The following is a 72,089-nucleotide window of genomic DNA, read 5'->3' as shown; positions in this document are numbered from 1 at the left end:
GCTGTTTGCTGTGCCTGGCTTCTGATTCCAATAGGCCTGCAAGTTCTCCAAGATTCTTCCTGCCCAGTCAGACCAATTTCCCTGTGGCACGCCCTTTCCTACTAAGGCTCTTCAGTGATTTGTATCTTCTGACCTCTTCTTTTTTCTTTTTGTCCCTACAGTGCGGCAAAGGAGCAGAAAACTTTGACAAGTTCTTCACACGAGGGCAGCCTGTCTTAACACCACCAGATCAGCTGGTCATCGCTAACATAGACCAGTCTGATTTTGAAGGGTTCTCGTATGTCAACCCCCAGTTTGTGCACCCAATCTTGCAAAGTGCAGTATGAAACTCAGAAACAAAAGATCTAATGCCTCCCTAGCCCCCAATCTCCCCAGCAGTGGGAAGTGATTCTTAACCATAAAATTTTAAGGCTATAGCCTTGTATTTTGTTCCACACAGAGGCCTGAAAATTCTGGGGATATTAGTCCATAAGTGATCAACTTTCTTCCCCCACCCAATCCCAAACCAAAAAACATTATCTTAGTGGATGATGACATAATATACAGAGTATAGTTTAATTATGTAGAAGTCACATCTGGCTTCAAGTTAATTCTTTCTAGGAAACAAAGAGACTTGGACCCTATTTTTTGGTACGATTTAATATATTCTCCATACCTTTCATATTTTGGATTTTCACTATCCAAATCAACCAGAGATAATAAAGTGAACCCACCTGAACTCAAGGGATGGAAACATTTCTGCCCAAGATATCTTTGGAATTAAAGAACAGGAAGCCCAAACAGAAAACAAAGAGAGGCAGAGTCTCATATATTCAAGACCTCGTTGCTTCTATTTTCTGCTTCAATGGAAACAGTCCCTAGAGTCTGAGAGGGCAGGATGAACCTGATCACTGTTCCCAATCATCATAGCACAACCATAGTGCATAGTTTGAAAATGAAAGAAAACTTCAGACAGATGTTCGTTGAATCTATCATATGTACTCCCCTGCTCGGTTGATAACTATCTCGATAACTCATTCTTTTTAAGAGGCCAAAATCATCTAAGGACTTTGCTAAACAAACATGTGAAATCATTTCAGATCAAGGATAAACCATGTGTATGTTCATTTTAATCTCTGGGAGATGACTCTTCAATCCAGGGTGCCATCAGTAATCATGCCACTGTTCACGAGTGTTGTTAGCCAACCCCCCGCCACATAATAATATTTTGCTACCTTTGTGGGTACCCTTCCTAGGAAGCTAAAATGTATGCCCCATCCCCTTTTGTACTATTTATTTAATAAGCCGCAGTGTCGTTTATGAAAGTACAATGTATAGTAACTTAATCAAAGTACTGACTAGCATCAGTCCCTATAGGTTGATTTTCCTCCTTTCTCTAGCCCCACATCCACTTAGAGATGAGAAAAAAAAGAGTATATTTTGGGTTCCAATTCCCAGTTCTAATTGAATGGCACACATGGAGCTGTAGGATCAAGACACTTTATGCTTATATCAACTCAAAGATGTTTTCTTGCTAGAAGGATTTTAATATGTTTTGCGAGTGCATCATGCAATGGATTTTGCATGTTTATAATAAACCTTAATAACAAGTTAATCTATATTATTGATATAATTGTATCAAGTATAAAGAGTATTATGATAATTTTTATAAGACACAATTGTGCTATATTTGTGATGCTCATGTTTCCAGTCTGCTTTAAGATTAAGTGTTAGCTTTATTCATTGCTGCTGGGGCCTCTATTACCCGCTACCCCACACACTGGCACTCTATCAGATATATTAATTTTTTAATGTAGATGTAATTTTAAAATGAATGGCTACTTTACACGTTTAACTAGGCTTTTACTATATATGTGTACATATGTATATATATATATTTGATTCTACCTGCAAACCCCGGTTTTGTTTGTGGGGATTATTTTTGAGATGAGACTCTGTTAACTTCTTCATGTTATCCTCCGTTCAGGTTCCTCTACCATCCCTCCCCTTGGGGACAGCTGGAAATGTTTAATTCCAGTATTCCTGATATGTTCATATATATGTGGCATTGTTACAGCACCTGGGCTGAATTCCGTGTGTGTGTGTGTGTGTGTGTGTGTGTGTGTGTGTCTGTGTGTCTGTCTGTCTGTTTCTGTCTGTTTCTGTCTGTCTGTCTGATTCTTTTCAGCCTATGTCTTTGGGGTCTCTACTGATGAAAGGGTGGGAGGATTCCTTTCTGAGTGTGCATATGGACACAACAAAAATATGTAGTCTGTCTTTCTGCCCCAGAATAACTCACTGTATACTCCAGAAGACACAAAATCCTTGAGACAAACTTTATTCCCAGCCTGTGTAGAGCCATCTCTGAAGCTGTTATCAACAGACTCTTTTCAGAGGCACGTACTGTCTTAAAGTTGTTCCTAGAACATTCCGGTCTTTGAAGAGCATGTCTTTGGCCAAATGCCTCCCAATACAAGGTGTTTAGAAGAGGCAGGCTTCTGCAGTATAAAGGACAAGTGAAAATGGAAGTTCCCACAGTCCTTAAAGAAGGCACCTCTCCCGAAAGTATCTAACAGCTAAGCTCTCCTCTTTGTTGTTCTCCACCTATCTGCTTGACAGTCACATACCCTGCAACCCACCAAGAGTCTTTGAGATACGGAGCATAGGCCATTCTGAGAACCCCTAATCAGAAGGAGATATGGAGTGGAGAGTGGGCCAAATCAGAAAAGAGCAGTCTCTTCTGCAATAGTTCATGAATTCTGGATGTCAGATCTCAAAAAGCAGGGGAGGGCGTCATGTATCAATCCTAGAAGTCAAGCCATCATTTTGGCAACCCAGCCTTATCACAAACACTATACTTGGTCAGCAGTAAAGGAACTGACTTATAGATGAGACTTGGAAGTAAAAGTCTTGCTCTTCCCAGGTGGGGCAGCAACAGGAAGCAGAAACTCTCAAAGAGAGGGAAGCCACAGAGAAGGAGCACAGGGTTTGTAGACAATCCATCCTGAGGTTTCTAGCTGCCTGATTGTCTCACACCATTAGCAGGCTTGAGTTCTTCCTTAAACCGCCAGCATACAGCTCCAAGTGATTCAACTTCTCTAGAAAATATGTGTGATCCCTTGATTGGCTTGTACGCTTAGAGAATATCAACCAACATTCTCAACGGGAGGAGGGAAATAACAGAGCCACAGACCAGAATTTGCCTAAGGAACAGAACACTGGAGAACAAACTTAAGAGAAGTGACAAAAATTTAAGCAAGTGTTCACGATGCCGCCTATGCTGTACACTTTAAAGAGCTGAGAAGCAGAGACAATTTTTGCTACAAAACTCTTGTGGATAACCATTAGCAGCTGTTAGGCAGGATCAATTGATAATATTCTACATCATTGTCCCATTTCACAGACATTGTGTGAAATGGTGCTACAGGGAAACGAATGCCATTTGAACTGAAGCACCCAGAGGCCAGAATGAGGAGGATGCCTTGAAGGGTTTAATCCCAGGATGGGGGCTGGGGGGTGGACTATTTAGAAAGCATCTGCTCTCAGACTCTGCCTGCATTGGCAGGGCCTGGGGAGGAGAACCTAGCACAATCCAAGTCTCCACAGGACCCATCTGGCTGTGACCCAGAAAATCCACTGAAATTGCTTCGTATTATATTCCCCTGGAAGGTGGCCATTGCTCAGTGGCAGCTCTTCCCTCTTCCACCACAGGCCAGTGGGCTGCCAGCTTTACCTTCGGCGTGGCATCTAAAGTCACCTGGTGCTTGGGTTGAATGGAAAGAGCTGGAGTATGCTGCCAGGTGCAGCCCTGGGAGTTAATGGGAGGCTCACCTACAGGCAGGAGCTAATTCAGAAGGTAGATGAGCCCCAGGAGCTAAACTAATTGCCCCTCACCCTCTCACCACTGTGGCCTAGTTTGAGCTGGTAGCCTTTTCTTTAGTCCTTTTTATTAGCAATTTGAGAAACTGAGGAGGCCAAGAGTTTTCTGGAAGCTTGGTTCATGTGAAAGATTACCAGAGGCCAGTATTAACCCTCAAGCGCTGTTGCTCACAAGCTCTAGTTCTTAGCAAAACAAGGTGGCGCGCTAACCCCAAAAGAGCCGCCCATTTATGTATTACAAAGAGGAGGAAGCAGAAGTCAACACCATTAAAGAGCAGGGTTTGAGTGCACCCAGAAAGACACAGAAGGTTGGCAGAGAGGCTGTGGTATCTGCATGGGCTTTCCACTGGGGGTCATTGGTGCAAGTGTAAGTTACTGTCAGCCTTCAAATGTGTGGGTTCTTTGTCAGATACAATCTGTTGTTCCTTCTCAGACCCTCCCAACTGTAAGAAGTTCTTTGCCCTGTACAGAGCCAGGCCATCCAGCAGACCCTGGGAGCACTAAGTTCCATCTATATCCCTCTGATAATTACAGTTGCTGAGAATAGGTCCAGACGTCACAAAAACAACCAACAGTGACCTGCCAGCTTTTGCTTAGCAGAAAAAAAAATAGGAAGGGTTTGTGCAGAGCTTTATTTTCTCAAATACCTCTGCAAGGCAACACCACCTGACAGTCATTTTCTCACCTTGGTCTCATGAAATCACCTACTTCTCTTGTGTACATGTCACACTGTTTCCTGTTTGTTTACAACCCCAGAAGCGCAGGGGTACCTGTCCCCACACCACGTCTGAGCACATCAAACAACCATGCTCAGGAGATACGTGCTGAGCCAGGGACCTGAAAGGATGCTAACCATGAAAGAGAGGGGACAATAGCAAGAAAGGAGATGGATCCTCTGATTAGCAATGGGTCCACACTGATATGACAGAGTGTTAGGAGACTGGTTTTAAAATTGTTTTTCCATGAACTGCTGTTAACAAACTATGCTGGACAGTCAACACCCCTGCCACATCTCATTGGGCCAGTGCAGCAAATCTAGAAAAAGCTGTTACTTTCTCCTGTCAGAGTAATCCAGAGAATCAGGGAAGGATGCTTGAGGCATGCACAGATGCAGTGTTCTAGAAACGGTGTCTACCACTGCCCCAGTGACACTACAGTAATGATTAAAAAGCATGGATGGCTCAGCATTCTGTACCCCTCATTCATGTGGTCAGGTGTCAGTCAATAAACACAAAAGACACACCAAGTCATTAAACAGCCTTACTGTGACCCTCCCCCGGAAGCCCACAAGTTCCAAAGACTTTTTTTTAACCTAAAACAAGTAATTATTAACTCCATTAGAAGACCTGAGTATCCTGGGCTATTTGTACTTTTTTATAGAGGACTTTAATAACAATTCTTTTCAAGTGAGTTTTTAAAATAGTAAAAATTTCATAAAATTCCAATACCATGGAGCCTATAGGAGGTTTTCACCCAGGTTGGATAGAGTACCCATGATCTGAATCCCCACGGCAGGATTTTTCCATGCCAGTGAGGTCTGGAGTCCACATTGGATTGGCTGCCGGACGGTATTCTCTTTCTTAGTAGATGCTAAAGATAGCTGCCTAAGGTTTAGCTCTCTTTCAACTGTAGGGATGATGGCTTTATACCCCCCATTCCTGACACAGCCCTAGGAAAGCATTCTTGGGGAGCTAGAGGAGCCCACTCTATACTGTAAGAGTCAGAGCAAGAAGGGGGTGCTTCTTCAACTCTGTCTCAAGTTGCTTCTGGCCCCTCAGTCTCTCACACTGGATAAACATTGAGAGATGCTCTGTAAGGATTATGCCCATTGGGCAAATTAAAACCTACTCTCCCAAGAAGAGGCAGCATCAAGTATGCCGGAGGCATCAGCTTCCATTTCCATGGATGTGCGTAGACAGAACCCTACTTTTGAGAAAACACCCATCCAGCCCACTTTGTAAGAACCCCTTTTTTCTAAACTATGACAAAAGGTGGCTTTGCACTTTCTGATTAAACAACACTGTCTTTTGTCTCCTGCTTAATTTTAAGACTATTCTGTGATCAATGTTTGTAGATTTTTGTTAATATTTTGCCTGGAAAAATGTGACTCTCTCCTTGGGAGGTTTAGTAAACTATTAAAAGTTATACATGAAGGTGGTTACTATTTTGAGGCTAAAGGTTTTTCTAAGAATCAACCTCCTATCCTGACTATGACGGTTTTTCAGAATACCTTTTATAGATGATCAGATGCGTTTGGAGTTGCGTTTCCTACATGAATTCTGTTTTGTTTTATGAAGGACACGCCGTGTTTAAATCTCTTATTGAAAAAAAAATCATGCAAAACCCCAAATTGGTTTGGAGGAAGGAGTGAAGGTTGAAGCTGTTGCCTGAACAGGCCTTTACTGATAAGCCAGGGGCTGTTCCGCTGCTTGTTTGGTTACCTAGCAGGTGAGGTAGATATGTAAATTAGCGCCTAGCTTTTTTGGATTTGTGTAACCTCTACTCTTCGTTTGCATGATTCGCTCTGTTAGATGCATTCATTGTAGTTCGGAAGCAAGCGTGTATGAATAAAGATACTGATCACTGCTGAGTGAGTGGCTGTCATTTACATCCAGTAGCAGTCTTTCTCACCCTGCATTTCCCATCCAGGGTTCTTTGAATGGTAATGGTATTGACTCCTGACACATTCTGTAGAAGACGTTCATCCTTTCACCCGTTCCAGGCATGGCTCTCTATTAAAGTCTCTTTAAAAAAAATCACAAAATATCTTTGGGGACTGGCGTTAATTAAGAGCACTCACTGTACAGTCATGAAGACTGGAGTTCAGAACCCAGCACACAGAGCAAGCAGGTATCCCACAAAACTAGCACTGATGGATCTGACACTTTCTGGCTTCTGAGCAAGCCTGTGTGAGAACATACCCATTTGCACATACACTCACATACAAATGTAAATAGATGAGTAAAGTGTATTAAAAAGAAATCAAAATACTGTGTGCTGGGCCAGTGAGATGGTTCAGTAGGTAAAGTCACTTGCCCCCAAACCTGAGGACTTGAGTTCAATCCTCAGGACTCACACACTGGAAGGAGAGATCTGACTCCTAAACAGTGTCTTTCACTTCTACATGCATGCCGTGACTGGTACACTCTCTCTCTCTCTCTCTCTCTCTCTCTCTCTCTCTCTCTCTCTCTCTCTCTCTCTCTCCCCTCCCCCCCCCACAGTCCCCACAGAGGAGACTAGCCAAGCTGGCCTCAAACTCTGTATAGTCAAGGATGACCTTAAATTCTTGATCCTCCTGCCTCCCACCTGCCCATAGTGCTAGGCTACAGGCAAACCACCACATCCAGTTGTAGTGCTGGGGACTGAACTGGTGTTTTGTGTATACCAGGTAAAACGTCTACCCACTGAGCTATGTCCCCAAACCCCAAAACCCAGTTTCTAAAAGCCAAGGGCTGATGTTGGCAATGCATCTTGCTCAGGCTCTCCTGATATCTTCCCCTGGGAGGTGTCTCCCCTTACACTCATAGCTTTGCTCCACTGTACCCCCACTTCCCTTCCCATCCCCAGCCCTGCAATGCCCATTTTAATGCTCTCTACATCCATATATGCATGCACCTGCACCGGGTAGATGTTTTATCCCTAAGGTGCTGAACTCACACCTAAGCTCCTGAAGTTCAGAATCTTGCATCCGCCATGGAAAGGGGCAGGGGTTCGGGTTCTGAGGAGAAGCAAAGAATGGTACGTTCACACATGGGTTGTCTGCCTGAAACAACGCCCTCATGAAGAGCTGGTGGCCAGAAGGGCTTGAGTCAGTCCACCAAGGTTTACCCCCTTGTGGCTTCAGAGGCACAGGCAAGATTGAATGTGGCTTGTTCACCCAGCCCTACAGGGGTGGAGGGGATGGTCTGAGGTCATGAACAATACCTTTCCTTGGGTATCAGGTGTCACCAGAGTGGAAGCTCAAAAACTAGATCTTCTGTTCAATAAGGCCCCCCACAATCCCCACCTCTGCCTATTGACATCCAGTCTGTAGCAGGCATTGCTGGGGACACTCTGTCAGGATTCTCAGCTGGGGGCTAATTTGCTCCAGGGGCTTCTAGAGTTTGGGGGTTTGGGGTTTTTTGTTTTGTGTTTTGCTTTTGTTTTTGTTTGTTTCTGCTTGGTTGGTTTTGGTTTTGGTTGTGGTTGTGGTTTTGGTTGTGGTTTTGGTTTTGCGGACACAGCCAGGAGGCATGCTGCTGATTCTGCTGAGTAGAAGGTGGGGATGCTGCCAAGCTTCCCTCAATATATGGGGCAGTCCCCACTTCAAAGCATACCCAAAATCTTAGTGGTCCCGCTGTTGAGGGGCCTAGCCTAAAATATTTCCCAAATCCTTCTACTTCACTTCGTCTTCAGTACTCCCTCCCTGAGGTCACCCTTGATCTCTCACAGCAGCTCTTGCACATCAGCCAGAGCGCCAGACCAGCAGGCCCTTCTGGTTTAAAGTTTTCCAATGTCTTCCCACCCCCCCCACGCCCACAGCCTGCCAGCATAACCCACTCTCGGAATACTGGATCAACAGTCGGGAAGGTAATTTCAGAAATGCTGACTTGATGGCTGGCAAAATAACTCACTCAGTAAGTGTCTGCTTCATAAAAGCATTAAGGACCTGCATTCAATCTCCAGAACCCATGTTTTAAATTGTGGGCATGATGGTGGGTACTTATAATCCCAGCACTGGAGAGGTAGAGCCAGGGTCCCATGACCGCCCAACCTAGCTGAATAGCCACGCTTCAAGCCAATAAAAGACCTTGTATCAGAATACAAGGCAAACAGCTCTGGGGGTTGGGGATGGGAGGGATGACAACACCTGGAGGCTGTTCTCAGCTTGAAAAGAGTATGTGCATGCGCACAAAGTGCTGACTTACGAAGTGCATGTGTGTAAGGCTCTTTCTTTCCTTTCAGAGTACGCTAAGTGAGGGTCCCAGCAACTAAGGCAGCGCTTGTTCCTGGCAGAGCCCTAGAAAAGCATTTGTCTAATGAGTAAATGCATAAAAGGACCCCAAGAAGGCTGTGCTACCTCAAGGTACTACAGGAAACATTATGAGGCCACGGTCCTTGCTCTGGGGGTGTTGGGGCACCGAGGAGGCAAGATAGGCACATGGGCCTGACTCAAAGGTGAAAGCACCAGGAGTGGATAGATGCCTTGGAAACCCCAGTTCTCAGCTTCTGTCCTCCAGCCTTGAGTCTAGAGGCAGTGGTTACCCGCTGTTACATTAAGTCAATACCCTGAAGTTCTCCTCTAGCTACAGTGTGCTCTTGGGGGGCGGTGGTGTCGTAATTATGGTTCAGCCAAAATGGTACTATGCACTCAGCAAAGGCTCTGTGTTTTCTTCACACCGTGTCTCACGAGTGAGCATCGCGGGGAGCTGGACGTTCCTTGCAGGGGTTGTGCAAGAAGTGCTTTCGGCTCTTGGGAAGCAAAATTGAATATCCCAAGATTCTTTTCTTGTAAGCTAGCTCAATAGTCATATCGCAGGCAAGCCCGTTCTAATCATGAAAAGAGGAAATGGAATTCGGCGAAATCAAAGGGCTAGAGACAGGCTCAAGGACTTGACAGACACAGACAGGTGAGCTTGTCAAAGAAACAGAAGTCTGAAGCAGATGACAGACAAGTGCGTGGACACAGTCACACACAGCTGCAGGCACAGGGTTGATCCTTCAGAAAGGTGCCAGACACCGTTTCTACAGTTCCTTTGTGTGCATTTATTTAAAGCCCACAGTGACAGCCACCTCAGGCAGAACCTAGTGACCTCATGTATCTTACACTAGAACAAAGACCAGATCAGAGAGGTTGAATACCAGTACCCAGGGAAGCAAACTCTAGATGCCTCATATCCACTATTAAGTACAGGGACATCAGATTTGCCTGGCTGGTGTCTCCTGGAGGGGAAGGCCAAGAACCTGTGAACTGAGAAAGGAGGAGCTAGAAAGAGGAGATCAGTGCAAGCAGACACTAACCAATAAGAGGGAAAGGAAGGGCTGGGATTCATCTAGCACCTGCTATTATCTGAACATAATGACCTCATTGACTCTCGTGGCATGGTTGGGATAGAGGTCACGTCAGGACTAACAGATGAGGAAACCTTGTGATACCTCCCAAGAGGCCAAGGTTTACACCTTAACGATGGGAAAATGAAAGCTCGGGTACTAAGAGGCACCGGTAAGCTAAGCACAAGCTGAGTACCCTCTATGTATGCTCTTCCCGACCATGGTCTACTCAGAAGTTGGAGATGCTGCAATATATCGGAGATGCAGGATCTCCTGAAGGCTTCTTCCCTTCACCACTTCCTTTCAAGTTTCCACCACCAAGGGGGAAGTTCTCCTCATCCGACTGGACTCTGAGACTAGATGCCCTTCTGCAGCTGTTTCCAGAAGCTTACCCCTCCCTTCACCCCCCTTCCTACTGATTTCATTTCCCCCACTTTAGCACTGTCTGTGTTCAGGGAGGAGAGAGAAAAATAGCATCCCTGTTCTTAGAACCCAGCAGGTACTTCGCAGCCGCCCACACCTGCCTGCCTCTCACCCAGAGAGACCCAGAAGAGAGAAAACAAGCTTCAGGAATGGCTGGCTGGCCAGGGGCTCAGCCTCCACAGCAGCCTTGTTGAGGCCCCTCTCCTAGGCGTCAAAAGCCACCAGAGAGAAGCATGGTCTAGTGGGTAGGGGACATAGCAGAACTAGATACTCAGTGTCTCTGACAATGAGCAGCCCAGGGAGCAGCAGTGGGACTTGGCTGGGACAGACAGTGTAAGAAAGCTTTTACTATTCTATAACTCAGCAAAAATAATACCTTGATTCCTAGAGCTAATACAAAGAAGGAAAATGAAGCCCGATCACTGGAAAGACAATACTGTCAGACTTAACAACCAGATAGCCTGGCCATCCCATTTGTTTTCATGTCTTTCTGTGCTGGCAAAGAGACCCTGCAGTAAATGCCAATGGGGCTCACAGCTATTAATTTTGTACACATGGGGTGTGTGTGTGCTGTGTGTGTGTGTGTGTTGTGTGTGTGTTAATGTGGTGTATGTAAGATGTGTGTGGTGTGTGTGGTGTAGTGTGTGGTATGTGTGTGGTGTATGTATGTGGTGTATGTGTGTGGTATGTGTGTGGTATATGTGTGTGGTGTGTGATTTATGATGTGTGGTATGTGTATGTGGTATGTGTGTGGTGTGTGTGGGGCATGTGTGTGGTGTATGTATGTGGTGTGTGTGTGTGGTATGTGTGTGGTCTATGTGTGTGGTGTGTGATTTATGATGTGTGGTATGTGTATGTGGTATGTGTGTGGTGTGTGTGTGCTATGTGTATGTGGTATGTGTGGTGTATATATGTGTATGTGTGTGTGTAGTGTGTGGGTGTGTGTGTTAATGTGGTGAGTGTGAGATGTGTGTGGTGTGTGTGGTGCAATGTGTATGTGTGGTATGTGTGTGGTTTGTGTGGTGTGTGGTGTGTATGTATTAGTGTGATATGTGTTTGGTGTGTGTGTGTGTGTGTGCTGCACACATGGTGCGCGTGTACATGCACAAGTGTGAGAGCATGCATAGGGAGACCAGAGCTCAATGCCAGGGGAAGCGATCCAGTAAGCAGTACCCCTCCTTGGTCTCTGCATCAATTCCTGCCTTCAGGTGTGAGTTCCAGACCTGACTTCCTTTGGTGATGAACAGCAATGTGGAAGTGTAAGCTGAATAAACCCTTTCCTCCCTGACTTGCTTCTTGGTCACAATGCTTTGTGCAGGAATACAGACCCTGACTAAGGCTCCCTGCATCAACTAAGCCTTCTCCTCATTAAATACCTTACACATCCAGAAACATGAACAAAGAGAAAGAGGACCAAAGTCTATTAAAGTCTATTAAAAATTCCAACCTAGGTTTCTTGGAAGAAAAGAGCCATCAGAAGCAAACTAGACAGCCCTTCTTGACTTTTGCAGTATTCCCCGGTCTTTCTTGGCTGGATTCAATGCATTTTTTTTTACTTCTATTTTCAGGTTTTGATGGACCTCCAGGGATGTCATCCCATCAGAACTTGAGAGCCTTTATGTAGTAGGCATCAAAAGTTTGAGGAATAGGGGTTGGAGATGGCTCCACAGCTAAGAGCACTTGATGTATTTGTGTTAATTATATATAATTTAAAATGTATTCAGAACCTAGGAGAACAGTGAGCTTCGCTTTTTGACAGATGAGTCATTCCAAGATTCACTTGTGCAGACACACAAAGAATGTATACACTCTATGTCCTAGCAGCTCACCTAGTTACAATGTATTTCAGCCGTGTTGCTGTGTAACTAATCATCCTGTACTAACAACACTTGCTGTCTCTCAGTTTTTATGGGATGGGAGTTTAGGGTAGCCTAGCAAAGAGGACTGTCCCCAACTCTTCATGAAATGTCAACACGGCATTCTTGTCCTCAGATATCTCAGTGAGTCTTCCTGTTGGTTTATATCGTTTCCTTTTTTACTTTTAATTAAGAATGCCCTATTGCTGTTCTACACAGCAGTGGTTAAAAATCTCAGAAAGGGGGCTGGAGAGATGGCTTAGTAGTGAAGAGCACTGCTGCTCTTGTAGACGACCCAGGTTCAATTCTCAGCACCCATACTATTCTCTGTAACCACCTGCAACTCCAGTTCCAGAGGATCTGATAGCCTTTTCTGGCCTCCATGGGCCCTACATGCTTGTGATTGCCCAGACATACATGCAGGTAAACATACTTATGCACATAAAATAAAAATTTAATTAATCTTGTTCTGAAATATTGAAAAATATTGGAAAATCAAGACAAAAATAATAAATCTCACTCATCATCACACAACCTGAGAGACCACTGATGACATCTGAGATTGTTTCTTTTCTTCTTGCCTGTCATCTTACCCTGTCGGGCACGTGGTGGGCAGCCATGTCCATATCCTGCTTTTCCAAGTCTATCTATGTCCATGGATACACAATATTGCACACCTTAATCAAGTCATTAAGAACACTTTATACTGGTTTGTTTGTTTAAACAAAGTCATACTGCATAGCCCAGGCTGGCCACAAGTCATAAGGGAGCCCAGGCTAGCTCTGAGAGTTTAAATGAGAAGTGTCCCCACTAAGCTCAGCCATTTGAACACTTGGTGTATAGTTACTTGTGCTGTTTGGGGAGGCAAGTCTTGCTGAAGGAAATAGATCACCAGGAGTGGACTTTAAGAGATGGTACCTTCACTCCCACCTCCAGTTCTCCACTTAATGCTTTAGTTAAAGGACTGAGTACTCAGCTTCCTGTTGCCATATCTCCACCCCATCGTGACGCATTCTCAGCTCGTCCCTCTGGAACAATAAGTCAAAATAAACTCTCTCTTCCTTAAGTTGCCTTTCATCATGGAGTTTTATCATAGCATCGGGCTGTCTTAGTTAGGGTGTTACTGCTGTGAACAGACACCATGACCAAGGCACTTCTTATATTTTTGGTTGTGAGCCTAGCCTTTAACGGCTGAGCCATCTCTCCAGCCCGACCAAGGCACTTCTTATAAGAACAACATTAATTGGGCCTGGCTTACAGTTCAGAGGTTCAGTCAAGTATCATCAAGGCAGGAACATGGCAGCATCCAGGCAGGCATGGTGCAGGAGGAACTGAGAGTTCTACATCTTCATCTGAAGGCTGCAAGCAGAATACTGGCTTCTAGGCAGCTAGCATGAGGGTCTTAAAGCCCACACCCACAGTGACATACTTCCTTCAACAAAGCCACATCTACTCCAACAGGGCAACCCCCTGAGCCGAACTATACAAACCATCTCAGTGACTAATACACTGGCTTTGAATTGGAAAATCCTCCTATCTTAAGACAGCCAGGTCCTGGGAGTATAGGTATGGACCACCACATGTAGACCCTCGCTGAATATCTAAAGTGCCTACTGGTTTCCATTGTACAAACTGACTTTTGTTGTTACGTCTGTTATTGTTAAGATTTTAGAGCTCTCCATCCTTTGAACTATTTTGAATAATTCAGTGGCGACCACCTTCGATCCAAAATCATCTTATGCGTTTTATATCATGTCCCCATTTGGATCCCAGAAACACAACCAAATGTAACCCAGGCTGGTCTCGAACTTGGAGCTGATGCTGGACCTGAACTCACAACCCTCCCAAGTCCTGGGATTACAGGATTCACCACTGTGCCTGGCTTGAGACCTTGTTTTCTGTCCTGAGATTTTCTTGCCCCTGGATCAACTAAAAACTAATGGGGGCTTTTTGTTTTGTTTTGTTTTAATGATGTACTGTTTCTAGACCATTTGCCACCTAGTCATCATGAAAAGTCAACTCATTCATTTATTCTTTCAACAAACACTTATGTGCGCCCTGAACAATGCACTAGGACCAGGCTACAAACTGGGCATGCAGTGGTTGCCACAGCTCTTGGCCAAGAGCCTGTTTACCTTCAGCTTTCTTTCTGCAGAGTCTGAAGCAGCTTGAAGTAAAATACTTCAAAAAATTAATTAAATAGAAATAGACCATCAGGCCCCAAGAGAATAAAAGCATATATTTTCCACGAGAATCAATAAAATCCCTGTCATTGATCTTAAAGTTATCTGTGCATTTCCTAGAAGCCAAACAAAGTGGGAGCCGTGATGGTCAGTCACGTGACTCTCTTTCCCGGAACCTGATGTCTCCAGGAAAGAAAGCGTTTTTTCTAGTACTGAGTTCCAAAGGAAACTCCCCAGGAATGACCTTTATTGCATCATAGAGGCATTGTCGACATTAAAAAAATAATTAGAGGCATTTTGGATGTTTTATTTTCCTCTTTGAGATTAGGTCTCATGTAGCACAGGCTGGCCTCAAACTCTATATCTGAGACTGACTTTCAACTCCTGGTGCCCCTGTCTCTAGCTCCCTGATTCTGAGGTGCCAAGCCTACACCCCTGAAAAGTGGTTTATACATTGGAGTGGCTTTGCTTCCTTCCTTCCCTCCTTCCTTCCTTCCCTCTTTCCTTCCTTCCTTCCTTCCTTCCTTCCTTCCTTCCCTCCCTCCCTCCCTCCCTCCCTCCCTCCTTCCTTCCTTCCTTCCTTCCTTCCTTCCTTCCTTCCTTCCTTCCTTCCTTTTTTAAAGACAATCAATTCAGTGGCTTCTCTCCCCGAACCTGTCTTTAGTGATCTGCGTCAACTACGTGGCATAATATAAAGATGAAATTTCATGAAGGTGACCGATGGGGGTGTCCAAGCCAGCGTCTGGAAACGCAGCCAGTGACACAGCCCAGCTGTGTCCAAGAAAAGAATTTAGAATTCCTGGAGGAAAAGAGAACAAGGAGGTGCCATGTTTTATCTGTCAACTTGGCAAAAGTTAAAAGCCTGCTTTAAAGATTAAAACCCAATTTTTGCCAGGAGTTGGGGAAACCAGCTCTCGCCTACCCTGTGGGTGGGAACAGAAATTGGTGTAATAATTTCGGAGGGCAATTTGGCATTTTGCAACAGCAGTCTTTAAAATGTGCTTACGCACAGCGATTCTACTTTAGAAGACGTTTTCAGAGAAAAAAGAAAAAAACGGCACACAAAGCCTTAGGAGGTGGGACTTCCTTCTCCCATGCTGTCAGGATTGAAGACAGCACCGCCCGCCCCATAAAGAACTAGGGATCCAGGTGGACCTTTGCAGTCACCCACTTAGGCGTATCAGTTCTCACATATATTCATTTATCCATTTATTCATCCATTCATTTATTCAAGGTGTGCAGGTGTGTGTAAAGAGTGTGGGTGTGGACTCACATATGCAAATACACACGCGTGTGCATGCATGTGGAAGCCAGAGGACAACAGACGCTGTTCCTCCTCCGGGTTTTCTGATTGCCTTTTTGAGATAGGGTCTCTCACTGAGACCTGAAGCTTATCAATTAGCCTACTTTGGCTAGGCAGCCAGCCCTGAGCATCTGTCTGCCTCTCCGCTCCCAGTGCTAGGATTACAAGTTCATTCACCATGACTGGATTTTTACTTAGGTATTAGAGATCAACCCAAGTCCTCAGGCTTGCATGGCAAGCACCTTACTGACACAGCCACTTCAGCCACCTCAAGCCCACCTCAACCCACCTCAGCCCACCTCAGTCTACCTCAGTCCACCTTAGTCCACCTCAGCCACCTCAGCCACCTCAGCCATCTCAGCCCACCTCAGCCCACCTCAGTCCACCTCAGCCTTAGTCCACCTCAGCCACCTCAGCCCACCTCAGCCCACCTCAGCCACCTCAGCCCACCTTAGCCACATAAGCCACCTTAGCCCACCTCAGCCACCTCAGCCACCTCAGCCCACCTCAGCCACCTCAGCCACCTCAGCCCACCTCAACCACCTAAGTCACCTCAGCCACCTCAGCCCACCTCAGCCACTTCAGTCCACCTCAGCCCACCTCAGCCCACCTTAGTCCACCTCAGCCCACCTCAGCCCACCTCAGCTCACCTCAGTCCACCTCAGTCCACCTTAGTCCACCTCAGCCACCTCAGCCCACCTCAGCCACCTCAGCCCACCTCAGTCCACCTTAGTCCACCTCAGCTCACCTCAGCCATCTCAGCCCACCTCAGTCCACCTTAGTCCACCTCAGCCCACCTCAGCCCACCTCAGTCCACCTTAGTCCACCTCAGCCACCTCAGCCCACCTTAGCCACATAAGCCACCTTAGTCCACCTCAGCCACCTCAGCCCACCTTAGCCACATAAGCCACCTCAGCCCACCTCAGCCACCTCAGCCACCTCAACCACCTAAGTCACCTCAGCCCACTTCAGTCCACCTCAGCCCACCTCAGCCACCTCAGCCCACCCCTTTCCCAACTCCCCACTTTACAACCTTGTTATTTTGAAATGATTTAAGACTTGAAACAGTATAGACTTTTTCCATCTGTCCCTCAGTCAGTTTCCCCTACGAGTTTATCTTCACAAGCAAGTGTATGAATGGAGCTAGGGAATGGCTGTCCCACTGAAGACCTCCTAGAGAGTTCACCTGTGTCCCCCCCCAACACACACACACACACACAAACACACACACACACACACACACACACACAGTGTGGGAGATCAGAGGCTATGAAGTTCTACCCCATGGACAGGCTCGTGTAGCCACTATCACTGTCACCAGGATTTTGAACTTGCTCTATTCTGTAAGAAACTCACTCCTGCTGACCTTTTCCAGCCAGACCCCTGGCTCACCAGAGACCCTGGCAAGCAGCACTGCACTCTGCTGCAATACAGTTTGCTGTTTTCAGTGTTGTAAGACAAAAGCACCCGGGACAGGAGAGATGGCTCCATTGGTGAAGTATTTGATGCACAAGAATGAGGACCCAAATTCCAGTCCCCAGCACAGGTGGAAACAGTGGGGTGTGGTGACAGCTACCTCAGCACTGGGGAGAGAAGACGGGAGGATCCCTGCTGCTTTCTGGTCAGCTGTTCTAGCACAGTAAGTGAGCTCCAGGCTCAGTGAGAGGCCCTGTCTCAAAGATAAGGTGGCAAGCTATGAAGAAAGCTAGCCAATGTTGTCCCTGGCCTCCATGGACATGGGCATGTGTATGCATGTGCACATGCACACACATCGCTAAAATAAACAGAGGCATATGAGACATGACACACGTACACAGTTTACTTTCCTTGGCTTCTCTTTTTTTCCCCAAAGCTTCAGCTAACCACATCTTCCCCTCACCCCTCCTTAGCTTCTGGCCATTCTTTCAGCTTCCTCATCCCCTCAGAGACAGAAGAGTGGCCCAGGGAGCTTCTGAATGGAGCTGCATTGATGTGCACCAGTAAACCCACAAAACATACTTTGCCATGTCCACATCTGATTCCCACTTGTCCACACATCAGAAAACATCCATGTCAGATTTCCACTTCAGATCCAGTCACCTGTGGCTGAGGGGAACAGGCTGCTTAGGAATCATAACACGGGCAGAGCAGCACACCCCACCCCTCCACTGAGGAAGGCACAGGGAGTTCTGCTGAGAAGGGCAGGGTTCCCCACGGTAACTACACACCTATCCAGCTCACTGAAACAGCTTCAGTGTCCATGGCTATGAGCTACCACAGAATCCTGAGCAATTCAAGGCTGATACGATGTAACCAGGTGCTCCTTGGGTTCTCCAGGGCCCCATTCCCTGGAATAAACCAATACTAAATATATCATTTGCTTTGCCTAAGGCTAATCAGGTGACAGTCTGTGACGTGAGACCCCACTGAAGACTCCTATGCCCTTCTCTTAGTCTGCGAGAGTTTTCGAGTTTCAGGTTCAGGATAATATGAACGAGTTCCCAGAGACTTCTTCCGGGTATGAAAAAGTGACTTCTTGTACAGCTTCCTTCTTTGTAAATTGTATGTGAGTGTGTGATGTGCCCAAGTGTGTGAGGCCATATCTGTTTGCAGGTACTGAACACATCAGTGCTAGCACACTAGAAGACTAACTAGTACACTAGAACAGTACCCATCAGTGCTAGCACACTAAAAGACTAACTAGTACACTAGAACAGTACCCATCACTGCTAGTACACTAGAAGACTAACTAGTACACTAAAACAGTACACATCAGTGCTAGCACACTAGACTAGCACACAGATCAGTACGCATCAGTGCCAGTGCATATAGAGGTCAAAGGTTGACCTTAAATAATGTCTCCAATCACTCTCTGCTTCATTTTTAGAGGCCAGGTCTCTCGTTAAACCTAATTTGGCTCCTTTAGCTAACCAGCTTGGCCCAAGGAATTCCCCTGCCTCCCCCACCCGCCCTCTGCCCCCCACCCCTTTCTAGAGAGAGTGCCAGAATTACAGGAATTCAATACACCTGCCTAGCTTTTGTGCGACTGCTGAGGATCTGAACTGGTCCTCACACTTGGGCAGAAAGTGCTGTGTTCCCCAAATCACCTCTCTAGAAGGGAACATTGCCGCAGCAAGAAGAATTTATAGCTAAATAAAACAGAACCCAAAAACAATAAACCAAGGCTGGAAAAAAAAGCTTTAAAAGGCCAGAGAGAAAACACTGGTGATTTTATTAGTCTGAAAAATGCAGTGTAGTGGTTTTGCGAGCATCTGTCTAGGAGGAGCATCTAGGTAGGGAGAGTTCTCGTGTAGGAGGAGCACCTACATAGGGGGAGCATCTATGTAGGGGGAGCATCTATGTAGGGGGAGCATCTATGTAGGGGGAGCACCTATGTAGGGGGAGCACCTATGTAGGGGGAGCACCTATGTAGGAGGAGCACCTATGTAGGAGGAGCACCTATGGAGGGGGAGCACCTCTGTAGGAGGAGCACCCATGTAGGGGGAGCACCTATGTAGGAAGAGCACCTATGTAGGAGGAGCACCTATGTAGGGGGAGCACCTATGTAGGGGGAGCACCTATGTAGGAGGAGCACCTATGAAGGAGGAGCACCTATGTAGGAGGAGCACCTATGTAGGAGGAGCACCTATGGAGGGGGAGCACCTCTGTAGGAGGAGCACCTCTGTAGGAGGAGCACCCATGTAGGGGGAGCACCTATGTAGGAAGAGCACCTATGTAGGAGGAGCACCTATGTAGGGGGAGCACCTATGTAGGGGGAGCACCTATGTAGGAGGAGCACCTATGTAGGAGGAGCACCTATGTAGGAGGAGCACCCATGTAGGGGGAGCACCCATGTAGGGGGAGCACCTATGTAGGAGGAGCACCTATGTAGGGGGAGCACCTATGTAGGGGGAGCACCTATGTAGGAGGAGCACCTATGTAGGAGGAGCACCTATGTAGGAAGAGCACCTATGTAGGAAGAGCACCTATGTAGGGGGAGCACCTTGTAGGAGGAGCACCTATGAAGGAAGAGCACCTATGTAGGAAGAGCACCTATGTAGGAGGAGCACCTATGTAGGGGGAGCACCTCTGTAGGAGGAGCACCTATGTAGAGGTGTATCGCTACATCTCAGGAGATCCTGTGTCACTTCCAGTTACTGGGAAATTTCTTGCCCCCTGCCCCAGCCACTTCACACCCACCTGTCTCCAGGCTCCCAGTGGAGCAAAAGTCAGAATGCTAGCTCTGGTCAGGAAGTTTTTCCCCTTTATTATGCAATTAATATGTCCACAGGAGGACTCATACGGGTGACCATGTAACTAAACACCCAAACCAGGACACATGGGAGTCAAAAACATGATGATGGTAGGGAGCTGTCCCTTGGTGTCTGTTCCGTTAACCTTTTTGTCAGTTGGACCCAAAATGGAGTCACCTGGGAAAGAGGAACTTCAGTTGAGGAACTTCTTCCATCAGATTGGCCTGTGAATCTGTCTGTGGGACACTTTCTTGATTAATGATTGATTCAGGAGTGCTCAGCCCACTGTGGCTCTTGCCACCTCTGACTGGGCGGCCTCAGGTTGTATTAGGAAAGCAGGTTGAGCAAAGCCATGAGGAGCAAACTAGTCAACAGTACTCCCTCATAGGCTCTGCCTCAGCTCCTGCCCTGGTGTCCTTCTATGATGCCTCTGTAAATCCAGTGAACCCTTTCCTCTCCAAATTGGTTTTGGTCATGATCTCGATCACAGCAACAGAAACCAGACTAGGGCAGTACCCTGGGGGTTTCCAAGGATATCAAGATCCATACTGGTACCAAAGCGCCTTTATGAAACAGATGGGGCAGGATGTGACCCAGCCTACAGTGGAGGCTGGCAGGTCCCCTCAACAGACCTAGGGGTGCTCAGGTCTCCTGCACCCAGTGCTGTGGGTAGTAGAGGTGAATGCAATCCCAACACTGGGGTGAGAGGGCAATCACAGGGGCTTTCTGCCAGTTGCCAGAGTGGCGATTGGGAGCTCCAGGTACAGTAAGAGGCCATGTCTGAACGACAGGCTTCAGGTTCCACGAAGGGAGGCAGCTCAGGTTGGCTCACCTACTGTGGGCTCAGACAGTGGTCCCCTCCTACCAGGCGGACTTCATCAGCCCGAGATGAGGCTGGACTCCCAAGGCAAAGGCCCAAGGATGCCATGGGGTGCAGAGAAAGGGGAGAGCTGGAAAAGGAGAGCCTCTCCATTTATTTCAGAACAAAGGAAGTAGGGCTAGGCTCCTGTCGCCTCCCAATTACCTGCCTCTCAGGATGACAGGAAATAGCGTCTTAAATAGCCATTTCCTAGCTTTGAAGCTAATGAAAGAAAGCTCTGAAATAAATGAGTGAAAGAGCTTGCTAGAAGGCCCGCAGAGGAGCCGGATGAACCCCTTCTGGCCATGGCAGCCTTCTACCCCTGGGTCTGGGTGTCTTTTATTCTTATCAGACAAGGTTGGGAGTCTCCCAGAGACACAAGGCTTGAGTCACCAGAGACGTTTTACAGAGTTCAGATGAAAACAAGGAACAGTCTGGAACAGTGGTTCTCAACCTGTGGGTGGCAAGTCCTTGAGATCTGTGCATATCGGGTATTTATATTATGTTTCTCAACTGTAGCAAAATTACAGTTATGAAGTAGCAATGAAATAATTTTATGGTTGGGGGTCACCACAACATGAGGAACTGTATTAAAGGGTCGCAACATTAGGAAGGTAGAAAACTTCTGGTCTTGGGTTTATGATTTCCTGCAGAAATCTCTACCAATGGCTTGGCTCATTAGCCCAACCAGGAGCTGTCCAGGTGCTGATCGGACAGCTCCCCTCTGCTCCCTTCTGCTGAAGTTTCTTTCTGGCCCCCTGCCTAGTCTGCTCCACCCAGAGCCTGTATTTGAAGCGATTCCTTATAACTTCCTCTGTAATCAAAATCGAGAGACATCTTCATTTTGTGAATGGGCTCCCCTGACCTTGAAACTGTTTTAGAAGCAATAATCTAGTTACCAAGGGGACGACGCAGGAGAGCAGAAGTTGAACAGCTGGTCTTGAGCGAGCAGGGAACACAGCCCTGGAGAACATGGAGAGCAGCCATGCTGGCAATGAGCGCGCGCTGCTGTGGCAGCCACCAGGTGGGAATGCAGGCGGCAATGTCATCACCCGGGTTCCACAGGATGCTGCCTTGAGAATAAGGGAGAGCATGTTCCTGTGCAAGAAAAGAAATCACTTCTTTGCCTGCTGGGCCTGGAGCTGCAACACAGGGCTGGGCCGCTGGAAGGAGCATGGAAAACAGCTCAGGCTGATAGAAAATGGAGGGATGTGACTGGGTCTGAAAGAACAGGGGCAGGGGAGATTATACTAAGGTCTCTGTAGAACACAGGTCATGCCTGGTCCAGAAGAGTTAAGTATGGGAGGAAAGGGGAGCCACTTACAGGGCAGACTCCACAGGCAAAAAGGAACTGGTGAGCAATACAGCACAGCCTTACCTTCTAGGTTCTCGTCTGCCTCCCCCCATCACCTCCCCCTGCCCCTCCCTCTCCTCCTCCTTTCCCTCCCCTTCCCCTCCTCCTTCCTCTTCCTCTTCCTCTTCTTCCTCCTCATCTTCTTCCTCCTCCTCTTCTTCCTCCTCCTCTTTTTCTCCTCCTTCTCCTTCTCCTTCTCCTTCTCTTTTTCCTTCTTCTTCTTCATGAGGCTCCTGGAGTTCAGGAAGGCCCCAAATTTACTACATGCCCAAGGATGACCTCGAACTCCTGAACTGAGCTTCCTGCCTCCACTTCCTACATGGTTGGATTATTGGTATTCACCACGATATCTGATTTGTGTGCTTTTAGAAACCAAACTCAGGACTGTGCTTACCTGTCAAGCACTCTACCCCTGTGCCATATCACCAGCCCTGGCTCTTTGCTTCTTGAAGCCTACTATTCCTTAAGCCCTGTGGCCAGTCACCCCATCATCCTGGCATCCCCTGCTTCCCCAGCCTGAGCTGTATGGTTCAGAACACACCGTGGCTGTGCTGGTATGATCAGCTCCTAGGACCTGGGGCCTTGTCTCTGAGAGCAGCCTGAAGATTGTGGTTTTGTGCTCTCCTCTTCAGCACATGATATGCCCATGCACACAGGGTGTGAACTTGCCATTTTCCTTTGGGCATTGGCATCTGGCTGTCTCTGGGGAAAAATTACTTCTTTAAATGCTCAGCGCCCTATAGGAAGTGATGGTGTCTGAGCTGGTAGCCTTGTCTTTAGAATCAACTATGCTAACACAGAGAACACAGTGAGAGTGATTGCCTTGAGTAGTGAAGGGATTCATACAATATCATCAATCACTCCTCCAAGGGGACAGCTCCTCCCTGCCCTCCTACTCCCACCTCCCTTGGGCCATCTTCCCTCTCTCCATCTCCACAGACATAGATGACACACCTATGTGTCCCCAAGTCACCCAGATATAAGCCTGACAGAAAAGTGCCAATCCCCTCTGTCCTTGATACCAAAAAGGTGTCACCGCCACCCACTGACAGGTTCACATCTCCACTGCCCGCCACTGTGACGCGGAGTTTGGGTTCCCAGTCCATCTCGTCATTGCTCACCATGCAGCAATCAAGCTCACAAGGGAAGGCAGGGGCACCAGGAAACTCTGTGTCGTTTAACAACCAGCTTGCCTTTTGCCCATGGTGTGTGTCTATCAAAAGTCATCCAGGGAGTTCTACTGCTCACTATCACACTCAAGAGCTCAGGTGACAGAAGACATCATGTCACCTGTCTCCATGATCCCAAAGGCAGAGAGAACTGGCTGACAGAGCAGACACCTGAAAGTGACATCCGTCACCACCTCCCATCCTCTAGGACCAGGAGGAGGCTGTCAGGAAGCCCCACCCCTGCCCAGGACATAACCGGGCATCTTCTTCCACAAGCTTGCAGAGCTCTCTGGGCAAAGCCGACATGCACGTGCAGTGTGTGGCAGGGCACTCCTAATTAAGACCTAACTAGCGTGTGGAGCCTCAGATTCGCTCAACTCAGCTGTGGATTCAGAGAAAGCTTGTGTTTCCTGAATCTCCTCGCCCAACAGGGAGTGCATGAATTATTGAAAGGATCAGGAAAAAAAAAAGCGAACCGGGGAGGGAGATCTGCTCCATTATTCATCAGGCCAGGAGTCCCCAAGTCCCCAAGCACAGCTGCTGGCTTTCACACCTACACCGTTTTCCCATTATGTCAACGGGAGTGTTTCCAGCCCCGCTGTATTGGCAGCCTCTGAGCAGACTTCCTCTCCTGCCATTCGAGGCCTGTCCTCATCTGCAGCCAACCCTGCAGAGCTGTAGTGAGGATGGAAGCTCCGCTTAGAGCTGAACGCCTTCCTTTCCCTCCCCGGCCCCAGCCCAGGGGGTCTTCCATCCAGAGAGCAAGACTCCTTTGAAAACCAGAAGGGCTTTAAATCCCACCCTGCCCCGCCCCACCCGCCCACTGCTGTCTGTGTCTGCAGTTGTAGCATCCATGCTAGCCACGCCCATCCAAGCCCAGCCCATTTGCATTTCAAATCTGGGTGACATTTTCTACTCTCTGACTCTGGTCCATGCTGGCCACTCCCTCGGCTCCAAACTCCCACTCAGACCTCTCTGCCTTACTACTGAAATGCTCTTCTTCCTGCACGTCCAGATCTCAAGGCCAGGAAAGTAACTTTCACGTAGACCATGTCAGGTGCTACACCTCTTTACCCACAAGGTCTCAGAAGCCTCCCAGTGGCCCAGAAAGTTCAAGATTCTCACCAGTTCTGGCTGCACAGTGAGGAGGGAGCCTGTGCAAAACGTGACAGAGCATCTCAGCCAAAATGATTAATTACATTGTGGGAAAGATTATCGACCCATATACCGAACACAGCCTTCCCAAGAAAGAGTTGTACAACCACCCAAGTCATACCCTGCTTACAAAGGAGCAAGGCTCCGAGAGGTTACAGACTTTGTCTGAGGTCACACAACTGGCTAGGTGGCTGATCCAGGTTGAAGACCTCATTCCAGCAAACCCACATCCTTTCTTGCACAACCACCTAAGTCTTGGGGCACACTGCCTTGGGCAGGACTGGGAGGGAAGCCACGAGCATCCCTGGAAATGCCCTTTGTAAAGAGTTTCAAAAGAAAAAGGGAAAGTTGAGCATGGTGGTGCATGCCTTTAATCCCAGCACAGAGGCAGGTGGATTTCTGTGAGTTTGATGTCTGTCTGGTCTCACTATGTAGCCCCGGTGATCCTGGCACTCACTGTGTAGACCAGGCTGGCCTCAGTTCTTCTTTGTCTTTCATGGCACAGATACACAACACCTATAGTGTAACTTGTCTAGCAGCTATCTCCTTAGCAGCTTTAGTCTCATGAGACATTTGTCCAACTTTTAGACAGTCATTCAACAAACACAGCCCCACCCCCACCCCCACCCCACACACGCACCTGCTGTGTGCCAAGCCTTCTGTCTAAGCTCACAGTATAGTCAAGGAGAGTGCCAATCAACTCATCATTGCCACACTGATGACTCTTAGGCCCAGAAGAGGAGGAGAAATGAATCCTTAGACCACAGGAAGAACCAATAGTATGCAGTGCCATTTATATATGGCAGTGTCCACCCATGGTGTCTGGATCAAACAACCTTAGCCACAAAGGGCTTCAGTACAAGTGATGCCTTATAGTCTGGGGTAAATATGCTCACCGCTGATGTCTGACCACTGACCACTGGGCAGAGGAAACAGCTGAGTTAGTAAAATGGTAGCAAACACTTGCAGTCCAGACACTGGGGAGCAACAACAGGAGAATCCCTGGGGCTCGATGGCCACACACACACACACACACACACACACACACACACACACACGAACACTCCTCATCTTGTCCCACTTCATTGCCTGAAGGAACTTGACAAGAGAGTCAAGTTCCTGGAAGACCCCTGAGGCCAGGCTGCCCAAGCCCACCTCCCTGGGGGCATGCATGTGTCCAGCTTGCAGCAAATGCTACTGTGGGCAAAGTTCAAAAACGTATAGACAAAGATACCAGCTGCCATTTCAGACACGAAGGTGGGAAAGCCAGAGAGAGTGAGCCCTTGTGCTGCCCCAGCCAGTCTGCTCCAGCTGAACCAGCATTGCTCCAGCTGCAAATTGTTCAGGGCTTCATAAGCCTGTGAAATTAAGTTTGATGGCCCCGTGAAAACCCTGCATTCCAGTTAACAATTTAGAGGAGGAAGAAATGCTTAATGCCAGAGCCAGGGAGCTATGAGCTACTGATGTCGTTCTGTGGTGTGCCTTCAGGAACACCCTTGGGTCTGAGCCTCCCCGTTGGCATCTGTGAAATGGGAGTGTTGTGAGGGACAAATGACCTGGGACCTGAAAAGCGCTTTGACGAGTGCCTGGCCCTCAGAACTCAATAAACAACTGGCTGTTGCCAGAATATTCTCTCCATCATCGACTGCAGCAGCCAGCACGGGAAGTTGAGTCTGACTCAAGGCAGGTAGGTGTTCTTAGTTTGGAAAGCCTCCCTTCTCGTACAACAACCCCCAAAGTCTTCACCTACGGTCTCCACAGGAATGCTTCCCCACCCAAGGTTTCTCCTCTCGGTGGAAGACAGCATCCTTTAGCCCCAAAGCCCACCCGCAACTGACTGCATAGGAAGGTAGGCCCCGCCCAGACCCCGCCCCAGACCCCGCCTTCTTCCAGTACAGTGCTCCAGCGGCGGCCACCCGCACGGTAGCTGGCGCAGAGCAGCTCCAGCGGACCGGACGGGGCGGGCGTCCGGCAGGCAGCGCGGTACCTTCCACCCAGAGCAGCCCGCAAGGAACCTTACAGGCAAGTCTGGGATCGTGGCCGTGAGGTAAGCGCAAAGATGAGCAGGAGGGATAGACACACGCCTTGTCGGGGGTCCAGGAAGCGATGATCTCTGGTGGTGCCAACCGCTACTGTGTCAGGCTGGCCTCCTTACTGAGTAGCCAGGGGCAGGGTGGGGCGCTCTCCTCTCTCTCTCTCTCTCTCTCTCTCTCTCTCTCTCTCTGTGTGTGTGTGTGTGTGTGTGTGTGTGTGTGTGTGTGTGTGTGTGTGTGTTCAGGGCTTGAGGATCATGACTCCCCTCTTTGCTGGTGTTTCTGAGCAACTTGCCCACTCCAAAGCCAAAGCCACACTTTCCCCCACAGAGTTGAATGGGACTGGAAGAACTGACCTGGATGCGGGATAGTAAAGCCCTCTGCCACCTGTTGAGCTGGGCTGTGGGTCTCTGAGGGCCAGCCTCCCCTAGGCTGTCAGCCAGCGTCTGTGATTGGACTCACTTCCCAGCGGTCTCACCCACCCGCAAGTTAGCTGTCCATCATAGGACATCTAGTCTGCTTTTATTGCTTTCCTCCTGTCTGCCCTAGCTGACAGGAGGACGCTCGGGAGGGATAGTAGGAGAAAGGGGCTTTGCCAAAAGCTCCGGGATTGATAAAGATCCGTGGTGGAACAGCATAAGACATGGGGATCTCCTTTATGCTTTGAGTGAAATACCAACTACCAAAGCACCCTATATTTTCCCCCAGAAACTCTAAACTGCCCCATGTAATGACTTGATCTCTTTACCGGAATCCTATCTTGGCAACTGATCAAACTGCAGCATATGAGCAGTGTTAACGTGAAATCAAATCTTGGGGCTGAAGGGAGATTTAAAAAACATACCAGGTACCTAAGTGAGAACTCCTGTGGTTTCTGAGGGAGTCCTATCTCCAGGCTGGTCCTCACGGTGCTTAGAAATGGCTAGCTTTCTGTTTGGTCTTGCCACACAGAAGGGAAGAATCCCAACCATTCCCAGGTTGGAGGCATCAGGGACCTGGGAGAGGGACCTGAAAGAGGGCTTGGGGAACGTGATAGCTGAGCTGTTCCCACACAGCTGGAAGGGGCTGGCTTTAGTTTGTGATAGAAAACATGGGCTCTAACCTCAGTCGCTCACCCTCTGACAGTGTAACATTGGCTAATCCACAGAACCTCTTGGAGGTTCCATTTCCTCCTCTTGTAAAGCTGGGCTGTCAGTTGTGAGAACAAAGTAAGATCACAAATGACAGTATTCATTTGAAGAAATGTCCAGGACTGCCTCGGCTTCCTCAGACACTAGGCTTGAGGATGGTGGCCACGTACTGAGGAAGCACAATTAGTTCTCGGAGAGGGAGAATGCACTGGGAGTGTTAGAGCTTGAGAGAGCTCTGGTGGAGTTTAGATTCCCAGAGGATGAAGGAACTGTAACTATGGAGTCATGACTCTAGGGGGAGCTATCATTGCCACCCCCCAGACCCTGCACCCCTCAAGCTTTGGATAGATATTTTTTGCAGACTCCTGGGTCATTGCCAGCTGGTTCTTCACTGTGTGCCTGTCTGTCATCCCATCCCTGAGTTTAGTGGCGGTCTTACCAGCTGGCAGAACTGGGGACAACTGTGTGTGATTTTAGTTGCACTGGTAAAACCCCTTGTCATCAAATATCCACTTCTCCTGGAGTGTAGCCGCCTGGGGTCTAATATTCTACTGTGAGAGATTTAGTCCTTTGGTCCCCTGCCTTGCAACCTGTGTCAGCCACTAAACCTTCACAACAATGACTTGTTTAGAGACTTTCAGGACCTTTATGAAAAGGGGGTAAGGACAGAAGAGCAGAAAGGGAGGCAAATGGGGGTGCAGGAGAGAAAAGATGGGACTTTACCAACTGTACAGTCCCCAGAAACAGACGAAGTACCCTGAGAGGGAGGCAGGCCGGGAAGGCAGATGGCAAGTGATGGGCAGGGAAGGGCTGAACCTCAGTCGTGATCCTGTGGGGACAGGAAGAGGGTGCCTACTAAGGAAGCCTGTGCTGGACAACTGACTGGGAGTGAGCTGCAGGGCCCTGTGAGAGGCAAAGAAACACCAAAGCAAAGCATCATCCAGCCACTCCGCCGCTCTTCCCCACCCCCACTGTCAGCCATACATTGTGTTTGGAGCCTAGGCTGTGGCTGTAGCTGTTTACACACACAAACACACATATACACTCCACACACACCACACATACCACACACACACACACACCACACAAACACACACACAAACACATCACACACACCACACATACACACTACACACCACATACACACACACACCACACATACACACCACACACCACATACACACACACACCACACATACACACCACACACCACACATACCACACACACACACACACCACACAAACACACACACCACACAAACACACACACACCACACATACACATCACACACACCACACATACACACCACACACCACATACACACACACCACACATACACACCACACACCACACATACCACACACACACAACACACAACACACATATCATACACACCACACACACACACCACACACACACATAAACACACACCACACCCACCCACCACACATACACACATACACCATACATACACACCCACCACACACACCACACACATACACACACACAAACACCATACAACACATACACACACACCACACATACACACACACCATACTACACATACACACCACACACCACATACACACACACACCACACATACACACCACACACCACACATACCACACACACACAACACACAACACACATATCATACACACCGCACATACACACCACACACACACCACACATACACACACACACACACACACACACACACACACACACACACACGCACCCTGCCCCTCGTGTCACCTCTCTTGAGAGAAGCAGAAACAGTCGTTCACCCACCCCTGACATGGCTCCTGGACTGATGGAGGCTGGAGGAACAAGGGATTTTACTGGAGTCAGCATGAATGGCTTGTGGGGTCCTGTGGCTCTCAGTGTAGGTCATGCTGGAGAACTCGGGGAAGTCCCTGCTGAGAAAGCCTGTGGGCCAGCCTCACTGGGGGAGGGGTGGATGAGCATCACTTAGATCTGTGGAAACCACTGCCACTGTTGTCCTGGCATGTGATAATCCAAAGAAGAGTGTTTGCAGCCCATTCTAGTGGGCCAGAGGGCAGGGTCACAACCAGAAAGAAGACACAATGAGCCACTAATATGTCTTTATGGTCTTGCATTCCCAATAGACATCTTTTTGTTTGTTTGTTTGTTTGTTTGTTTGTTTTATTCTGTTGTTTTTGTTTTTCTAATAAAGCCCCAGCTCTCATGTACCATAGGCTAGCCTCAAACTATCCATGTAGGAGGATGACTTCAAACTCCTTATCTTGGCTCTGCCTCTCAAGTACTGGGATATACCACCACGTCTGCTTTATGCAGTGCTGGGGACCAAGCTCAGGGTCTTACATAAGGCAGGCAAGCACTTTCCCAACTGATCTGAGCTACAGCCCCAGCCCAAGGGACAATCACTCTTATATATAATGTTGATGGCATTATATATAATATCATTGTTCTTCCATAATGAGCACCCAGGGGGCTTATGCCAACCACTGAGCTAAGCGACAGGGGTGCTGTGGTATGCTTGGCTTTGGGGGGAATGGGTATTCTTGTGTTTGGTGACAAGCAGGCTGACCTGTGTATTGCAGAATGTCCCCAGTCTCCAGCACCTACATACCAGTAGCACTCATCCATCTACACACCTGCCTGTCCTCAGACATTTGCCTGATATTCCCCCGGGGAGCAAGGCAGCCTGATGTTGAGAATCATTGGGGATCTAGCTAAGAATAAACTAGGAGGAGGAAAAAAACAGTCCTGCTCCCTCAGGAGCAGCGTTATGCGAAAGCAGCAAAAAAGCAGTCAGCTGCATGGTAGAAGTGCTGGCAAGAGGGTGGGGTGAGAGGCTGAAGAGTGTGGGTGGGGTGGGCGGCCATTTCTAAAGGAGACTCAGCAGAGGCACGCCTGAGTAGGTGACATTTCAGCAGAGAGGGGAAGTGAGGGGAGAGAGCAAAGTGTGCAGAAATCTGGGGACCCACCCGCCAATCAGTGGGGGGAAAAGCTTAGGGGGGCGGTGGCTAGGGCTGGGTGGAGTGGATAGGGGTAGGGACAGGTTGCTGGAGTCTGATGATTTAACACCCCCTACACACACACACACACACACACACACACACACACACACACACACACAGAGGACTTTGCGTTTTCACACTGAGCGCTCACAGCCTGCTGGGTGCCGATGTACAGACGTACGCCATCTTGACTGCCTTTAGCTGACATTGAAAGAGGTAAGTACTACTTCTTTACTTGGTTTTTCGATTGTGAAGAGTAAGGTACAGAATGGCAGAAAACATGGAGATGTAAAGGACAGCCCACACTCTTGTCTCCTGCCAAAGGGCACTCTGAGGCTGTGCAGTTTTGAGTTTTCTAGCCCCAGCTCTAGCCCTTTACTAAAATATCTCCCAGTGTCTATGTTTTCTCTGAGGATGGTGACCCCCACACACATACACACACATGCACACGTTGGTGTCTTTGGGAATAGTGTTGATCTTTAGCGCTCATATGTCTCACGCCTGTAACCAGTAACTACGAAGTAAGTGGTCCCTCTGCTCCTAGACATCATCTCTTTGACTTTGTATGTATTCACTGAACTGGACCCAGGCTATCTGCTGAGGCTGGCCTGAGGCTGGACTTGAAATGGAATGTTCCACAATTGAGCAGAATTGCTGAGACCATCTCCCTCCCTAAAACTCTCTTGCCCCATGCAGAAGTCAGAGTCTCAATTAGTCCAAGGCAGGCAGGCCCTTATTTATTGATCAAGCAGTATATATGAGAAGTCAGGTCTTTCTTAAAAATAGAGGTTTAAAAATAGCCCAGAACTGGGAAAGAGGAAGCAGCTCACGGTGACTACAAAGGAATGACCTCCTTGGTGACTGCCACTATGAAACCCTTGATGCTTTTCCTTGCCCAAGGATCACAGTAGATGGGTGCTGCTGGCGCCTGGAAGAAAGTCATCTGCCAGCCTAAGTGAGGGGCATCCAAGCTAATGAGGGACCCTGTACCAGGAACTCACATCCTATGGACATGAGGAATATCCTTGGCTTGAGTGGAAAAGCCTGGCTTATAAAGTTGTCTGTACAGATACAGCCTCCCTCCCAGGGATGGACTGTGTGTGAGCATGGATCCCTAGGGGTTCAGCCTCAGCAGAGGGAGACTGGCAAGCCAGCCCTGAAGGTCTGGACAGACACTGGACACAGACACAAAGCTTTATCTTGCTTCTCTGAGTCTCGGGGTTCATATCCCTTGACCTCCTGAGATACTGGTCCCAACCTCAGCAGATAGCCTGGGTCCAGTTCAATGAATACATACAAAGTCAAAGAGATGATGTCTAGGAGCAGAGGGACCACTTACTTCGTAGTTACTGGTTACAGGCGTGAGACATATGAGCGCTAAAGATCAAACACTATTCCCAAAGACACCAACGTGTGCATGTGTGTGTAAGTGTGTGGGGGTCACCATCCTCAGAGAAAACATAGACACTGGGAGATATTTTAGTAAAGGGCTAGAGCTGGGGCTAGAAAACTCAAAACTGCACAGCCTCAGAGTGCCCTTTGGCGGGAGACAGAGTGTCCTTTGGCGGGAGCATCCTGGGAGGTGACAGCAGTTATGGAGCCTGGTAAGTGTCCCTCCTGCTCAGCCTTTGGCAATGTAACTTGCTTGCTGCCATGTCTGTGGATCACTGAGAACGAAGACCAGTTAGTCATGATCCCCTCCCCACCATCTCTGCAGTGGACACATAGACATGTGGCCTGAAGTTCAACCCCTCTGTGTGCCTTGAGTCACTTGACCTCCCTGAGCCCCCGTTTCTCTAATTCTGAAATGGAGTGGCGAGCAGTCACTACTGTGGTGATGAGTTCAAGTTAAATTGAGATCCCTGATACACCCGTACCCACTCACCTTCCCAGTTCTGTGGGCATGGAGCTCTGCCCGCCCTCAACATGATGTCTATACCCAGCTTGGCAGAAGTTAGGCTACCATGTTGGTAACCCTGGTCCTAAAGCCACCATCTGCCAAGACCTGGGCACAATGGTGACAACAATGGCAAATTCTGCTCTGGGTTCCCGATGTTAGTGCTCTTTCTGACCTTGTCTAGCTGCAGATGAATTTGTGAGGCTGTTACCATGAGTCCTGTGTGCATGTGTGTGCATGTGTGTATGAGAAAGACTCTATGTGTGCAGGGTATGCATGTATGTGCAGATGCATGTGTACAGTTGTACAAAGGCATGTGGAGGCTGAAAGACAACCTCAGGGGTTGTTCTTCAGGGACGATCTACCTTTCTTTTTCTAGTTTTTATTTTTAGGCAGGTTTTCTCACTGGCCTAATGCTCACCAAATAGACTAGGCTGATAGTTAGCAAACCTCAGAGATCTGCCCATCTCTATGTCACCGGTTTGGGAATTACAAGTGTATACCACCATGCCTGGATTTTAAAATGTGGGTTTGAAGGATTGAACAAGCAAACCAAGCTATTTCCTAAACCTCCATGAGCCAGATCTTATAAAAGAAGAAACCAAGAACCATTAACTAATTTCAAGTCATCTAGCTGCTTTATGAACCAATGAATATAACCAAAACATCTAACCTAGGGGTAGATTCTTATAAAAATTGTCTTCTTTTTATCTGAAATGAAACCTCCAGATGGCCTTGAGATGCAAGAGACTCAGCCAAGTGTCACCTCCTCAAAAAAGTCTTCCAAGATAGTCCTATCTGGGGCTTTGTGTGCCTTGAGGACATTGTTGGTGCATGGTAGGACCCAGCTTCCCCCAGTGCTGTCCCTCCCTTGAGACCAAGAGCACCAAACAGGATTTCCATATATCTTGGCCTAATAGCAGCCACTCTAGTATCATAGAAACCCATGCATATTGTGGCTCTGCCAATGCCCAAGACACTTGTGTGCTCAAGTCTAATCATGCACCTCCGGAGCTCAGTGTCCAGTGCCTTTTAGCAGGTTCAATCTCTGGGGTCTTGTCCTCAGCTGGCAGAGGTACCAGAGGCAATAGGTCTCTTGATCTGCAGGAGGCCTGCCCCTCTTGCTGCCTGGGGCTGCAGGGCCATGTGACTGTCAGGGCAAAGTTCTCAGCTTGAGCAATGATGTAAAGGGGCCAGGGCAACTGAGGGGCTGCTTTGGGCCTCACCTTTTGGTGAACACTTTACTTAGCTTCTAGTCTCTCACTCCTAGCTCCTGCCCCCTTTCTATTGCTTGTTTATACACACTTGTAGTATGTACCTCTAAACTGATATAAATCCTGCCCTTTCAAAGAAATACATTCAATTGTGTGGGCGGGTGCGTGTGTGTGTGTGTGTGTAAGTACATACGTACATATATATGTATGTAATCTTCCTCAGTAATTCTGCTCATTAGTCACTGAGGCAGAGTTCTGAACCCAAAGCTTGCATATCAGGCTGCTCTAGTGTGCCAACCCTCTGTCTCTACATGCTGAGCACTGGAATTACACATGGCTGCCACTCTTCCTGGCTTTTATGTGGATTCTGGAGATCCAAGCTCAGGTCCTCACACTGGCACAGTGGGTGCTTCACCTGATAACCCATCTTGCCAGCCTTTGCCATTTTAAATGTCCAGTCCAGTGGCATTTCATGATCCAATGTGACAAAGCCTGCTGTGATCCCCAGAACAGCATCACCCTAAATGGAGATGCACCCCAGTAACCGCCCTCCCGGTACCCCCTTTCCCCTGAGATTCTGTCATCTGCCACACTGCTTCCTATCCCTGTGACTTCACCTTCAGGATATTTTATGTAAAAATATGATGTGTGACTGAGTTAGGTTTCTTTCATTTCACACATTTTCAAGCTGAAACTTGCATTGAGATTCCGTGTGTGTGTGTGTGTGTGTGTGTGTGTGTGTGTGTGTGTGTGTGTGTGTGTGTGTACGTGTGTGTGTGTACAGTGAGGAGACCTGAGAGGGCACTGGGTGTCCTGCTCTATTGTTATCTGCCTTATTCCTTTGAGACAGTGCCTCTCCATCAACTTGGAGCTAAGCTAGAGGCCAGCAATCCTTAGCAATTCTTCTGCCCCCACCCAATCCCCCCACACACCTTCTTCTCCCTCATAGACCTGAAGTTACAGGCACATGTGGCCATACCCAGCTTTTTATGCTAGCAATTTGAACTTGAGTTGAATGGTGACAATACTTTTTATAACAAACATTCTCACTCATAGAGCAGGTTCATCAACCCAAGAGATCCCCTCCCTGTGGTGGCTGAATAAAACCTCCCTGTGTTGATGGACCACACTGCTTATACATCCATTAGCTATGAACATCCGGGTGTTCCCAGCTGTGGAAATCTGTAAGCAGGAAGCAGCAGTCCGGTTCCTGCTTGAGTTCTTGCCCTGGCATCCCCCAAGAATGGACATCTGGGGAGTAACAGGTGTTGCTCCCTCAGTCACAGTGCAGGGTGACTGGGAACTTGATAGGCAAACAACTTATGCCTCTGTCTAGTCAGGACAGGTTCATAGCTACAGGCTCCTCCCCTCCGCCCTCCTTACCAGGGTCAACTGTCTGATCCCAGATACCCGAGGGATGGCAGTCAGGCCCATAGTTCTTGTCGCACCTGCAAGGTTGTTACTGTGAGATCCAGACCAAGGTCAAGGACCTGAGTTCTAAGAAGCCCCCTCCTAAATTACCACAGATATGGCAGACAATGGCTAGAGCCACTTTTCAGCTTCAGTGGATAAGAGTGTTGGAACGGGAAGAACCCCACCCTGTGGTAGATGTGACTGTCACCTGATGCTTAACCTGGTCTCCACATGGGAGCCTACTGGTAGAAGGCCTGTAGTCATAATCAGAGCGTGCCCAACAGGGTTGTCTCTGTGTTCTGTTAATTCACCTGCACACAACTCCACAAAAGTATTCTCTCTCTTTTTTTTAATCACTCCTGTGTAGATACGACAGGTAAGAGAATGTATCTTACTCAAGGACACTCTGCTGGTAAGGACAGGAACCAGGATCAGAACTGACAGAGTGCTTGAATGGGCAACTTGTGGATTTCATAACTTCTTGGGAGGCTGACCTAGGAATAAACTTAAACAGGGCAGATCCTCCCAACCTACCTGCTTTCTCTGTGTTGAAGGGACTGATTGACTCTGAAGACATGGAGGACAGTCCCCTGGGGGTGTCAGTTCTTGGAGGCTCAGGGCTGGTCCTGACATCCCTTACCCCTGTGTCCCTATCTCCAAGTTCAGTACCAGGTACAAGGTGATAGCTGGCCTTTGTGTGTGGCCTCTGCTCCCTCCTTTGCCCTCTCTGAGGTTTTCCTACAGACACCCCTTCACTCATGAGTGTCTCGTTTCATTGTTCTTCCAAGAAATTTCCAGGATACAGATCCACGGGGTGGGCCCTATGCCGAGTCCCACTTAAGATGCCACATTGCCTGATACTCCCACTAGAACCTAACCATCCCAGCTCAGCCAAGACTTCCTACTAGAGGAAATAGAGTTCTTCAGAGGCTAACTATAGCCAGAGCAGCCAGCTGGTAAACCAGTTGGGAACTGGAGGGCCAAAGCCCAAGAAGCTGAGAGTGCCAGATGCAGGCTGGGCCCTGAGTGGGAATCACCTCATATACCCCCTTGCCGTGTCCCTGAAACAGGCTCTGTGGTTATTGTCATTAGGACAAGGCTGCCGACATTCATACTAGAGTGTTGGTGGCTTGGTGATACTGTCTGCTCTGCTTGGATTTCAGCTTAGCTATGAAGACATCTGAACCTCAGACAGGGAAGACTTTTACATGGCAGTGGACTGAGCCAGAAGTTATGGTAGTGGTGCTGGGTCCCTCCTGGAGACCTTCCTCCCTCCCTTCCTTCCCTCAGACCCCTGCAGTTGGACACCAGTGCTGGCTCAGGGCAGAACAGGGTATAAAGTCAGATAGGGACACTTGTGCACATTGATTGAGAACTCACTGTCAGCCCCAGTGCCAGCAGGTGGTGGCTAGCTATTAAAGGGGCACTGCTCGGTTCACCCAGCTTCAAGATCAATTAATATCAAAACTAGCATTATTTTATCTGCTGCCTCTGTGGAGGGCCTAGAGTGGGGAAATGCAGAATAGACCCATCATTCTCCGATATTGATTTTCTCTGCTCCCTCTCTCTTCCCTCCGGATAGGAACGTCTGTCTCCCTCCTGATAGACGCATCGTTATGGGCAGGATGAAACCACTCATCATCTGAGGTGCCCGGGGAGCCATGCTATGCACAGGCAGACAGAAGCAGTGGCCAGGAGCTGGCCAGATGGAGCTGGCCCAGGAAAGGGTGGGGGATGCCAGGAGGCAGCAGTTGTCTGGTCTCACCTTCTCCCCACCCTAGAGAGTGCAGGTCCAGCATGGAGTGATGGCCAGGAGCTTGGAGTACCTTGGGGGTACCTGTAGCTTTACCTGAAGATGACATCCACTGGCTGAGTGGCTTCTTAGAGCTGTGTTCTGGGGTCTGCCTAAGGAAAACCCTGTCTCTTTGGAGGACTACAACCAAGTTCAAATCCTGCCCTAGCTTCCCAGAGTATGGTGCCTCCCTTGGCTTCTATTTTATGCTTCATAAAGTGAACCCTGTTATCTATAATGTCATCTCAGAAGGTTTGGTCAAGGAGCCAGTGAGTTAACACGTGAACGTGTTTGATAAAACAAAAGTAAAGGTCAGGTCAGTCAATCAACAAACATTGCTATGTGGTTTCCCCCAGCTGACTGACAGCTCTTCCAGACTCCTGAGGGTATAAACTCTGGCGTGTCAGACAGTCAGAAGACACAGTGTACGTTACAGTAGAAGTGAAAATGAACTTTTTTTTAAAACATGAGGCTGAGGAGGATACATGTTGCTTTGGTGGTAGTGCACTGACAGGCAAAAAGCCCTGGGTTCTATCCCCAGCACCGCAGAAAGCTGAGCATGATGGTATATACCTCTAATGTCAGTGACCTCAGAGGTGGAGGCAGGAGGATTCAGCCCAAGGTCATCATAGCAATACATCCAGTTTGAGGCAGCCTGGGCTACATGAGACTGTGACTCATCATAGCAATACATCCAGTTTGAGGCAGCCTGGGCTACATGAGACTGCGACTCATCATAACAATACATCCAGTTTGAGGCAGCCTGGGCTACATGAGACTGCGTCTCAAATATACAGTAATACACACAATTAATATACATTAATTAATTAAAGTTAATTAACTAATTATGTGGGGGTGTGGCTAACGATAGAGCACTTGCTTAGCAGTCACAAGACCCAGAGCTCAATCCCCCAGTAAACAAAGCAGGAACAATTTAAAACACCTTTCCTGGAAGAAGCCAATCCTGTAGAGTTCTCAGCTGGTCTAGCCCAGAGCTGAGTTAATTGGACAGAAACAAGCCAGGAGAGGTGAGAAAACAAGGTGTCAGCACACAGGGGCTCCTCACGGAGAGCTGGCTGCAAGCAGGCCCTGCCTGATTGGAGTCTTCTGGCTTCCTCTCCTCAGCCAGCCCCTCCTCTGTTTCCTTGGCAGAGGAGGGGCTGGCTGTCATCCCTATCCTGCTGAAGTTGAAGTGGGGGTGGGGTGCTGACATCCTTGTTCATGGCTTGCAGAGTCTCCATGTGATCTGGGCATCTGCAGTCCGAGGTCAGTTGTCCATAAACTCCAAAGAAGAGCAATCCCCTTTCAGAGTATGTGAACCACTGTTAACTGGGCAAACAAAAGTAGAGCACAGTAAAGCCTGGGGCAGGCTGGCTGGAGCCCCAGGAGGAAGGAGGGAGAAAAGCTGTCCCAGGGAGAGGGGAGGACACTCACTGCTGGCCTTGATGCTGAGGTCACAGGGCTGTATTCTTCCAGCTGTCCCTCTTTATGGGGTGAGGGGGGACTTCCAGGATCCTCAGAGATACCCAAGTCCCCAAGCTCTTAAATGGTGATATATTCACAGGTCCACATGCCACCCTCTTGTGTATTAAAAATCCTTTCTACAGCATTGATATCAGCTTTTACAGAGCAAACACTGTCAACTGCTGTGTACTCTTTCCTGAGCGGTACCTCAAAGAGTCTGTACCTATTCACTGCAGACACCGTTTAGAAAACATTTCAGGTCATGGTTGTTCAAATTCATGGCCATAAGGGCTGGTCATAAAGTTCCTCATTTGTTTCTATCACTGTTGGTTCTTAAATTAATTTAAAAATGAATAAAAAGATTAAACACTTGTTAATTTCTCTTCTCCTTTTGAGACGGAGCCTATGTAATCCTAGCCTGGAACTCACTCTGTAGGTCAGGCCGGTGTTAAACTCACAGAGATCCGCCTACCTCTGCCTCTGTAGTGCTGGGATTAAAGATGTGCTGTGCACCACCACACCTGGCAACATTTGTCAACTTAAAAATTACAATGCACACACATATATGTATACACATATATGTAGTCACATGCATAGATAATGTGCTTGTGCACATGTATACATGAGCGTGCACACGTAAGTGCAAATACGTGTGTGTGCGCAGCTTACTGGAGAAATCACTTCTGCTCTTAGCAGGACATTGGAAACTGCAGAAGATTTTCTAGATAAAAGATAAAAGAGAGAAGTCTGGAACAGCACTAGGAAAGAGAAAGGGAGATAAAGCAGGGACTCTCAAAGTGCACAGATGGCCTAATAAGAATGGATTGCCCATCCCTTCAAACTCAGACCCTTGAAACTGACCTTTAAACTGACCCCAAAAACGTGTCCATGAGTGAGTGTAGGTATGTGTATGTGTGATCCAGATATGAACCACAGAAGCACACACTCATATACTGTCTCATATGCTCACATTCTTTCATACATACAATAGTAATGGGTTTTAAATTCAAAGGTTATGTAAAATAACTAATCTGTGGCAATTCTAGAAAATTTACAAAAAAAAAAAAAACAATATTAGGAATAAGGTTAGGGGTGAACCTATATGCCAGTAGAAAAAAAATTGACATATAAGAGAATATCATGAACTTTCATTAAAATGGGTGGTTTTCCTAAAGGTAATGTGAGAAGAAGCAGAGGCTGAATAGGTTGTAGTCATTGAAGGAACTGAAAGGGATTCAAATGGAGACACATTCAAATACAGGCTGGCAAAGTGTGAATGTGTGCACATGTGTTCATGCATGTGTGCATGTATGTGGGCATGTGGGCACATGCATGTGTAAGTGTATGTGTGTGCATGCGTGCATATGTGTGTGTGCATGTGCATGTGAGTACACACATGTGTGAATGTGTGTGTGCATGTGTGCACGAGTACATGTATGTGAGCCTGTGTGTGCATGAGTGTGCGTGTGTGCACATGTGTACATGCATGTGGGTATGTGTATGGTGTGTGGGCACATGCATTTGCAAGTTCATGTGTGTGTACATGCATGAATATGTGTGTGAGTATGCACACGAATGAGCATGTGTGTATACACACTCGTGCATTTGTGTGGAGGTTAACCTTGTGATGGTGTTCTCTGGGTGTGATCCAGTTTGGTTTTGAGGCAGGGTCTCTCATTGGCTGGCAGCTGGCTGGTCAATGAGCCCTAGGAATCCCCCGTCTCCTATCCCCAACACTAGAGTCATGGGCTTGCAGCACAATGCCTGGCTGTTTTGTGTGTGTTCTGGGAATTGCCTCGAGCTCCTCATGCTTTACCTTCCAAGCTGCCCTCCAAGCTCTCCTCCAAGCTCTCCTCCCCTCCGTGAGCTTTACTGGCAAGTTTTTCCAAACCTGAAAGGCGTTTAAACCTCCTTAGGAAGCTACTGTCTCGTGTAAAGAAAGTGGAGTCCACACATAGTGACAACTCTCAATTGCTCACTGAAAGCCAATGAATAGACACAATTCTCTTGTGACTCTCTGCAGTTGGCTCTCTGTCCGCTCCACTAGGGATGTTTCTGCCCCCCCCCTCCACCACCCACTCGTCTCTCTCCTAAAACTTCACCTCTTCCACAGTGTCGTGCTAAGGGGAATCAGACAGTACGTGGTCTTTCGCATTCTAATTGGACACATTTTTGAGACAGGGTCTCCCTGGCCGGCTTGGAACTTGCTATTACACCTTAGAGTCACAGAAACCCTCCTTCCCCTGACTTTGCCTCTTCCCAAACGCTAGGACTAAAGGTCTGAGCCCTCACATCCACTTCTTAAAATTTTTAGTCGTTTATCCATTTACCAATAAGGGATATTTGTACTGGTGGCAATTAGGATTCTCTTGAATTACTCTTTACTGCAGATGAGTTTTGTGAGACTCTAAATTTCTCCCAGAAACCTCACCCTGAAATGATGGAACTGGTTAGCAGTACAGTAATGAAGCTGCCAAACCGCCAAACCGCTTCCTGAAAGAGTCAAATGGTCAAACCACCTGGCCTTCTCTCCTGCAATGTGCAGCAACCCTTAATTGTCCCAGGTCTTCACCAACACCTGATATTGCCAGTCTTTTTTGGACTTTGGCCACATCTGTGTGTCAAGTTATCTCTTTGTTGTTCTTCTATGACTTTTATGGTGACACCGACAGTTATAGCTCAGTGCAAATGTCACTAAAGATAATTATGTCATATGTGTGCTTATACCTGTGTGCAGAAAGCCAGACCCCCGGAGTACAAGGATGGCTCAACGCTAAAATATAAACATGTTCTCTCAAGAAATGCAGAAATTTATTTTTTAAAATCAACCTATTATGAATTAAAAATTTTGTTAGCTAACTAGCAATGATCAAGAAAGGCTTTGCCCTCCATGAGCCATATTTTAAATAAATACTATAGTCAGCGGTAAAACACGAGACAGTTTTTCCAAATCAGGTAAGTATTGCTACTTTTATAAGTGAGAGATTCTACACAATTCACTAAAATAAGAGAAAGAAATGTGACGCAAAAGAATTGGAATCCCCAGCTGGAGAGATGGCTCAGAGGTTAAGAGCACTGACTGCTCTTCCAGAGGTCCTGAGTTCAATTCCCAGCAACCACATGGTGGCTCACAACCTTCTGTAATGGGATCTGATGCCCTCTTCTGGCCTGCAGGTGTATGTGCAGATAGAGCACGCATATGCATACATATAAATAAAAAATAATTAAAAAAAAAAAAGAATTGGAATCCAGGGCTGGAGAGATGGCTCAGAGGTTAAGAGCACTGGCTGCTCTTCCAGAGGTCCTGAGTTCAATTCCCAACAACTACGTGGTGGCTTACAACCATCTGTAAATTTAATGCCGTCTTCTGGTGTGTCTAAAGACAGCTCATATGCATAAAGTAATAATTCTTTCTTTAAAATAATTCTTTAAAAATTGGAATTAAAAATACAAAGTATTCTGGTTCACGGGTGCTGTTACCCAGACAGAAAATCCAAGAGGGCCATGTTTAGCAAAGTTGTCCAATACGAGATCCACACACAAAGATCGGTAATAGCACAGCGGATTAGAATCTAAAAAGCTCCCACAAGGTACCACAAAAACAAAAGGTGGCGGAAAGTCATAGAGTTTCCCAAAACAATTTCCACATAAATAGATTAAATATCATATCTGTACTACTTTGAGAACTCCTATAAATGAATGAGGAAAGGTAGCAAACTTGGTAAGATAAAGTAAGGATGGGACTACAGAGATAGCCCAGTATCTGCTCAGTCATAAAAGATAGAAGTTCAGATCCCAGCACCCACATGCGACAGATCCCACGTGCCTGTAGCTCCAGTTCCGGAGGACCTAGCGCCCTCTGCTGGCCTCTATGAGTGCCTGCAATACATAGATGCACACACACATTCTCTCTCTCTCTCTCTCTCTCTCTCTCTCTCTCTCTCTCTCTCTCTCTCTCTCTCTCTCTCTCTCTCTCTCTCTCTCTCTCTCTCTCTCTCTCTCTCTCTCTCCAGCTGGCATACCCACATGGATGAGAGAAATCTCATCCCGAGAGAGGGAGAATTCTTCTTCCCCAAGGATCGTCTCCTCATAAGTTATGCAATCCCAAGTGGCCAGCTCTGCACGCATACACATGAGAACAACACTAAATTCACCCAACAGGTCTCAGAGGACATGAACATGAGAGGGAGTAGGGGAGAATGGAAGGAGTTACAGGGTTGGGGGTGGGGAGAAGACGTAAATACAGTACTTATATAGAGCATTCTTAAAAATTAATAAAATCGGGAAAATAAATAATGAAGTCGGGGTTGGGGATTTAGCTCAGTGGTACAGCGCTTGCCTAGGAAGCGCAAGGCCCTGGGTTTGGTCCCCAGCTCCGAAAAAAAGAACCAAAAAAAAAATAATAATGAAGTCATTTCACAAAAGGAGGAACAGTAATATGACTATAAGTGAGAATATGCCCTGTGTGATCAGTAACCATGGAGACACAGATGAGAAGCCAGGTACCATGTTATTCTCACCAACACTGAGATGAAATAAAGTCTGACAGTCCCAGATGCTGGAGTGGATGGGATGTGCTATGAACCCATAGACTGCAGGTGCTGCACCTATTGTGAAAGAAAATCGGACACCTTCAGAGTCACTGTAACACCCTCCTTCACACAAAGATTACATTGTTCCTTTTCTATGTTACTAAAGGAGGCTGAGAAGACTTAAATATCCCATAAACTACTATGTTTCCGATCCTCCTTTCTACTGCCTAGACAATGACTCTCTGAGAGGTGCTGAGGTAGAAATGGCCCCCAGACCTACCTACCCATAATAATGTCAGCCCAGTCTATCCAATCTGTGCCTCAGGCACCACCAGGACAAGCCAGCAGGGGGGGCACATCAGCTGTCTGCCCTCTTCCTTGGTAAGGCATTGTCTCTGAGCCATAGAAGGCTACCTCATTTCATTGGGTGTAAGTAAAGGGACAATTTATTAAATAAAACCATGAAAAGGATAATGAAGCAGAAAATTTAATTTATAATAATAATATCAAAATAACCACCATTCATATTTCTAAACCCCTCGTTCCACACTAAAAGATAGTTTTAAGACTTAGCAAACTAATTGTTGATACATGCATAGTATTGTCTCCTTTTTATTTATTTTTTTCCATAGTGGGTTTTGTTTTTGTTTTCAGCTGATTGTTTATTTGAGACAGGGTCTCTCACTATGTTGCCCTGGCAGGCCTGGAACCCACTCTGTAGACCAGGCTAGCCTCAAATTTGCAGACGCCTCCTCAGTGCTGGGATTAAAGGCGTGCCCAGCCCATTTGTTGCTGTTTAATGCCATCTGGCCAGCATTAGCCATGGCTACCCAGCAGCCTGCTAAATGGCCACACCATGTGTCATGTAACTTTCCTTAGAGAAAGCCTCGTTGCTGGCTCGAGTTCTTGGCTGTAATAAGGGGGAGTGAGTCAACGTCTCTGTGTGCTTTGTCCTTATGTTCACATTTATTCCTCTGGCAGCAGCTCCCAGGGGTAGCGCTGTTGGAACCAAGAGAATGAAGATGCTTAATGCTTGACCAAACTGCTCTCCAAATGAGGCCTACTGTTTTATGTTCCTGTCTCTGTCAAAGCTAGGGTTCAGAAGGGACTTTTCCAGAGTTAAACCTTTCATTCCCCCCCCCTCTCTCTCTCTTTCTCTGTGTGTGTGTGTATGTGTGTGTGTGTTTGTGTGTGTGTGTTTGTATGTGTGTGTATGTGTGTGTGTTTGTGTGTGTGTTTGTGTGTGTGTATGTGTGTGTGTGTGTGTGTGTGTGTGTATGTGTGTGAGAGAGAGAGAGAGAACACATGATGTGGAGAGCTGAGGTGGATGTTACGAATCCTCGACTGTCCTCAGAAGCCCTATCTTATTCACTGAAGCAGTGTCTCTCAACCAAACCCAGAGACCATTCATGTGACTATTCTCCATAGATAGCTTGCTATGGGATCTTTAATCGCTGCCTTCCGAGACTGCATGGACTCTGGGGATCCAAGAGTTGGTCCCCACTCTAACACAGCAAGCCCTTACCTCTGAGCCACCATCTTAGCACCTAACCCTTTGTTTTGAGGTCATTGCGGATCACGCACAGTTATAGTAAACGTGGAGATTCTATGCTCCTTGTTTCCATACCCACCCACCCCCCCACTCAGTGGTAACATCTTGAGCATTAGAGTGCATCTCTATCAAGATTTGGCATCCATACAGTCAAGAGACAGACTCACCTCACTGCAAGGTTTGCTGTTTTCTGACCACAACCTGCCTCTCCCCATCCCATCTCTCCCTCGCTCCTACCCTAGCAACCACCGATCTGTCCTCTAGTTCTCTAATTTTTATCATTTCAATGCTATTAAAGAAATGGATTCATAAGCTAAATTTCTGTCAAAACTAGAGTAAGTTTACTGCTAGAGATAGAGACATCCTTGATTGACTTGTCTCTAAACCAGAGGAATAGAATGTACCATAACTTACAATTTTTCCTGTGACCATAGTGTATTGGTTATCTTGATCAAAAGAGGAAAGGAGAGAGGGAGAGAGGGAAGGAGGGAGAAAGGGAGGGAGGAAAAGAGGGAGGGAGGGGAGAAGGGAAAGGGGAGGAGGGAAAGAGGAAGGGAGAGAAGGAGGGAAGGAGGAAAGGAGGGAGAGAAGGAGGGAGGAGAGAGGGAGGAAGGGAGAGAGGGAGGGAGGAGGGAATGAAGGAGGAGGAAGGGAGGGAGGTAAGAAGAAGGAAAGAAGGGAGGGAGGAGGGATGAAGGGAGGGAAGGAGAAAGGATAGAAGAAGGAAGGGGAAGGGAAGGAAGGAGAAAGGGAGGGAGGAAGAAGTGAGAGGGGAGGAAGGGAGGAGGAAGAAAAGAGGAAGGAAGATTTATTTGTCCTTACAGTTTGCAAGAGCAGTTTGTCCTAGTGAGGAGCACACGACAGCAGGAACACGAGGCAGCTGCTGTCACAGCACTGTAGTCAGAAGCAGAGAGTAACAGTGCCAGTGTGCCATGATCATTCTCTCTTTATCCTTCAGTCCCAGATCCCTCCCACAATTATGGTGGCTCCACCTACCCTCAGTTAGTCCATTATGGAAACCCCACCATAGACACACCCAGAGGTTCTGTCTCCCAAGTGACTCTGATTCCTGCCAAGTTGACAATATTAACCATCACACAACACTAAAAAACATACAGGCACAGGTACAATCAATTTTAATAATGTGTGTGTGTGTGTGTGTGTGTGTGTGTGTGTGTGTGTGTGTGTGTGTGTGTGGTATGTGTGCCTCTACATATGTGTATGAACATACATGTGCCTCAGCATGCAGATGGGAATCAGAGACAGCCAAGGGTATTGGTCCTTGCCTGTTACCTTGTTTGAGACACAACCTCCTATTTGCTGCCATGGAAGCCAGGCTGGTTGACCAGCAGGCTGACTCCATTTCCCGTCTCGTAGTAGGAGTGCTGGGATTTCAGATGCACGCAACTACACCCAGCTTTCTCTGTGTTCTGTGGATGCCAGTTCAGCTCCTCATTCTTGCATGGCAAGCACTCTACTCACTGACCCATCTTCTTGAGACAACTGCTCTGAAGGTTCCGTCCTGTCCCATCCCACCAGACTATGGGCTCTGAGCGAGGGACAATGACACCTTTACTCTCCGTTCCTCAGTTGACCCCTTGGAAAGCACACCTTTCTATCTGATGATTTCTGTGCTGCTCCACTCTGCAAAGTCTTGGGCTGTCTTGTCCCACACTAGTGTCTGACTTGTTCGATGCAAAGTCAGGTGTTGCATGGCTGTACCCGCCCTTCTTGTCCCACTGCCTCAAAGGGCAACATCCATATCCTCTCCCGATGAAGGAGTGAAGGTTGCCGTTTACTGAGAGCATCTCATACTGACTCAGTGCGGAGAGTCGGTCCTGAATCATCAATGAGACAGAGAAGCTGAGTGAGATGCCTGAGGGGCCTGGCTAGGACAGAAGTAGGAGCCAGACGGCCTTCCTGGGGCCGAGGCACGAGGCACAGCTTCACGCTTGCCTGCCTTCATGCAGACCCTTTTCCAGACCAATTCTCTCAGATGCCCAGAGGGACTTGTGAGATGGTGTTGCCAGCTGAGGAAGAGGAAGAGGGCAGTCCCCTGCCTTCCCCCACCTTGTCATCAGGAGTTACCCGGAGGCCCGTGAGCTGTGAACACTTCTGCTATCTGGGTTCTGCATCACGCTCCCCCCCCGCCCCCCAGGCCTTTAATTCTGTCACTCAGTGAGGAGAAATAAAGATGCCTGTTAAAGGACTCTAAGCAACTGGGTACATCAAGAAGTGTAAAGGCATCTGCCAAGGGCACAGACTGGAGAGATGGGTCACAGGCAAGGCATCCCAAGGGGTCATCTTCCAGATCTGTGGGAGTCAATGGATTTGTTGTTTTGCCCCATTGTGGCCTTGGGATTCCTTCATCTCGGGGACATTCTCCAGACCAGGCCACTGGAGGCCCCAGGTTTACTCAGACATATTTTTATCTAAAGTTACAGGGATGGGAAAAGGAAAGAAAAACCACGTCGAGAACTCACTCCTTAGAGAGACCCAGCATCTTCTGGAAGCTTTTTCCATTCTCATCCATCTCTCAAGGTTCTCAGCCTGAGGGGCTGGAACATCACTTTCCTATTTTTACCAGCCCTCTGGGGACTGGAAACTGAGTCTGAGAGTTGTTCCTGAGCCCCTAGAAACCTGTGCAGCTTTTTTGTCTGACACTTGAAGGCCATGGAGGGAAGCTGGAGCATGTGGGAGAAGGTGGGGATGTAGAGCAGTGGAGAGAAGGGGGTGCTCGGGCATGTGCCCTACATACCGTAGCACACCGATTTATAGTAAAATAGGCTGGAGGCAGGGAAGCCGTGCTGGAGGAGGTATTTATAGCTGTGTGGCCCTGCTTTGTAGCAGGCAAGGCCACACTTGATTGTCTGGGAAGTCTTCCTGCAGACACACAGCCTTGCTCTCAGGAGGACAGCAGGCTGAGCTGGGAGTGACTCTAAAGCCAGGCCAGGCTGGTTTCTGCCTCAGGACTCCCTGCTAGCTCCTCAGAAAGAAAAATTGGCACAGATTGTCAGAGAGAGAGAGAGACAGACAGACAGACAGACAGAAACAGAGACAGAGACACAGAGTCAGACAGACAGAGACAGAGAGACAGAGACAGAGACAGAGACAGAGAGACAGAGAGAGACAGAGACAGAGAGACAGAGACATAGAGAGAGACAGAGAGACAGACACACAGAGAGAGACAGAGTGACAGAGAGACAAAGAGAGATTGATTTATCTTGAAACATATTGACTCTAATCATCAAGGCTAATCATCCTCCTCCTAATCAAGACTCTAATCATCTTCCTCTTCCTCTTCCACCTCCACCTCCTCCTCCTCCTCCTCTCCCCTTCCTTTTCATCCTCTTCTGCCCTCTTTCCTCCTTTTCCTCTTTTACAATCACCGTTTATAAGGAAAGCATCTGACTTGTCCAACCACCTGAGTGACAGTCAGCCTAAGGGAAAAACCGAAGCCATCAGCGCTTTTATGCCAGGCAGGACGCTGACCGTGGTGAGGGGAATTGGGTCAAAGTTTCTGCCTGTCAGTGGGCAGTCTCTGCCTTTCAGGAGAGTATTCCCAAGCTGGGGACCCAAGTGGAACACGGCATCTGGCCTCTGCAGGAGCCAGGCTAGGATGAACAGAGGTCAGCAGAACCCAAATGCTGGTGGCACCACAGGGCTGGTTTCAAATCCTAGGTCACACACACACACACACACACACACACACACACACACACACACACACACACACATTTAGCTGCACTGGGTTTTCCCAAACTCTGCACCTAAAAGCAGGGGTGGGAATAACCATCGTGGAGGTGAATCATGCAACCACATCCAGACACAATGCAAGCAAAGACAAAAAAGGGCATCCTGGTGGGGTTGGAGACGTGGCTCAGCAGTTAAGAGCACTGGCTGCTCTCCACGAGGACCCGGGTTCAATTCCCAGCAACCACATGGTGGCTCACACTGTCTGTACCTCCAGTTCCAAGGGATCTGATGTCCTCACACAGACACGCAGGCAGAACACCAGTGCACATAAAAAAATACGTTTTTAAAATAAAAGAGCATCGTGGAAACAGCAAGAGGAGAAAAAAACTGTAAGAGGTGTTTTCACCCCGGACACACACACACACCACACACACACACACACACACACACACACACACACACACACACACACGGCTGGAAGGTGGAGTGGGGGATACCGCTCGCCCACTAAGAGTCTCAGAACCAGCGAAGGTACCTGTGGGAACTGAAGCTGGCAGAAAGGTTAAAAATAACCCAGCTAAACACAAAACAGAGCATTTACTGTTAGACTACCTGACCCTCCCCTTCCAGGACGCTCAAAGCAAATGAAGCTAGATAATATTATTAAGCCCCGGGTTGGGGATTTAGCTCAGTGGTAGAGCACTTGCCTAGCAAGCGCAAGGCCCTGGGTTCGGTCCCCAGCTCCGAAAAAAAAAAAAGAAAGAAAGAAAAAGATTATTAAGCCCCATAAAATAATTTTAAATATACCAGAAGTAATTATGCAGATAATTACAAGAGAACAGTATTGCTGCCTGTTTCCTCTCCTGAGAGTAATAAAAAAGATACTAAACGATACGTATATAATTATATCGCTGAGCTAGAATTGCCATACTCTGCGTGTGCGTGTACAGGTGGGTGTGTACATGTGTATGAGTGTGCATGTTTGTATGCATGCAGGTGCACATGTCTTTAGGTGTGTGTGCATGTGTGTGTGTGTGTGGGCTCATGTGGAGGTCAGAGGTCAACTCCAGGTGTCCTTTCTCAGGCACTGTGCCCCTTGGTTTTGAGACAGGGTCTCTCATTGACCTGGACCATGCATGTTAGCTCCTTTAACGCTGAACAGCCTGTGAAGCTCCACGGTCTTCATCGTCTCTTTGTGTTGTACGACGAAGGGTTCCTGGAGGGTTTAGAGAGTTACCATGTGCACACCGCTCCCAACAGTGCTTGGCACACGTCCCGGTCCAATAAACCTCATTCGGCGGGAGGCAGAACTGCACACAGCAGAGAGGATTGCAAGCCCACCGCTGGGGTTCCGAGGAAGGGTGAACAGCGTAGCCTGGCCGGTCTCAGCCGGCCTGAATCTGATAGATGCCTGTTGTCACCAGAATTAGATCAAGTCTGCACATTTTCCTGTCTACACCCATTAAATCGCGGGGTACAGAAATTGTTTTCCATTTCTCACTGGCGTTTCTCATACCCCGTAGCCACGGGGGAAGCGGGCGCTAGATGCTGCCGTGTGTTGCTGGGGGTGTGAGCTAGCAAGTTCACGGGAGACGGCTTCGAATTGGCGACAATTAAGGCTTCGCGTTGATGAATTGTGGAGCTTGCAGTGGCCGCCACCATATCTAATTTAAAGGAGGGAGATAATTGTGTGATGTTGCTCCCCCTGAAGGGTGTGGGGCTTTTCTAAAACAGCTATAAGATAAAGACCCATTGCTTTTGCCACAGAAGTCGGGCGGTGGCTCTTCTCATGGGTCTGAGGCTTCTGCTGGGTCTCTCATGCTAGCCACATTCCCTGAGGCGCCCTGTGGCTGAGCAGGGACTTAGCAGCACAAAAGGAAGGTCTGTGCCAATGTTTCAAGGATGGCAGTGCTGGGAGTCATTCATCAACACAGAAAACTCCAGGGGCACATGTGTTTGTCTAATAACTCATCGCGTGTCGCCGAGGACAGGAGATAGCATTAAATGTACAGATCAAATGAAGGAGCTACACAGTTTCCACAGACAGAGACAAAAAGTGGGTTCTGCCTCAAAAACAAAGTAAATGGCTTCATATAAATGAAACCCAAGGTTGACCTCTGGCCTCTACACCTTAACATGTACACATGCACATATACACACACATATGAACACACACACACACACACACACACACACACAATAATTCATTTGGCATTTCTTACAGAAATTAATGGGTAACACATTTCCCGGCTTTGTTTGCCTAAGGGAATTCCTGTTTTTGCCTTTGAGGGAGATCTCATCTGGGTACAAAAGTCCACGCTGATGAATTCTTGGTTTCAGAACATTAAAAGTGTTCTCATATTAGATTCTGACTTTCTTCATTTCAGTATCTGATGTTTGTCTCAGCCTCTGAAGCCTGCTAACTTTCCACTGAGGGCTGGGATCACACAGGAAAACTGTAGGCGCTCCCTGGGATCACATAGGAAAACTATGGGCGCTCCCAATGGCTGTCCCTTGCACCGTCATGGATGAGCTGGTTGGAAGGTGGTTTTCAACCTTTGCAGAGGCAGATTCGTTCCTTCCCAGGTCCTGCTTTGGAAAGTCTGGGCTATTTCTTAGTCCTGTCCTCCTTGCTGAGCTGAGCTGAGCTCTCGTTCTGATCCCACAATAAGAAAGGCAGCAGAAAGTTCTGTACAGCCCTGGACTCAGCCTCTCAGCCTCAAACTCCCCGTGAACTGGCAGGTGCTTTAAACGGGAAAACCGCACAACGTACCCGGCCCATCTCAGCGTATCTCCTCTGTCTTTACCCTTTGACCCAAGAAATACTGGTTTTCTTGATTACTATCCAACATCTTCAAAATTTTTTATTTTTATTTTATATTGAACCCAACTCTTGTAGTTATTTTCAGCGGGAGGATGTGTCTAATCTATGCTAGTTATTCATAGCCGGGAATGTCTATTTTTAACAAGCTACTTAATCACAGCCAAAAATAGCTTTTTAAATTTCCACTGATGCTGTTTCCCCCCTCAGCAGAATCAAACTGTTTTCATCACGGTAGCTCCATCATGCGGATAATTGCCTGGTATTCCCCACTCGTGTGTCCTCATCCTTAAAATAAACCGCTGGCTGCTTGCAAGCGTTCCCCCTCTAGGCTAAGCCCAGAGTCATGACATTGCCTCAAGAATTCCCTGTAGGGACTAGAGAGGTGGCTCAGTGGTTAAGGACACCTGCCATTCTTGAAGAGGACTCAGCCTCAGCTCCTAACACCTGTGACTCCAGGGGACACAGCACCCTCTTCTGGCCTCTGCAGATACAGCATATATGTGGCACACACGCACGCATTCCTACACATAAAAGAAAAACAAGTACATTTTAAAGTAATAATAAAAATAATGCATTGAACTCATAATTAACTTAGGAGGAGACTTCTTATGAAATCGTTTTTCTATATAAAATATTCTATCGATATTGTTTATATTTGTCAATAAAGTTAAAGCGCGCGTGTGTGTGTGTGTGTGTGTGTGTGTGTGTGTGTGTGTGTGTGTGTGTAAATATGTGAGCATAGGTATTCATATGACAGAGGGCCCCTGGGCTCCTCCCCTCCATTCTGTTTGCTGCAAGGTCTCATTACTGCTGGGTACACCAGGCTACCTGGCCAGCAAGCTTTCCAGGGACTCTCTTGTGTTTACTTCCTATGTCATAACAGGAGTTCAGAGACTACAGATGTGCAAGCACATCTGGCTTTACATGGGGTCTGGTGACCCAAACTCAAGTCCTTAAGCTCACACAAGGACCTTACTGTGCTGGTCAGCTTTTGTCAACTTGATACAAATCCTTCTTGATTAATGATTGATGTGGATAGTATCACTCCTGGGTAGGTGATCCTGGGTGCTAGAAGAAAGCAGTCTGAGCAAGCCATGAGGAGCAAGCAAGCCAGTAAGCAGCACTCCTCCATGGCCTCTGCTTCAGCTCCTGCCTCCAGGTTCCTGCCTTGAGCTCCAACCCCAGCTTCCCTCAGTGATGAAGCATGTCCTGAGAGAGTTGTAAGCTGAAATAAACAAACCCCTTTCTCTCCCAGGTGCTACTGGTCACAGAATTTATCACAGCAATACAGAAACAAATGAGTATGTGCACTGAGCCTGCCCTGTATTTTTTTTCATAGCACCAGCACATAACTTACAGATTAGTTCCAACACTTTCCTATTCTGTTGCTACACAGACAGTAGTTTTCCATATATTATTAACCTTTTTATTTTGTTGCTACTCGTGTTTGGATATTTTTTGCACCAAACCACTTGTACCAACCCTTGGATTGTCTTCTTTTAAACAGGCTTGGTTCTGAGAAAGGGTCTCGCACTGTAGCCCAGGTTAGCCTAGAATTCACAGGGTAGCATCAAATCCATGCCAACCCTCCTGCTTCATCTTCCCCAGTGCTAGGACTTTCTTTAGACAAGAGCCACCATGCCTGGCTGGATTTTTTTTTAATTCTTTTTTTCGGAGCTGGGGATTGTTTTTAATACTGCTTTTTTTCCAATATAATTGACTTGGATATCTGTGTCTGTGGTGACATCCTCAAAAGTATATCGATCAGGGTAGTTCTGGTGATACTTTCATGATTGCTAAGCCAGGAATATTGACCAAGCCATTGATCCTGTCTGACAGTTTTCTGTCACTCTTACAAATACCAAAGTTGATCAATCCTTTCTCTTTAGAAACGGTTATTTTGGCTCAACATTCTGAAGATTTTGGTTCATAAACGCTTGTCTTTGTTACTCTGGGCCTGTGGTGAAGCAACATATTGTGGTAGAATGTGCAGTTCTTCTCAAAGAGAAGGAAAAAGGAGACTGGGGTCCTGTATCCCCTTCAGGACCACAACCCCAATCACTGAAAGACCTCTCTAGGCTCCACTTCTTAACAGTTCTGCACCTCCCAGAGAGCTCCACCTTCAACACCCAGACATTTGGATAACCTATTATTAGCACTGACGGAAGACATGTTGCTTGTTCCATGGTGAGCCTAGAAATTTCCCAGATCATCTAGGGTAGTGTGGAATCCTTATTCTGACGCATCCCATCAATGCACCAGACAGAATTAGCTGAGCAGAGCCCAGAGGCCAAGTTCTGGGTCGAGTCATCCAGGGGAGGACTTTTCACTATGGGGACATGTGGAACTCTGAGTATGACAGGGCCTGTGGAAACGTTCAGGGTAGGTCTGCTGGCACTTTTAAGACTGCTAAGATGGTTTCTTCCCTTCCAAAAATCCCTCTTGTAGGAATTTATCCCGGATAAATACTTGCAAATGTCCCCCTTGATATTTAGAGATAAGTAAATTTATTCATTGATTTTTGTAATAAGGACAGATTTGAAAATAACCATCCTGCAGTGGGGAAATAGCTATCTCGCCTTGAGCATATGCGAGTCAGGGAATATACATTCTGAAGCTATTAAAAATATGCAGAATGTTGGCAATGTTAAGTAAAACAACATCAAGCTACCCTGTATACACATGAGGCGTATGTAATGTGATCCCAATTTTTAACGTAGAGAAAATTCTAAGCTGCCCAGAGAAATTCTGCAGAGGCAGTAACACTGATATACATCAGTTCAATCTTTTTCACTGTTATAACAAGATGCCTAAAGGGAGGGAGGGTTTATTTTAACTCACAGTGTGGGGCACAGCCTATGGTACTAGTGAAGGTCTCTGGAAACGCCCTCCCTCACAGTCGTGCAGAGAGGTCTGATCCCTAGATGATTCCACATCCCATCAGGTCACAGTGAAGAACATTCATAAGGCATCCTGCTGGACCTTCAACAAAGTCGTGGTCACTTGACCCCAGCTGGACGTCTATGGGCGATGAGCATCAGCTCACAACGCTTCCTCCTCTCTGTGAAAACCCACTGATTAACCACCTCTTACCAAACCAAGGGTGGGAGGGGTTTTAATACACATCAACCTCCACTCCGTGAGGCTTAGGGACACTGTGTGACACTGGGCTCTATATCCTCTACTCCATAGCCCTAATTCCTGGCAGACAAGCTGGTCATGGCTTAGTCACAGAATAAACTGTGCTAAAATTCGGAAAGCACACTCCTTGGGTCCTTTTCTGTTGAAGGACAGTACATCCTTACCCAGCAATTCTCAACTCCTAACAAGAGCATCCACAACATAACAAAGAGATTGACAGAGCCAGCAGGGAGAACCAGCCATTTGGCAGTTCTTCAGCCAGAAGCTGTTTGACCAATTGGTGGAAGGTGGTGTCTCCAACCAAGACAGAGGATATTTGGGGAAAGAGAAGCCCAGGATGCTCCTGAGGTCTCTAGGCTTCAGGAGACACGGTCCCGTCTGAGCCCCTATGTGCTTGGTACGCGACACTCTGTGTCCCTTTGGATATTCTTCCTCTGTCCCTTCAGAGACGCCACTTTCTCCACCATGAAGACTTCCAGTGTCATTACACAGAGCAGTTCAGCTCTCCGTAGGATAAAGGCCTATTCAGTTGGCTGCTGTGGAAGTGAGAGAGGAGGGTTGATGATATCTGTTAGGTAACACATGCTGGCCACTGGTGTGGAGCTCTGCCCAGTGTCAGTCACAGCATCTGTGCTAGCCTGTAAGTGGGTCCCAGTGAGGTGGGGTTTGTTTTCCCTGTAGAGAAGCATTTTCATCAGCCGGGATGCAGGAACCACTGGCGTCTGGTGATCGAAGGATAAGGTGTTCCTAAGCATCTTACAACGTTTATGATTGGCCCTCACAGCAAATACTTTCCCATCCCCAAGGTAGGTTGAGAAAGCCCACTCTATAGCATGGTGACCTTAGGTTGGTTATCATGCACGACTGCTACTTTCCCAGAGGCAGCTCCAGAGGAAATCCAGTGCCTTTCCATGGCCCAAAAGGCCCCTAGCATCATTCTTGTGTACTTTCTTAATCAGAACAGTCACAAACATGTCTAGATTTAAGGAAAAGAAACACAGTTCCCATTTCTCGATGCGAATAATTAGCCAAGAGGTGGTGGTGGTGGTGCATACCTTTAACCCCAGCACTCAGGAGGCAGACAGGTGGATCTCTGTGAGATCAAAGAATTACAAATAATTTATGACCATTAAAAAAAAAGATTTCATTTCTACTTCATGTGCATGAATATTTTGCTTGCATGAAGGTATTTTGCATCACCTGCATGCATGCCTGATGTCTGCAGAGGCCGGAAGATAGTGGATCCCCTAAATCTGAAGTTACAGGTTGTTGTGAGTCCCCATGCGAGTGCTGGGAACAGAACCCAGGTCCTCTTCAAGAGCAGTAAGTGTTTTTAATGCTGACCCATCTCTCCAACCCCTGTGGGTCAGTTTTTAATTCCCCTGGAAAATAATGGGGATGTTCTAGTAGAAAGCAGGCGAGGATCAGGACCCACCAGGAGCCTTCTGGCTACTTTGTCCTGCTGACTGCCAGCCACAGCGGTGTTTAGTCAGTCGACCAGCTAAAAGGAGCTCCAAAACCTTGTCAACAGTCCCTACTCCCCACACCCTTCATTGAAGCTCTTCTGGCGTTCCTCTGAACCAACTGGGCATTGACCCTGGGTGTCTTCATTTGATTGACTTTCCTCTCTTCTCCAATTGAACCCCATCCATTTCCCCCCACAATCCTTTATACCTAGTACCTCACCTACCCCCAAGTCCCTGTGCACTCCATCCCAGAGTCTTTCATGACTGGCTTGGGCAGGGAAATGTACCATTAGTGATTTAATCTCTGTAAGACATTTCTCTCTAATTGCTAGTCACGGATCATAATTAGTGGCCGTTAATTCCTGATCGCTAACAAGCTAATACTTAGAGGTAATGGCACCGGTAATCATCATAAACCGTGCAAAACCGCCATGCTCCAGGGGCCCCAGTTTCTAAAGGATGTCATTGCATCATGATATTCTTGACACAGGAGTGAGCCAGCACCCCTCATTTTTCTGACAGCAGTGACCAGAGAACTGATGTCACTAGTCTTTAATTTCTTGCTCCTCCATTGGCTATAGAAATAATGTGTGTTCTTTTAGAAGCTGTGTAGAGCATAGAAATGTATAAAAACACAAACCACACATAACCTTATGACCTGAAGCATCATCTGAGTCTGTGAAGCGTTCACGTGGGCAAGCTGAAGGTATAGTCTTATTTGAACATTCTAAGGTAGACATCTCTCATGTGGCAGCAACTTACACAAATTGTCTACTCTCCCATCAGGGGAAAAAAATGGTCTAACTGTAGAGGGATGAGAGTCAGGAGACAGAGAAGCAGACACCAGAAGCACAGACTCGGGGCAAGGGAGAGGGTGTGATGAGGAACACCTTTACAAAGCTAACTCGAGAAGCTGACTTTGAACCCCAGAACTCCCCTAAAAGATCGGTCTATATATTGATATTTTGCACTTTTTGTTCCTCAGAAGTAGCAGACTGGGTCATCTCAGGCTTCTCCACCTTCTAGAACCTGATTGGCAGACATGGGGGTAGAGGGAGATATTAGCCTCGTTGCTCACAATGTACTTTTTCAGAATCAGAAGGGCTGAGTTACAGCGGTCTACCATGGAAATGATACCTGAAGCTATATACCCCAGAGGCACCCCATAGGAAGCCCCAAGTCATTTGTCACTCTACTCTTATGTAATACTTGGTCACTTAGACTAGTTTCTAAAGACCCATGTCTTACACATTCCTAGATTCCTCAACACCCTCCTTTCGCGTTTCTCTGCCACCCAACACTCCTTGGGCCTGTTCATTTCTCCAGTAGAAAACCATACAGTGTAGGCCCAGAGTTTGGCATTAGACCTGGTTTCAATCCAATCTGCCTCCTAGGATATCCTGTAGGCTGCTTGACGCCTCGAAGCCTCAGTTTCCCCATCTGTGATATGAAATCAATGTTAAGTACTTATTCATGGGCTACTGTGAAGGCTTGGTGAGGGCTCTCTGTGCTATAGTTAACAGTTAGTGGGTATTTTATAAATAGATATGATGCCACAATAAACACATAAATACGTTAGCAATTGCTAAAAGTGTTGCCTTTTCACCTGCTGTACGGTTGCCCTGTTCTTCAGAAAGGGAGGAGACCCTTGGGGTTTGCCTGAGGAGACTCCAAACTTCAGGGCCCGTTCCTGTCCTGTCCTCAGACAAGGTCACATTCAGCCTCTTCTTGTATGCTTTGCTTTACTGATTCTGATCCAATCTCCTCTCCGCTTTCATCTTTCCAAATCTCTAAGACCCAAATCGTTCTCATCGCTGCCAAGCTTAACATTAAAATTGGCCGCTCAGCTCCAGCCGGGCAATGGCTGTCGTATTTCAGATGCCCTGATCTGTCTGCTCTGAGAAAAGCGGGGCATTATTGCATTGTTACAGAATAATAGCACCCTGCACCAGGTCCGGCTTTGCCTTGTGCAGACCACAGTCCTGTCCACTGTGGCAGTTAATCCCCCAGCAGTTCGGGGGTGGGGGGAGGCAGAACAGGTCTTATTAGTCTTGAGGAGGAGCAGCATAGACCCAAAGAGGGTTTCCCAGAGCCCTCATTTTGTGGCCAAATAAGTCTGGGGAAATGTGGAGTAAGTGAAACTAAAGTGGTTGTCATGCAATGCAATTCTTCAAAACCAAGATACAGTGCCTCCTGATGCCTTCCCCCACCCCCAGAGTATTCCACAGGATGATTGCTCTAAACCTCACCGCACTGCATAGAGAAAGACTTGGCATTTTACCTTCCTCGTCCTTGTCAAAGCCAATACAGCAAGGCTTGTAGAGCCTCCCCAGTCCACACTCCCATCTTGCAGACTTTACGCTCCTCTAGTATGTGGCCCATTCTGTGGCTCTCCCAGCTCTCCCACGGTCAGTCGCTAGGGTAGGGCTGCTGCTGTGGGTTCAGGGTCTGAGAGGCCCCTTCCAGGTAAAGAGCACTAATGTCCTCTCCCCTGATACTCTGTGGTGACCTCAACTTCACAGCCAAACCTGGTTTCTGATGCTTTTCAGCTGTCTTGGCATCCATGTATGCTTAGATCTCAGCAAAGTCATGACATTGTCCCTGATAGGGTCCTATACCTGGTGGACTCAAAGTTGACCACACCATGGGAACCTTGGGGCGGGATTGCTATAGGTTCAACCCTTTCCCTGTCACCCTAGGCTTAAATCTTTCAGAGGTGGCTCTGTCTGCCTTCTTCTGGGCTCAGGTCACACTCTGAGCTTTCTCTGCATATCAGTAACTTTCTTCATTTCTGCAACAAAATGCATGGCAAAAGCAACTTAAGGGAGAGCTTGTTAGGCCAGTTAAGGCTTTCTGGAAACAACCTTACGGCATACCCAGAGGTGTGTTTCCACATTGGCTCAAAATCTAATCAGGGTTGATGGATGAATGGATGGGTGGATGGATGGATGGGTAGATGGATAGATTGATGGATGCCTGGGTGAGTGGGTGGACAGATGGACAAATGAGTGGATGGATGGATGGATGGATGGATGGATGGATGGATGGATGGATGGATGGTCATGTGTAGTAAAGGGAACTCAGAAGACAAGGGGACAGATACAGAAGCCTTAAGAGAATGCTGTGAGTTCCTGAGGAGCAAAGGGAGAGGGTCACCCTTAAGAGAAGATGGTCTGGACACTAGTGGCCTACCTGTTCTTACTCATCCACTGACCCAGAGCAGACTGACTTCAGCTACTGCTCCTCACCTCCTGCTTGCTCTCTCTTTTCCCCCTAGCCCATTCTGCCCTCTGTGAGGCAGCACTCCTTGCTGCCCAGTCACCATCCAGGAAGATGAGCACCTGTGGGAGGAAGGCCCTGACCCTGCTGAGCAGTGTCTTTGCTGTCTGTGGCCTGGGCCTGCTGGGCATCGCGGTCAGCACGGACTACTGGCTGTACTTGGAAGAAGGCATAATCCTTCCCCAGAACCAGAGCACGGAGGTCAAGATGTCCCTGCACTCGGGCCTCTGGCGGGTCTGCTTCCTCGCAGGTAAGGACAGTCTTGTTCTGGGGAATACCTGCCCAAGGGGGTCACTCCCTACTTAGAGACACCCAGGAGGTGCCCAGAGACAGTTCACCATGACAGTCTCCACTGCCGCTGGGCAGAGGTGCAAGCAGCCACCAGACCACAGACCCAAACGCAGACCCAGATTCACAATGTCCTCTTGAGCAAGCTCTCTCAGGAACCGGGGCTTGCTTTCCTCCTAAAAGATCCATGCGATCCTGGCTTCCTCACACCCTGCCTGTCTCCCAGCACTGAATGGCACCTCACAGATCTAAATCACCCGTGCAGGCCTTTCATTAGTGCCTCAAGCTATTGATTGCACATAATCTTCCCGATGAAACTGCAAGGCGGACTTATTATTGCCACTTTGCAAACGGCGGAAGTGAGGAGTCTGGCAGCTCGAGTGCATCTAGACTTCTATTTCACTGACATCCACAGGCTTAAGGAACAGGAAAGGTTCAGCAGCTTCCTGATCCTCATTTGCAAAATGGCCCCACAAAGAAAACACAAATGTGCGTCCTTCCAGCTCTGTGGGAGGTTGTAGATTTTCAGCTCACTGGGGATTCTCTGGAACCGAGTGAGTTGGTGCACTAAGGGTCCTGTCCTCGAGGCCTTTATCACAGCCTGGTTCCACCCTACACAAGAGTAGAGCCCCATGTCCTGTGAGACCTGTGAAAGCTGTTCTGACCAGCATAACCACAGTATGGACCTTAAGCTTCTTCTGTGGGATCCTGGAACCTGTGTGTGCATTGAGAAGCGATACGGTTTGTTCCCCCAGCTCTTTCTCCCATCTTGGTGCTAGGGCTCTGGTGGACAGGCTAGAGTTGAATTGGGTATAGCAGAAAGGTCAGCTCCAGCCTGGCTACGTTGTGTCATTTTGTAGAGCCTGCTTTAGGAACAGCATCCAACTCAGATCTCAGCTGCCACTGCTCCAGATGCTGTGGCATCTGTCTCTGCTTAACCTGAAGCAGAGTCTTGAGGCCACCAGGGTCTGGTTGACCCTGTGGAAGGCTGTGGAAGGTTACTGCACAAAATCTGCACTCGTGCATCTGAGATGGCCATGTACCGTCATTAGTCAAAGCAACCGATGGCACCAGATGTTCGCTGGACACAGAACTCCTAGCACTGACCCCTTCCCCTGCTTCTACCCTTACTCCAGAAAAAGACACCACTTCTGCTATGGGCCACCATCCAGGGCTGAAAACTTACCTAGAGATTTTACCCAGCCCAGGTACAGAGACACAGGCCCAAAGATTCTGGAAACACTTGGATTGTACTAACTTCAAATCCATGTTGGAGCGGCACCTGGGAATAGCAATAATTTCTTGTCTCCACAGGTGAGGAGCGAGGACGCTGTTTCACCATAGAGTATGTGATGCCCATGAACTCCCAGATGACGTCAGAATCCACAGTCAATGTTCTAAGTGAGTGTCTAGAGCATTCTAACCTGTGCCACTGATAGGACAGAGAAAGCCAGACTAAGGGGAGAGTCAGACATCCAGAATCTTCTGAAAAGCATGCCCTTGGCCTTAGCAGGTTATACTAGTGTAGCTCATTGGAACTTGACCTACACATTCAGTTTTCTGGGGTGAAGATAGATTACTGGAGCCCCTATGATTCAGACCCCAGGAAGTGGAGGAGAACTTACCCCCAGACTGAAGCAGTCGCTCTGGACTGTGGCAAGACTAACTTTATGGCCTTAACCTCATCGAAGTGACTTCTGACCCTCAGTGTGACCTTGCAATGTTACAATGCAATCCATTCCCTAGGTCTGTCAGGAGAGCAAGTTCCGGGATCCACTGGATACAGAGCTGTAATGCATGATATACAAAATACTTCACTACCTGATGTGCACAGAACCAACACCCTGGTCCTGCAGACTTGAAGCCAGCTCTAAATTATGGCTAGCACAGTCTGCTGTGACAGTCAGAGCATGCCCTGTAGGCTTGGAAATGGTGGGTCTCTCTTGAAGGCGAGGCAGGGTGATGTGACCAAGCACCTCACAGATCTCCTATAGACAGGCAGTATAGATTCCTAGGACCTGAGCTTATGCCTAAAGGGGAGATAAATTTCTGAACATGTTGGGAGTTGAAGTCAGATCTTCTAGTCTTACCTTGGAAACAAAAGTCCTGCCAGCACCAGGAGACCCTTAGGCCACTCGTGTGGGAGTAGGGCTTTGAGCATCCACTGGTAGACGTTGCAGGAACATACTTTTTGGAATGAGACAGGGTAAGGAGGGTCACTGTAGCCTGCCTGACAGGCTATCCCTCTGCCCTCTGCATTAGAAATGATTCGCTCGGCCACCCCGTTCCCACTGGTCAGCCTCTTCTTCATGTTCATCGGGTTCATCCTGAGCAACATCGGACACATCCGTCCGCACCGGACCATACTGGCTTTTGTCTCTGGCATCTTCTTTATCCTATCCGGTAAGCTGTTCTACCCCATCTCCACACGCCCTGGGCTTTTGATTTTTAGCTCCTGAGCCATTCTGCGTCAGAAAGTCCCACTTGAAACTGTGATCCAACACTGGACATGGAACAAGTTGAGCCAGTGACCCGATGTCCTTAGACCCACCCATGTGACATTCCTAAAACCGTGCATGAGACTTCGGAGTTGAAGCGACTTGATGGGCTCACCCTGGGCGGGGCTGGGATGACCTAGCTGTCCTCACAATACACACCAGCACACTTCTTCTCTAGCTCCCACTGGTAAGCATTCATGCCTGTGTCTGAAAGGAGCAACATTCTTGGATATGGCAGTAGAAAATAAAAGCATCTACCTTTGGAATAAAGGTTCCTTCATCCCTAATCCTCAGCCACCCTCAGAGACTCCTTGCTTTCATGATCTAACCATACCCCATACTCTGAGTTCACCAGACCCCTTCAGCATAGACATGTCTTCGTGGGATATCACCAAGCTGTACTTCATTCATTCACTCATTCATTCATTCACTCACTCATTCAGTCACTCATTCATTCAGTCAGTCAGTCAGTCACGATGTCTATCAGACCATGTTCTGTATCACTGACTATAGAAAGGTCAGTGTCATGGTAGTTAGAAACATGTAGATTGGAAACAGGAACCCAGAGTGGAGGGGACCGGTACAGGAGGCGCCAGGAACTGCCAAGGGGACCGAGAACATAGCTAAAATTCAGAACAAGGTGTTTGCTGGTCAAGAAAAACTAGAGAAGTTGACCTAAAGAGTTAATAGGAATTAGGCAACTTAGGTTGCAGGGAGGGAAGGGGCTAGAGGAAGAAATAGCATCAAACTCTCATGGAGTCTCTGGGGGCTGAGGAAACGTGTTGAGAAGCGAGATTATAGAGACACCCAAACCGTCTTAAGATCTGGAACTTTATGAGAAGCCTTTAGAAGAATTTGAGCCAAGGAATGACATCGTAATTGGATGTTAGACTACTTGCTGTTAGGAACAGTGCAAGGAAGGGAAGTGAGGCAGGAGCCAAGGAGCCCGGGTAGATCCCTCAGCTACCATGCACAGGGGATGGGCAACAGTGGCATAAACTGGGTTGATGCTGCAACAGAAAGTGGGAAGGATCGTGTGTCATTCAGAAGGTAAACTCGACAGGACCAGGCTCCCAAGGGAAACATCAAGGATGAGAGCCGTTTGCTTGCTTGCACATCAAGTGGATGTTACATCCATGATCTAGGAATCACAGACAGAGAAACATCTTTGCACAAAGGTTGTACGATCAGTGTGGGAAACTGAGTTTGATTCTTCCATTGTGGCATAAAGGGAGAGGTATCTAGATGCTGCCAGATGTCAGGGTCTGGGGCTCATAGAATCACCTAAATCACAGACAAAGATTTGAGAGGGATCAGCCTAGGGATGCAAGTGTGAATCATGAGTTTACACACGGGAACTCTATGAGAAGGCAAAGGAATGTGGTGAATAAAATGGGTGCTTTCCCCCCAGTGACCTCACCGAGACCTGTACCCTAAAAGATAATGGATTGGTTTTTAAGGTGTTGATATTCAGTGTCCTGATTGACTAGAAAAAAGAGGTCTAAGAATTGATTCTCAGGTAAAAGATGAGTAGGTGGTTTGAAATGTATGGATAGATACAGTGGCTGGATGGAAGGATGAATGTGTGGATGGATAGATGGTATGTGGGTAGATAGGTGGGTGGGTGGAGGGATGGATGGGTGGGTGAGTGGTGGATAAGTGGATGGATGGGTTGGTTGGTTGGTAGATGGATGGGTGAGTGGGTGAATGGGTGGGTGAGTGGATGGGTGGGTGAGTGGATGGATGGATGAATGGATGGATGGGTGGGTGAGTGGTGGATAAGTGGATGGATGGGTTGGTTGGTTGGTAGATGGATGGGTGAGTGGGTGAATGGGTGGGTGAGTGGATGGGTGGGTGAGTGGATGGGTGGGTGAGTGGATGGATGGATGAATGGATGGATGGGTGGGTGAGTGGTGGATAAGTGGATGGATGGGTTGGCTGGTTGGTAGATGGATGGGTGAGTGGGTGAATGGGTGGGTGAGTGGATGGGTGGGTGAGTGGATGGGTGGGTGAGTGGATGGGTGGGTGAGTGGATGGATGGATGAATGGATGGATGGGTGGGTGAGTGGTGGATAAGTGGATGGATGGGTTAGTTGGTTGGTTGGTAGATGGATGGGTGAGTGGGTGAATGGGTGGGTGAGTGGATGGATGGGTAGGTAGATGAATGGATGGATGGGTGGATGGATGGGTGGATGGATGGGTGGATGGATGAATGGAAAGATGGATGAAAAGATAAATGAGAATAAAACATGATTCTCTGCCATAGGCATCCTTACCACCAACTGTCTCACTAGTTCTTTTAGGATCTTTCCCCCATTTCCATGTCAGCATAATCTTTGTGCCAGCTGACAGATTATCTGACTCCCTAGAACCATTCTTCCTCACTCTTTCCTTACACACACACACACACACACACACACACACAGAGAGAAAGAAAGAGAGAGAGAGAGAGAGAGAGAGAGAGAGAGAGAGAGAGAGAGGGAGACTCCTCTGCCCATCTAGTTTTTATTCCGCTCACCTGTTGTGCATTCCCTGCCCTACTCCATCCAGCCTTTCACTCTTCTAACAACAATATCACCAGCCCAACATGGTACGGTGGTTTCCCACCTAGCCAGAGAGGGACAAACTGGAGACCAAGCTATACACTTCTCCTTGTGTGAACTCTAGAGCAGCCAAGATGTTGGAGATCAGGATGCCTGAGACTCCAACGTGAGTGAATCACAAGATCTTAAGTCTAGGACAGAGCTGATATACATGACGTGGGCTCGTGATCATAACAGAGGGACATTTGGGGACAGCAGTGACTCACGCTTGAGATAAGTACAGAGGAAAGTTTGAATCACACCTGTCTCCCTTTAACATCCATCCTTGGAGAGGCCCGGTTTCATAGAATAATGTGAATGGAATGAAATAACAGCTCAACGTAGAGTAATTAATTGTGCCTTGACTCAATTACACTCACTAATGGATGAAACTGTTGCCTGAAGCAGTCGTGTACACAGTGGCAGTTGGAGTTCGGGGTCCCAGTGGCTTCCTGATTCGCTGCTGGCTAGGATCTGAACTGGCTCCCCTTACATCTCCTGGCTGCAGATCTCAGAGAGGATGCACAGTGTATCCAGACGGTCTGCATAGGCCCCGGGCCACACTGGCGGAGTCCAGAGAGATATGCTCCACCCCCTGCTGGAGACAGGGATTAGGGACCCTGCTGAAAAGCCTTATCTTAGTCCTTAGACTAATAAAAATCCACTTGGCAGTTCAGGGTTCACATCCCAGGGTCATAGCAATGCTTTGTAGGACAGTATAGTAGCGGGACCCCGGAGGAGGACCAGTGAACAAGGATACCCAGGAGGGTGTGTGTGACCGAGGTAGGCGTATCAGTCACTAAGCTTGTGTCTTGGCTCAGGAGAATGGTTGGACAGGGAGATTCTGCCTGCACCTGTTCACCACCTAGAAGATGCTGGTGTAGACAGAGTCAATTGGGTGGGGCAGGGGAATCATGCTCATTTTTGAACTCCAAATTGAAGGCTTTGTTCTCAGTGGGTACCATATTGGCAATACATATGAAACTCCAGGCTGAGCGTGCCCTTCCCTCCCCTTCCCTCATCCAGGCCTCTCTCTCGTGGTGGGCCTGGTGCTGTACATCTCCAGCATCAATGACGAGATGCTCAACAGAACCAAGGATGCAGAGACCTATTTCAACTACAAATATGGATGGTCGTTTGCCTTTGCTGCCATCTCCTTCCTCTTAACAGAGGTAACCTGCCCCATACTGCCCTGTGCCAGATTGGCACTGCCCTACCTAGAGGGGAGGAGGGAAGCATCCCACAGCATCCTGGACCACCCCATCCACTCTACTGCTCTCCCCCAGAATGTACCCCTCCCTGGCTTTCCTGGGTCTCTTCTATCCTGGAGGTTCCCAAGGACCACTCCTGCCGCACTCGCACTGGCCCTCCCACTGGAGAGGGTCCGTGGCTGTGTCCCAGGAAGACACAGCCGGGACATCATAAGAAGCACCCCTCCCCCCATCAGTGAGCTCTCCTCTGCTTCTCTTTCACCGCAGAGTGCTGGGGTGATGTCTGTGTATCTGTTTATGAAGAGGTATACTGCTGAGGACATGTACAGGCCCCACCCAGGCTTCTACCGGCCACGGCTGAGCAACTGTTCTGATTACTCTGGCCAGTTTCTACATCCAGATGCCTGGATCCGGGGCCGCAGCCCCTCAGACATCTCCAGTGATGCCTCCCTACAGATGAACAGTAACTACCCAGCTTTGCTCAAGTGCCCAGACTATGACCAGATGTCATCATCTCCCTGCTGAGCCAGCCCTAGCGTCCTCCCCACCTGAACTTTTGGATGGCTCAACAGCATTTCCCTCTCCCCCTGAGCCGAGGCCCAAGCTGTTCCCTGCTTAGCCATTGTTACTTGACCACATCCTCTCCCTACACCCAGAATAGCTAGCTCTTCCTTCGGTGGGCATCAGAGACTGGAGTCAGAGGCATGCTGATTGGCTGAGAGCATGGCTGAAGCCCTGCCTCTAGAGTGCCAATCATAGCCACGGGCTCCTGGGAAGCCACAGCAGCCCAAGCAGTGCTGTGCCGGAAGATGCCTATGTTCTAGTTGAGTTTTGTTCCTGCACTTCCGGGTTAGCCAAGGTCAGTCTGGAGTTGCCAAGTTTCTGATACAGACAAAGCCAGACTTGGAGGCTTGCCTCCAAGCCTGGCTCTCCATCCATGAGCTGGACTGTGAGACCAAAAGGTGACTCTGCTCCAGTGATCTAACTGGCTCAGAAACCTCAAGCCGACTGTTCCTTTTATGTCGTCCACAAAACACATCTCTCTGTGTAGCACTGCCCCACCCCACCCCTCCCCCAGGCTCTGGACCATTCCCGATTTTCATCCTTCCAGAACACAGCTGCCCTGGTCAGGGACTAAGATAAGTATTCAGCAGTGCCAATGATGTCACAAAGGTGTTAATGGCGGAAGATGTCTTAATACACATGATCCCTCGACAAGCTATTTCATGGGGTCTTTTGATGCCTTAACCCAAAGAAGTGACTGATAATGAGAACTCAAGAATTTGACGGTTTTGTGTTCAGAGCGCCAAGCACTGTGTCCAACCCTGGGGGCATTGTCCCTGGCTTTCAGGGACCATATTTCTATCCAATTCTCTAAGATCGAATCGTGTAGACAGGTTTCTGTACCACCATAGCTGTGAGCTGCATTTGATGACGCGATTTGATGACGCAGTGCGTTTTGAGCCCAAACAAGCCAGACTCCAGATGACCCAGCTGCTTTGCCGAGCCTGTGAACATTTGGCGGTTGCCAACTTAATCCGAATATGGGGAAGCATCTGCTTCCCAGTTTCATGGCATATGTGGGCAAATCACATGCCTCCACGATGCCAGACAATGTGACAACTGCTTTCCTGACGGAATCGCTGAGCTGGGAAATTGCAAGCGCTACTGAGAAGACCATGAAACCCCCATAGTTCTCCGGGTGTCAGCTCAGCTGGACCATCCTGAGAGTTCTGAGAGGCAAGTCAAGGTAGCATTCTCTATGCGGTGTGTTTTTGCTGGACTTCCTCTCGCCTCGTTCCCTTTAAGATGCCAAATGTACCCGAATATACAAAGCCACAGCGGGCGACTTGCAAGCTCTGGCAAATGGCACCGGAAACCACACAGCTGGTGCCTACAGGAGGACATGGACTCAATCAGCATGGAGGAGGCCAGCAGTTCAAGATCAAGTTGTCAGAGGACTGATCTCTGAGGCATCTGCTCCTGGCTTACAGATGGCAGTCTTCTTGTTGTATGCTCATGGGGTACACCTGAGGCTTTTTTTTTTTTTTTTTTGCATATCCAAATTACCTCTTAAAAGGACACACCAGGGGCTGGGGAGATAACTCAGCAGAATTCTGGTCTAGCATGCATGAAACTCTGGATTTGACCCCCAACACCGTAGAGTCCAGGGGTGGCGGTACACATCTGTAATCCTAACACTTGGAATGCAGAGGCAGGCGGAGCTTCAAGGTTACTCTCAACTACATAGCTAGTTTGAGGCTAACCTGGGCTACACGAGACTCTGTCTCAAGAAATTTAAAATCAGGTATGGGTTAGAGTTCATTCCAATAAATTCAATGATCACGATTAATAACTATGAATATAATTTAAGTGCTCATGTACAAATATATTCACATTCTGAGGTACTGAAGATGGCGGTCTCGGAGTACAAAACTGGGAGAGGGCATAACTCCGCCCCTAACGTGCAGATTGCTTTGTAGATTGATCCATCAGTTTCACAGACAGTGGAAGGAACATTTTTGCCTCTCGGTTCAGTCCCTGACTCAATGCTTGGGCAACCCCTTCAGTTCTGAGAAGCTCAGCTAAGATGGCTTCCATGCATCCTCCCCGCACCCACACCCACACCTCCAGCGATCCAGTCCACATTGTTATTGTGTGCCGATTTCTGTATCGGCCTGTGAGCCGAGGGCGACTGGCAGGCCCTGGCCCTGGCTTCCGGCTCCATCCTCACCTCACAATGGCCGTCGTTCGCTTTCGCCGCTGTTTGCTGGAGTCTGCTTGCCGGAGTCTGTTTGGAGACGGCTGAGAGGCATTTTCAAGCTGGACAGGCGTTTGGATGTGCTTGGCTACAACTTGTGTCAATGTTATTAACACCTGCGATGTACTTTTCTCTCTCTAAAGCACGTCTCTATCACTGTGCCAGGTTTGCTTGTGTACACGTGGGGAAGAATCTATTCCCTCCTTACTGTAAGCTGACTGCAGAGTGTGGTATTGTTAGAGCGTGCTATTCCCAGTTTGAGGCTGAGCTGTCAAGTCCAAGGGTGTTCCCACCCTGGAATGGGTCCTGTACACTTACCATAGTAATGGCTGTGGGTCCCTTTCTTCCCCATGAGGGGATTGGAGAATGTATCAACACATATGACCATCGTCATTTCTTTTCCATGTATAAACTGGTTTCAAAAACTATTCTTAGTCTTGATCAAAATATTTGGAGGTGGGGAAGAAAAAAAAATATTTGTATCACACACTCAAATGTATAAACCCAATTCTTGCCATCTACTGGTGGTGCTTTCTGGAACTAACTTTATCCTTGGGTTGGCAGCAAGAGGGTGGTATAAAGTACCATATGGGAGATCCAACAGCACCAATAGAGAGTAGGGGACCCCTTCTTTTGTCTTCCCTAGGGACAAAGACAACAAATGTCCTCAGTAGCAAGTCCCAGAGACTCTCCTCATGTCCCACTGGACAATTCTGGGCCACATACCCACTCAAGAACCACTTTCTGGCTATAGAAACAGGATGACCATCTACTGTTATATAAGAAATCGTCCCCCTAAACTTAAGGTGTTAATAATCATGTCACAACTGTTTGAGCAGGTTGACTGGGCCTCAGGAAGGTGGTTCTTGCTCAGGGTCTCCTAGGACGTTGAACTTGAGCAGCGGCTGTTATTTCAAAGGCTTCCTTGTTCCCTGGCAGGCAACAGGTGAGGTTTATTGGCTGGGACACCTGTGTACACGATTTGCTCACAGTCTGAGAGCTGGGAGCTAGGAGGGGGCATCCACAAGACAGGCAGGAGCCATATCATTCTTACCATCATCATCAAACCACCCAGATTTAAGTGTAGGAACATAGATGATGAGGACATTGAGATGATGAGAAGACAGCCTTCCGTTGTAGCACGAGTTGGCACCTACTGTAGTAACCACCTTGGAAATACAACATATCATTTCATGATTGGCTCGCCCATGCTCTCCCAGCCCCGAGATCCAGAGGCTATTCTGGGGTGTGGGGTGTATCAGTAAACAACTTCCAAATTATGTCAAGGCCATGACATACCCTAGGTTTCAAGAATGGCGTTCTAGATACCCAAATATTCTTAAGCTCCCCCAGAGAGCTCTGACCCTAGGATTTAGGACTTGGACCTAAGTCTGACGGAGTTTGCCATCAGAGTTGAAGATAAAGCCACCTCCTTACAAGTCTGTTTGGGGATTTCAGGCTTCTTACAAAATGCAAGAGAGGATAAAAGAGGACAGGTGGGCCACCAAGGAGGTCAAAGTTTCCAGGGTCATCTTTGCTCTCTCTCGGCCTTCACTGGCCTCACTCAGGCAGGCTGTGCCAATGGGCAAGGAGTCAAACTTAAGCCCAGCCAGTACTTTGGCTCCAGAGCCATTCTTCCTCATTAGGATCCAGCAGCAGCTTGCCTTGAGGACAAGGATTGCAAGTGCTAAGCAGTCCAGAGCCAAGACGCTCTTCCCCTAAGGTAAGGGCCAAGAGTGGACACCCAGTCCTGAGGAGGGCCAACAGATCTTCAAAGGTGACCTTGTAGTCTCAGACTTCCAAGTATAGAACTAGCCAACCTCCATGGCTGGCTTTTGAATAATTCATCTTGCACTCATCTTTTATTAATTAACCAGGCTTGAGGGCTTTGGGGCCATAAAGAGACCATGTATCACCATGCTCGGAGCAAACACAACTTCAGTCGAATCTTATTTTAAATCCACCCTCGCAAAGTCTCCCCCACACCGTTTCAGATTCAGAACAACAAGGATGAGAATGGTGTTGTCTCTTGTCTCCAAAACTGCATCATGAGGGCTGGCAAGATGGCGCAGTGGTTAAGAGTAGTTGCTGCTCTTGCAGAGGACTTGAGTTCAGTTCCCAGCAGCCATGTGGTGGCTCACACTGATCTATAACTCAAGTTCTGAATGATCCAGTGCCTTCTACTGGTCTCCAGGGCACTGCACACACACACACACACACACACACACACACACACACACACACAGAGTGCACTTACACACAGACAGACCAAAACACTCATGCATATACAATAAAAATAAATTAATCTTTATTTAAACATCCCAAACACAGCAAAAATCGTAAAAAGAAATCTCAGATTAAGTTGTAGTTTATTAATAAAATGGTAGAGACTAAATTAAAACTGCCCCATGAGAGATTCCAGGTGTTATCATCTATGAAGTCCACAGAAAGCCTCAATGCCTTCAACATCAAGGTCGTCTCTGAGGCTGAGTCTTGTCATTCACCTGATAAAGGGTTCACTTTTGTGAACTCCAACACAAGCTCTTGTGAATGTCAGTTAAGCCACTGTGACTTCAACTTCCACTCCTACAGGAGGGTATCACCAGACATTACCATCAGCACGTACCTGAAGCCTTCATCAGAGGACATAGTTCCTAGTAGCTTTTTGTAAGCATGATCACACATTTCGTCCTACGTGTGGAAGGATTGTGAGACCTAAAGAAGTTTCTTAACAGATTTAGAAACTTTGTGGCTGGGGAGACAGCTCAATCAAGTGCTTGTCAATGAAGTATGAGGATCTGAGTTTGATCCCCAGAACCCACACTAAAGCCAGGCATGGTGGTGCCTGTCTGTAATCTCAGAGGTAAGGATCCCTGAGGCTTGCTGGCTGGCCAATCATTCTAACTGACTTGGTTCAGTCAGAGATCCTGTCTCCAAAAGTAAGGTGGAGTTAGGCCAAAGACATGGCATGGAGACCTCTGATTGCCACAGATGAATATACACGCGCGCACACACACACACACACACACACACACACACACACACACGGGTGTTGGGGGAGCGGTACACACTTACTTAGAGTTGGTAATCATTGCAAAGCTTTGCAAGTTTTATTTCACTCCCAAGAGAGTTTGGCATCTGCAATTCTAAATGTGCAGCTTGGCAAATGTATCTTTTCCATAATTAGCGAGGGAGGGAGAGGTCTCATTAAGTGGGGAGGAACGGTGGGTGACACATAGTTCCCTCCGAGCCTCCCAACACCTCGTCTGCCATCTCTAGTCATGACATCAACCATATTGAAAAGGCTGCAGTACAAATCGGAAGCTTCCAGGCTGAAGCCACTCAGAGGTGAAAGTCTACCCACTCTCGTGACACCTGGTCAGGCTAGTGTGTCAGCAGATCCTCAGCAGGACTGAAGTTTCCATTCCTTCAAGAAAGCATTTTTTTTAAAACTACGCCAGATAAAGAAAAGAAACAAACAAACAAACAAACAAAGATAGCATGATGTTAATGAACTTGACCCAACCGCTCTAAGATGTGAGATGTGGCATCTTGTTCACCAATTCAATCTGAGTTGGATCCTCCAGCTCAGATGGATGATGGGAAATTCCCAAGAGGTACCCAGGAGTCCTACAGGGAGAGAACAGCAGCAGCTATTGGGTAGCTCGACACCCCGTCATCAGAATGTACGTGTCAGGGGCTTCACAGAGATACGGTGTCAATGTCTTGTGGCCAGAGTCCATAGAAACAACCTCTCTGGCCCTTTAGGACTCTCCTCATTCATTTCCTTTCTATGGTGACAATCCTATAGATTGTCACCACTTCTTTTCTTGACCCATTCCAGGAATTTCTTCCTGCTTGATCCCTTGGGAGGATGCTTCACATTG

The 72,089-nt window shown here is 47.8% G+C and overlaps 2 protein-coding genes across 4 annotated transcripts in view; both read left to right on the top strand.

The window, feature by feature from the left end:
• The window catches only part of Prkca (protein kinase C, alpha), a 397,680-nt gene extending 391,232 nt beyond the window's left edge, over nt 1-6,448 (top strand). For both annotated transcript variants that reach the window (NM_001399299.2, NM_001429972.1), the window contains 1 exon segment: nt 162-6,448. In NM_001399299.2, coding sequence (NP_001386228.1) covers nt 162-326 — 165 coding nt within the window. In that variant the 3' untranslated portion in view covers nt 327-6,448.
• Nucleotides 6,449-26,354: 19,906 nt separating this feature from the next.
• Nucleotides 26,355-68,630, top strand: Cacng5 (calcium voltage-gated channel auxiliary subunit gamma 5). Of its 2 annotated transcripts, XM_087569532.1 has the most exons (6): nt 26,355-26,469; nt 58,861-59,112; nt 60,465-60,551; nt 61,413-61,553; nt 65,257-65,402; nt 65,709-68,630. In XM_087569532.1, exons 2-6 carry the CDS (start codon nt 58,917-58,919, stop codon nt 65,964-65,966), a joined length of 828 nt encoding a protein of 275 aa, XP_087425658.1. In that variant the 5' UTR covers nt 26,355-26,469; nt 58,861-58,916; the 3' UTR covers nt 65,967-68,630.
• The last annotated feature ends 3,459 nt before the right edge of the window (nt 68,631-72,089 follow it).

The sequence above is a fragment of the Rattus norvegicus genome, chromosome 10, assembly GCF_021556685.1.
Source record: "Rattus norvegicus strain SHRSP/BbbUtx chromosome 10, alternate assembly SHRSP_T2T, whole genome shotgun sequence".
Classification (NCBI taxonomy): domain Eukaryota; kingdom Metazoa; phylum Chordata; class Mammalia; order Rodentia; family Muridae; genus Rattus; species Rattus norvegicus.
Note: the sequence above shows the minus strand (reverse complement) of the source record. Positions and strands in the feature narration are given on the sequence as shown.

Bases quoted from the DNA above. Each gene is read 5' to 3' on its own strand.
- Cacng5 (XM_087569532.1), top strand. From the start codon at position 58,917: ATGAGCACCTGTGGGAGGAAGGCCCTGACCCTGCTGAGCAGTGTCTTT. The intron at 61,554-65,256 runs GTAAGCTGTTCT...TCCCTCATCCAG, and splicing joins CATCTTCTTTATCCTATCCG to GCCTCTCTCTCGTGGTGGGC. The intron at 65,403-65,708 runs GTAACCTGCCCC...CTTTCACCGCAG, and splicing joins TCTCCTTCCTCTTAACAGAG to AGTGCTGGGGTGATGTCTGT.